This window comes from Monodelphis domestica, chromosome 7 (assembly GCF_027887165.1).
Source record: "Monodelphis domestica isolate mMonDom1 chromosome 7, mMonDom1.pri, whole genome shotgun sequence".
Lineage (NCBI taxonomy): Eukaryota > Metazoa > Chordata > Mammalia > Didelphimorphia > Didelphidae > Monodelphis > Monodelphis domestica.
In genome coordinates this window covers 66,494,000-66,566,088 of record NC_077233.1, presented here as the reverse complement: position 1 = coordinate 66,566,088, position 72,089 = coordinate 66,494,000, and the positions used below count along the sequence as shown (strand labels likewise).

The 72,089-nt window shown below is 39.1% G+C and overlaps 1 protein-coding gene and 1 long non-coding RNA gene across 2 annotated transcripts in view; both read right to left on the bottom strand.

Moving 5' to 3' along the window:
* Window positions 1-18,187: 18,187 nt before the first annotated feature.
* LOC103095576 (uncharacterized) lies at window positions 18,188-44,165 on the bottom strand. The gene is made up of 5 exons (XR_470851.2): window positions 44,038-44,165; window positions 40,991-41,045; window positions 35,411-35,468; window positions 19,604-19,667; window positions 18,188-18,289 (listed from the first exon to the last, which is right to left on the bottom strand). It is a non-coding gene; the product is annotated as an uncharacterized LOC103095576 (long non-coding RNA).
* Window positions 44,166-70,971: 26,806 nt separating this feature from the next.
* The window catches only part of BARX1 (BARX homeobox 1), a 5,802-nt gene continuing 4,684 nt past the window's right edge, over window positions 70,972-72,089 (bottom strand). Inside the window, exon 4 of the mRNA XM_001378893.4 lies at window positions 70,972-72,089. This exon is cut by the window's right edge and continues 125 nt beyond it. Within this exon, the coding sequence (XP_001378930.1) occupies window positions 72,050-72,089 (40 nt within the window). The 3' untranslated portion in view covers window positions 70,972-72,049.

The following is a 72,089-nucleotide window of genomic DNA, read 5'->3' as shown; positions in this document are numbered from 1 at the left end:
GGGCAGGTATTGCTTTATTTACTCATTTGTCTGGTAAAACCCACTCCTTCATCAAGCCAAAGAGGTGCAGAGATGGAAAATGTAAACCGTTCCAGCTCCTGAAGGCCAGCCTCTCCCCACAGCTGTCTTGCTTTATGAAAGCATGAAGTCAGTGCATCCAATTCTGAGCTATCCATCACCGAGCCGGACGCATCCTGCAAACGGTGTCCGCAAGACAAACGGGCAGCAGGACCTCAAAGAAACAACAGATGGCCCCCAAGCAGATGGAATTAGGTGCTGGTGTTTACATTGAGCTGTTCAAATGAGTCCCAGTCTGAACGCCTTCCCAGGCGGGACGATGGCACGGAGCACTCATTTGTGCTACGGCTGAAAACACCTGACATTTGTATCAAGAAATATTGGGTTTAATTGCAGTCCATTAAAATGTGGAAATGTCTTCAGTGCAGGATTAATGGTTTAAGTGAACTGGAGGCTTTTAGAGTATTTTTAGGTTCTCCTTTAAGATGCATATGTTCTCCGCCCCACCCCCTCCCTGAACTTCTCCTAGAAATGCTGGCCACATGTTTCTCATCTCCTGGCTTTAGGTAAGTAGCATTTTAAATGACTCTGAACATCAAGCACCTTTGATTTGTGACTTTCAGAAAAATGTTTGTGTACACTAAGAGATGGTAAATTGTTGCCTCAACTTTGACAATTATTTAGGTTATAGTCTTCACCTCCTCCCTACCACTATCACCCTTCTCTCTCCCCTCATGCATGGTTTTGGGGCTCTATCAACACAGGAATCTGATATTGCTTCATGGAGCGAATTTGTTTTTAACTGAATGTTTGACTCTGGAGAATAATTGAAAGAAATGCTGGGAGCCCAAATTCCCTGCCTGATCTGAGGTCTAGATGGCTGAATGTGAATCCTCAGGAGCCTCTGTTGGAGACAAAAGGTGGGTAGCAGAGAGAAAATATGCTCTGTGTTTAGAGAGGGCTGGCCCTGGCAGGGTGAACTTTTCTTGATAAACATGACAAAGTCTTTCCCCCTCCTTATAAATGATGTTTGAAGTTTATATCAAGTCAGAAATGTTTTCATTTGGTGAGCTTCCTGAAAATTTTACTCCAATTCAGCATAGTGGAACTCAAATAGAAATTTACTAATGTACCAAATTGCTGGGTACTAAACTAATATGGTACCTAGGTGTGTTTTGTTTGATGGGCTAGCTATATCACTATAGGCAAATCAATCAACTTCTCTGAGATTCAGTTTTCTCAGTTGTAAAATGGGGGTAATTAACTCACAGGGATTTTTGAGAAGATGGCATAAGATAATTGATATGGCTGCTCTTTAAATATAAGCCATTATTGTTATTAGTATTTATTTAATATTTATTGAGTGCTTATTATCTCTTTAAAGTTCTCTACTAGCCCTGACAAGTAGTACCTATAATATACACTTAAAATATAAATAATGAAGATCATATTACTATCACATAGTATCTATATCATATTTAATACAACGTCTTATCTAGCTGACATAAATTCAACATTCACTTAAAATACACTTATTAAGAGCCTATTATGTGTTAGGTGCTATACTATATGTGCTGGTATGAAGAAATAAACTTACTGGTTATTGGGGAAAACATGTATACACATAAGTAAATGCAAAATGTAGACAAACACAAATCTCTATGATATATAAATCCCAGTGATATACAATGTGTATACCACAGAAACTATTATTTTGAATTAGCATACAACCTCCCCAAAGCTATGAAATTTTAGAATTTCATCCTCTTCTACACACATATAAAAATTTGATCATTGGTTAATTTGCAATGTTATTGTGGTGTGTGGTGTTAAATGCTGGTATAATCCCATTTTCCTCCAATGTACTATTTACTTTTTGTTGACCCTGAGTCCCTTCCCCCCAAAATTTGTATTTTGGAATTTACTAAGCAATAGTCTGCTGAATGCATTTGGTTCTAAATTATGCTAATCTAATCTGTTTTGCTGATATATGCTTCTACTTTTTATCTAGTAGTAAAAGACAACAGAAGCAGTTTGGAATTGTGAATGGAATTCTGGATTTTGAGCCAGAGAACCCAGATTCAAATTCTATCACTGTCACTGTCTAGCTGTGTGGCCCTGGGTAATCTTTGTGTACTTCAGGCAATTAACTAGGACTAATCTTTTAAACTGGTTGAAAGTTCCCACACTGGGAATTTGTCATAATATTCACATACATATTCACTATCATCTATAGGAATAGTATTGAACTCAACTAGAAACCAGGGCCCCTAATCTATATAAAAGAATCCTGGTGGGCCACATATTTCCAACAGACTTTTTAAATCCACTTAATTCAATGAATGTTCCACCTGAAGTATAAAATACCTGTATTTAGTACCACAGGATATATAGTATTGGGTACTATAAGATAAAAACATAATTGTACAAGGCAAAGACAAGCAAAAAGAGAAATAAACAAATCTCCCTACTTAGAACTCCCTCTGCACAGTAGCCTGGGAAGTTTTTTACAATTAAATCATCAAAAACTTGTTGTCTGCAGGTTATTGAATGACAGTATATGAGGAAAATTTTCTCAAGACTTTTCTCAACCCTCATGGAATTTCTTTAGAAGAAATAATGTGATATTTTCCCCAAATCTACTCTTCCTCCCTTCCAAGTAGCACAACCATCTCCTTCCCAGATGTTCTAACAGTGGTTCTGCCAGTAACTAGCTTTGACCTTTGGCAAAACACATAACCTAGGCCTCAGTTTCTTCATTTGTAAAATGAAGATGATATTTTTGTCCCTCCTATTTCATGATTTTCATGATGCTAATCGGGTCATAGATGCAGCCACACTTGGAAAACTGTAAAGTGCTGCAATAGACATATGAAGGATTGTAATTTATTTTCAACAATACCTTGCTTGACACAGGTTTCTATGTCCTCTTCCTAGAGACTCCACAGTGAAAAAGAGAAATGATTTAGGATTTGGGTTTAAAGGCATTTGCTTTTAAGAGTGATCTCCATTGGCTCTAAGATCATCCCTCACATTTCTATACTTGTATTTTCACTCTGGCTTCAGGGTGAGAGTGAGGGGAAGGGAGGTTTGAGCCCAAATTATCATTCATTCCTGATGATGCCCTCTTATCTATCCTAACAGCCCCCATCTAATCTCCCCATCCCTTTTGCCCAGAGTCCTCCTGCCATTCCCTTCATATTTAAGATCCCTGATGCAGGAGAATTATTCTTCAGGGAAGAATGAACTGTATTCTCTGCTCATTACACTTCACCATTCCTATGTCCATCCAATCTGGGATAATCTGATAAACTAATTTAAATCCAGGTGTTAAAGACTGAACATACCTCAATGTTTGACCCTTCCCTAGCTTCTTATCTTTAACATCCAATGCCTCAAGCAAATAAATGACTACTCAACAACCAACAAACATTTCTTAAGTGATTACTAGTACAAAGCACTATGCTAAGGAATGAGGATACAAAGAAAAGCAAAACATTGTCCCTGCCCTAAAGGAGTTCACATTCTAATGGGAGAGACATTCTAATGTGGGAAGATTGTATGTCCAAGGAATATACAATATAATCAGAAAGTGAAGTCATTGAGGATTACTGCTAGCCCAAAGGCCATAAGGATTAGAGATACATTTTTTCTAAATGTTTTATCTTCCTCAGAGACTGGAACAATTCTCTGCTTACAATAGGCTCTTAATATGTTTGAATGGATATATGGAGGTTGGGATGGGTGGATGGATGGATGGATGGATGGATGGATAGATGGATGGATGGATGGATGGATGGATGGATGGATGCTAAGCTCTATCAGAAGCCAGTGAAGAGGGGCAGCTGGGTGGCTTAGTGAATTTAGAGTCAGACCTAGAGATAGGAAGTCTTGGGTTCAAATTTGACATCAAACACTTCCTGTGTGACCTTGGTCAAGTCATTTAACCCCTATTGCTAGCCCTTACCACTCTTTTGCCTTAGGACCAATACACTCATTATATTGATTCTAAGACAGAAGGTTAAAAAAAAAAGCCAGTGAGGGATATGTGGGAGTGAGGACATGTCTTAATTCTAATCATGTAAGTGGCCACTGCATTTCAGTCTTGTGTAAGGCAGGTCCTGTTCAGTGCCCCCACCAAGACATCCTCAGAAAAATACTTGACCAGAGCCTGACTCTAGGATAGAATTATAAGGCAAGAGAGAAGTATGTATGTCTCCTTCAGCCTATCCCAATTTTCCTTTAGTCTAGTTCAGGCAAAGAACAGAGCATATAATGTGCAGCACTTTGCTTTCTCTTTTTCAAACAAGGCTAGACAAAATAGTGGGAAGACTTGAGCTGTCAGCAAGTAGATTACTTGTCATTCTTGGTTCTTCAGATTTAATCAGTGTTAGTCTATGAAGAAATGACTATAAGATACTCAGGCTGATAGCTCATGGTTATCTATCACCTAATAGTTTAGCATTTTCCTCACAATTCTGTAAGGAAAGTTTTACCCCCATTTTAAAGATGAGGAAACTGAGACATGGAGAAACCAAACACCACATAAATTTTTAAATGCTCATTTACCCTGAAGCCCCCAACTAACTTTTACAGTTAGATAATTTCCCTGAATGAAAAGAATTGGCAAGAATGAAACAGTGAAGTTAGATGCACCACTCTCTTGCTTTGTATTTTCATATAAAATGAAAGGATATGAGTTTTGGTCACATCAGAAGAGCAGGACACTATAAAGTTAGCTCTGCTTATGTCTGGAAAGGCAAGCAATGCCTTTCCCATTAGCAAGGAGATCCTGAGAATGGAGAACTCTAAGAGCATTTAACTCCAATTCAATTCAGTTATCATGTATTAAGTATCTACTCTGAGCTAGGCACGGTCGAGGTAATTACCTCAACAAGATTATATTCTCAGGGAAACTCCAAACCGGATCTTCCCCAGGGCAGCCCTCATTCTCCAGTGCCACAACCATTCCTTAGGTGTCCACTCCAATGCCCGACAATGCCAATGGAGCCATCAGGTAGAGAGCCCTACAACCTACCTGAATGATGAGCTTGGAAATCTTTCCAGAACCCAGGCATGTAGGTAGAAGACCTGCTCCACCTAACACTGAGGGGCTCTGTGCTGGTTCTCTCTCTCCCCCCCCCCCCCCAACCTGGTCCCACTACTTTGAGCTCCCTGAGGAATATAGTTCCTAGGGCATTCTTCCCTCCTAACCCTCCACCCCTTCACCATTCCCTACAGGTCCCCTGGCCCATCCGTGTTTATATTTCCGGATGTTTGCGGATTAGTGGTTTGGGTTTTTTATTATTATTTAAGAGCTCTCCGAAAGAAGCTTGGAGCCACGGGAGCCCATTCCAACCGCATGGAAAAAGTGATCCTGTGCGTGGCTGCTCCGCCGCCGCCGCCGCCGCCGCCGCCGCTGCGGGTCCCTTCTCGACTCGGCGGGATGATTAATGCTGATAATTCCTCTCCAGCGGACTCATTAAAGCTGCGGGTGTTTTTCTTCGAGGCCTCTGACATTTCCTCCTCTCTCACTATCAGAGGTAATGACAGTGGCGTGATTATATACTTATTCCTTTCCACCTCCGAGCCGTTTTCCTTGGCACGCTGGCGGAGGCCCCTTTTTGCAGCCCGCCGGGCCGAGCCCTGAGGCTAGGCTGCCTGCCCAGGGAGGCTACTGCACCTGGGGCAGCCGCGGCAGGATCGAGGCCCCCGAGGCCCTGCCTGCTCCCTGACCTGGGCTCTTTGGAGCGCCCTGGAGCCGGCGGCCGAGGCCCGGCAGCGTAGGCACAGCGTGGCATTGACCGTGGCACCTGGAAACCCGGAATGGGGGGCTGGAGGAAGGGGGCGGAGGAAGGCTGCTGTTATTCTTGGGTTTTTTCCCCCTTCCCCTAATCCTGTTGTCAAAAAATGTCCAAGTTAAACAAAGGGGAAATTACCGAAGGAATCTGGAGCGCAGCCTTGAAGAATTAGGTTTCACTCTAATTGAGCTCATCCGCTGCCCGGGCAGGCTTGGCCCCCTCGCCATGTTAATCAGACTCGCTGTCATCTGGCGGGCTCCCCACCTCCTCTTCCCCTCCCCCTTCCATCCCCTCCTCGAGGCCTGGGCCTGGGGCTGGAGCTGAGGCTGAGTGGGGCCGGGACCGGGGGCTGGGCCTGGGCCTGGGACTGGGATTGTCGGGTCGCTCCAGCCCGCCGCGCTATGCCGCCTGCTCGGAGAAGTGAGAGCAAACACCTTTGACTTCGTAAACACCCGCGCACAAAATTGGGGTCAGCTTCCTTCGAGGAATGGCGCACTAGGCTGGCGCAGTCGGAATCCCCGTAATGATTAAATGGCCTCTCGTGGGGAAATCAAAACCTGCAGATTCCAGAGGGGTGACGAGGCCTTGTGATTGCAATTTGGGCTGGAAACTGTCCCTCCCTCCCCGCTCCTTCCTTGTCCCACATCTCCCTTCTTCTTTCATTTCTTTCCCACTTCTTCCCTTCTCCCTTGCCACGTTTTTTTCTCCCCTCATGTTTCCTTCCCTTCCCCATCCCCAATTCCTTCCTCTACTTCTACGTGCCACTCTCTTAATTCTCTCTTTCCCTTTCTTCCCTTTTTGTTCTTATCCCCTCCTTCCTCTCTGTCTCTCCTCTCGTTAGATATTTGGGATTGAGACTTGCCTTACGGAAAATCTGGCGTCAAATTTGAACCCAGATCCTCTTGAATCCTGACCAGACTTTCTATCCATTGTGCTATCTTGCCGCCTCCTTCCTTTTCATTCTTGTCTCCTCCCCTTCCCTTTCTATTCCTCCTCTTCTTGATGAGTTGTTCTTCTGTTGCATATTTCTCTGTTCCTCTTTACTTCTGCCTCTGTCTGTTTCTTTCTTTCTCTGCCTCTATCTCTGAATTTTCTTTTCTCTCTTCCTTTCTGTCTTTCTGTCTCTGTCCATGTCGCTCCCATCCTCAGAGTTTAAAAAGATCTCAGAGGCCATATTACTCTAACCCATACCGCTCCCACCAATGGAATTCCCCACTATGATATCAGAATAAAAGAATCTCTGTTTGAGAATCTCTAGTGAGTGGGAACTCACTACCGCTAGCTTTAATTAGTAAATATTTTTTGAACATCCTTTACATTTCACAGCAAAGTGTCACACCAAACTGAAAGTAGTCTTTCTCCCTCTTCTTTATCTCCCTCAGGTTCACAGGGTCATGGATTGAAAACTGAACAATATCTCAGAGGCCTAGTAGTACAATGCTCTCATTTTGCAAATGAAAAAAATCAAGGCACAGAGAGTTTAAGTGACTAACCCAAGGTCACTTAGGTAGTCAGGACTTGAACCAATGTGATCTGAGTCCATATTAGTCCATATTAGCTCTTTCCGCTGTCTCATGCTCTGTCTCTCTCTTTTCTGACATTTTCTCTCTTCTTCCTTCAATAATAACAATGAGTAGAATGGATTGTCTCTGGAAGTAATAAGTTCCCACAAGCAAATATCATCAAGTAGCCTGGATCATTGGATTATTTCTTGTCAAAGATGTCATATAGGAGATCTGAGGAAATGACCAGAAAATAATCTCTCTGGAAGAAAATCTGTTGTTCTACAGTTCCCCAATGCTTCTTTATGCAGCTCAGTTGATATTTATAGCAATCTTGTAAATTAGGCAGAAAAAGGATTAGTCTCATTTTACTGATAGAGAAATTGAGCCTAACAGTTGTTGTGACTCATGAGATTTATACTTCCCAGGCTTTCTCTCAGGAAACTAGAGAAAAGGAAAACTGATCAATTCATCCCCAATAAGATGTTAATGGCCAGTGGACCTTCAACATAATTCTGTCTCCTATGCATATCTGTATTTTTAAAGAAATATATCTCAAATAGTGACATCTTAGATACTGCCCAACATGATGGTGGACATCCTATTTGAGGGCAAAGGATATTAGGAAATTACCTTTGCTTCACTATTACTAGGATATCTATACTGTTATTCCTCTAAGTCAGAGGTTCTTGATTTTTTTATGTGTTGTGGACCTCTTCATTGAATAAGTTTTTTATACCAAAAAATAAAATAAAATATGCAATATTACAAGTAGGAAATCAATCATATGGAAATCTATCTATTTTTTTCCTCCAAAATCACATATACCCTGAAATCTATCTGTAGACCCCAAGTTAAGAACCTCTGCTCTAGGAGATGGTGCCATGAATGATTTCAAATCTCTACTTTGTTTTCTACTTTGTAATTTTGGGCAAATCACATCCTCTCTTTGGTGCATACTTCCCTTATTTGTGAAATGAATTAAGGGATTTGGACTAGATGATTTTTCCTGCCCATTCCAGCTCTAAATGCCATGAACTCACATAATAAGAAAAGCAGGATGCTATAGTGAGAAGGACACTGGATTTAGAGTCAGAGGACCTAAACTCTAATCCTAACTCTTCTTGTATTATCTGCATTACCATGCACAAATTATTTCCTCTCCTTGGGCCTGTTTGATGAGACATTTGAAATTGATCTGTGAGGTTCCTTCTAGCTTTATATAGATATAGATATAGATATAGGTATATAGATATATAAGGTTCTAGTCTTATATCATCACCTTAACAATATAATCAAGTGGATAGAGAATAGAGAGATAAAATAATAATTGATGCTAAAGTGTAACTGCTTTAATAACTCTGCAAACAGATTTAGAATGAAATGCATTTGGGGAGCAACCTGAAACCAGAACACTGAAGTCAGAAAAAGGAAGGGGGAGCAGTTTTAGCTCAGATCAGTAGGGGGCAGTCAGGCACAGATGAGTAGAGACATTGGCATTTAATCAATATAGTCTTGCACTTTAATTTTACAGATGAAGAGAAGGGGGGGTGATCTGTCTAAGATAACACAAGTAGTAGATAGCAGAGCTGAGATTTGAACTCAAGACCTCTGGCTCCAAAGCAGTGCTCCTTTCAAAAAACTGGCATGGCATCATTCACAGTGAATCACATTCCATCAGTGTTGAGATTTCTTCAATAGATTCAAATCCCTACCCTTATTCTACTTTGCCTACATTTCCCACTAATCCTCCAGAGAAGTCCTACTCAATGTTCTGAGATCTTCTTCTTGGACCATAGCTGTCTGGTAAATTTGGGTGTAGTGAATTGACTGCTGGACTTGTAGTTAAGAAGGGAGAGCTTTGAATCTCATCTCTGGCACTAGAGTCAGCCATGTGACCATAAACAAATTTCTTAAACCTTCCTTGCTCTCCCTTTCCTCATCTGTAAGAAGTGGACTTCTAAGGTCAATTCCAGATTCCAGACTTGAATCTATGAGCTTTATAATAATAATAGTGCTTCATAAAACTTAAGAACATTTTACTAGATGTTGCCATGGAATTCTCATCATCTCAAAGCTACTTGGGACAAAAAGCTTTCAAATTATAAAGACCACACTAAGAAACCAAAATCATGTGGGAAGAGGAGGAAATAATGTAGATATGATGTTATAGATTATTTTTGTTGCCCTGTCTGCTACTAAAATTTTAGCAAAGATACTTTCAGCAAGCTTGTTCAATCATCTATATAATAGTCTATAAATAAATGTAAAGGAATAAATGGCAAAATAGTGACTTTTCTCAAGAGCATGTCTATCTAAACTTCATTGAATAAAGTGAGACAGACTATAGATCAATTAATTTTCCTAATGAATATTGATGCAAAAATTGTAATAATACACTGGCAAAGAGATTATAGCAATATATCACAAGGATTATATACTATGACTAGGTAGGATTTATATCAAGAATGCATGTTTGGTTCAGTATTAGGAAAACCACTAGCATAATTTACTATATCAATAACAAAACCAAGAGAAATCATATGATTACCTCAATAGATGCAGAAAAAGTCTGACAAAATGCAATATCCATTCCTATTTTTAAAAAAAACTAGATAGCAGAGAAACTAATGGAGCTTTCCTTAAAATGATAAATAGAATCTATCTAAAATCATCAGCAAGGGGGCACCTGGGTAGCTCAGTAGATTGAGAACCAGGCCTAGAGATGAGAGGTCCTAGGTTCAAATCTGGCCTCAGACATTTCCCAGCTCTATGACCCTGGGCAAGTCACTTAGCCCCCGTTGCTTAGCCCTTACCTATCTTCTGCCTTGGAACCAATACACAGTATTGATTCCAAGGTGGAAGGTAAGGGTTTTTAAAAAAAAATAAAACCATCAGAAAGCATTATTGGTAATAGGGATAAGCTAGAAGCCTTCCCTATAAGATCAGGGGTAAAGCAAGAATGCCTATTATCATCAGTATTATTCAATATTGTATTAGAAATTAGAAATCTTTAGCGATAAGAAAAGAAAAAGGAATTGAAATTAGAATTGGCAATGAAGAAGCAAAACTACCACTCCTTGCAGATGATATACTGGTATACTTAGAAAATCCTAGAAAACCAGTTAAAAAAAAACTAGTTGAAATAATTAGCAATTATGGCAAAGTTGCAGGATATAAAATAAACCCAATTAAATCATCAGCATTTTTATATTACCAACAAAGCCCAGAAGCAATAAATAGAAAAAGAAGTTCAATTTAAATTCTGTGTAAATAAATACTTGTGTGTCTACCTACCTATGAGGCAAACCCAGGAATTACATAAAAACTATTACAAAACACTTTTCATACAAATAATGTCAAATCTAAACAATTTGGAAAATATTAATTGCTCATGGGTTGGCCAAGCAAATATAAAAATAATAAATCAATCTACTTATTCAGTGTGATACCCATCAAATTGCCCAAAATTTGGGGGGAAATAGCAACAATTTTCTTGGAAGAACAAAAAATTAAGAATATCAAGGGATTAGAATGAAAATAATGGGAAGGAAAGTGGCCCAACATTACCAGATCTCAAACTGTATTACAAATCAATAACCATTAAAACAATCTGGTACTGGCTAAGAAATAGAGTGCTGGATCATTTGAATACATTAATTACATAGACCATATGCCTGTGGAAATGACCATGGTAATTTATATTGGGTTTGATGAACCCAAAGATCCAAGCTTTGGAGGTAAGAAATCACTATTTGCCAAAAACTACTGGGAAAATTGGAAAATAGTATAGCAGAAACTGGGTATAGACCAACATTTCACACCATATCCCAAGATAAGCTCAAAGCAGGAAATTATTTAGACATACAGGGTGCTACCATAAGTAAATTAGGGAAGCATATAATAGTTTACTGTCAAGTCTATGGAAAGGGGAAGAATCTATGACCAAATGAGATAGAGAGCATTATATCATGTAAGATGGATAATTTTTACTATATTACATTAAAAAGGTTTTACACAAACAAAGCCAATGGAACCACGATTTTTTTTTTAAAGCAAAAAGATGGGTGGGTGTGAATTTTATAACAAGTATCTTTGATAAAGGCCTCATTTCTTGAATATGTAGAAAATGAAGTTAAATTTATAAGAACACAAGTTAGTCCCCAATTGATAAATGCTGAAAGGATATGAGCAGGCAGATTTCAGAGAAAGAAATCAAAGCTATCTATAGTTGCATTTAAAAAATGCTCTAAATCACTCTTAATGAGGGAGGGTGATTAAAGGTCTCTTTAGAGAAGTAGGAGGGGAATAAGAAGGGAGGTGGTGGGAAGGGGAGTAATATAAGGGAGGGGGTGGTGTGATCAAAAGCAAAATACTGGAGTGGAGGGAAAGAGTGAAAGAAGAAAGGTCAAGATTAAAAGAGGAAATCAAAATGGAGTGGAATACACAGATGTTAATCATAACTGAATGTTAATAGGATGAACTCACCCATAAAATGGAAGTGGATAGCAGAATGGATTAAAAACCAGAATCCTCCCATATGTTGTTTACAAGAAACACACTTGAAGCAAGTAGATACACACAGAGTAAAAGTAAGAGGCTGGAGTAGAATCTATTGGGCTTCAACAGAGACAAAGAAAGCAGAAGTAGCAATCACGATCTCAGACAAAGCTAAAGCCAAAATAGATTTGCTTGAAAGGGATAAGGAAGTTAATTACATCTCAATAAAAGGCAGTATAGACAATGAAGAAATATCAGGACTCAACATATATATATATACACCAAATGGTATAGCATCCAGATTTTAAAAGAAAAAACTTAAAGAGCTTAAGGAAAAATAGATAGTAAAACTATACTAGTGGGAGACCTCTTCCCCTATCAACTAAATAAATCTAACCAAAAAATAAATAAGAAAGAAGTAAGGGAAGTGATTGAAATTTTCGAAAAAATAGAGTTAATAAATATCTGGAAAAAACTGAGTAGGGATAAAAAAGAAATAAAACTTCTTTTCAGTAGCACATGGTATATATACAAAGATTGACCATGTAATAAGGCATAAAAACATCACAGCCAAATGCAAAAAATCAGAAATAATAAATATAACTTTTCCAGATCATAACGTAACCAAAATTATAATCATAAGGGTTCATGGAGAGGCAAATTAAAAATTAATTGGAAACTAAATAATCTAATTCTTCAAAAATGGGTGGGTCAAATAACAAATTATAGAAACAATTACTGATTTCAGTGAAGAGAATGCTAGTGAGGAGACAACATATCAAAAGTTATGGGATATAGCCAAAGCAGCACTCAGGGAAAAATGTATAGCCCTAAGTGCTTATATCAACAAAATAGAGAAAAAGGAGATAAATGAATTGGTCATGCAACTAAAAAAAAAAGAACCCTATAAAAAGAACAAATTAAAAATCTCCAGTTAAAGACTACATTGGAAATCCTGAAAATCAAAGGAGAAATCAATAATATTGAAACTAAAAGGACATTGAATTAATAAATAAGTTTAGGAGGAAGCAACCTGGCAGGAAGGAAGTGCTAGTCACAAGACCCAACTGCCACTCCCAGTTGGCCCCTTCCCCCACAAACTGTCAGTCTTATTTCCACAGTGGTTCTCTGAAAAAAAAACAAAACCAACAAACAAAATAAATAAAGTATTGGTTAATTTGATTAACTCATTCTTGATAAGAGAAATGCAAATTAAAACAATTATGTGCTACCACCTTATACCTATCAGAATTACTAATATGACAAAAAATGTTAATGATAAATGTTGGAGGGGGTGTGAGAAAATCCAAACACTAATGTACTGATGTACTAATGTAGAATTGTGAACTGATCTAACTATTCTGGAGAGCAATTTGGAACAATGCTGAAAGGACTTTAAAATTGTGCATATTCCTTTGTCTAGCAATGCCATTACTAGGTCTGTATCCCAAAGAAAAAGTTTGTAAAGGGAAAGGGTCTATTTGTACAAAAATATTTATAGCAACTCTTTTTGTGGTAGCAAAGGATTGGAAATTGAAGGAATGTTCATCATTTGGGAAATAAGTTGTAGCATATGATTGTAATGCAATACTATTGTGCTATAAGAAATGATGAACAGGATGATTCTGGAAAAACATGGAAAGTCCTAAACACAGTGAAAGGAGCAGAACCAGCATGAACACTTTATACAGTGACAGCAGTACTGTAAGATGAACAATTGTGAATGATCTAGCTATTTATTAATACAATGATCAAAAACAGTCCCGAAGAACTCATTATGAAAAAGGCCATCTGCCTCCAAAGAAAGAACTGATGGCATCTAAATATAGACTAAACCATACTATATTTCAATTTCCTTCTTCATCTTTTTTGTTCTCTTCCATAAAATGAGTAATATGGAAAATGTTTTATATTATTACACATGTAAAATCTCTATCATATTGCTTACTGTCTTGGGGACAGTACTGGAGAAAGAACAAGAAAGAAAGGGAAGGGGAGAATTTGGTTCAATTTTTTTCAAAAAGAAGGTTAAAGTTACTTTTACATAAAATTGAGGAAGGAAATAAAATTTTTTAAAAAGCTAAAAAAATTCATGCTCTGAAAGAATTTAGAAGGTTAATAAAATGAGCCAGGGAAGATAAAAAATTAAAAATGAGCCTGAGATAACACTTAAAAGGATAGATGATGCTTATGTTAAACTTTAAAGTATGCAAAGTATTTTATATACGATATCTAATTTTGCCTCATAATCACCATCTGAGAGATATACTGTTATTATGGGGAAATTTGTTTTTAATGTTAATTGTGTTAATATATAATGGTTATTATCTTAGTTGTACCAATGTGCTTTCTGGCAGGTCCTACCAAATCAAAGGGATTTCAAGGATGAGCCAAGGGACTGAAACCTTTTTCCCCACCTGCCCCCTGTCCTGACCAGTCTATCTGAGAGTTCCCTAAGAAGTGCAGCCCCAGAAGATTGGCTACCTGCTGGTGATTTTTTTATGTTTTTAATAATTCCTTAGTTTATCAAATCAATTTCTATATCTAGATGTCTATTAATAAAGAGAGATAGAAGGGAAAGAAAGGAAAGGAAAAAGACAAGAACAACTCCAGAGTAGAGTAAGTTTATGCAATTGTTCCATCTCCTACCTAGCAGAGGGAGAATTTCAGAATGCTCCTCTAGTTACAATGCTCATATTAGACACAACACATTCATCAGACAAGATCAAATTAAATAATATTTGTAAAGCACTTAACATAAGACCTGATACACAGCAGGTGTTTAATGACCACTTGTTCTCTTTCTTCCCTTCCCCTTCTAAGATGGGAGAAGAAACTCCAAAATAAACCATTATATCAATGAAAGACTTTGTACTTCACAGTCATTCTCCAGTGCTTATGGCTCCAGGTTTCCTATCACTGCCTCAGTTCTGCCAACCAGTCCTAGGGTGGGGGGATACCATTGGCAGACAACAAGGTATCAGAACAAGGTAAATAGGGTAGATGTTGTTATTGTTGTCCATCTTTCTTTTTCAGAGGACCAAATATGTCACTAGATGAATCTTAACTTGCTCATAAATTTGGATTTAAGTGAGGTAGAGTTGTACAAAATAGTCAGCCTTAATCTCTTTTCTGGGATCATCAAAGTTCAGTAGCAAGACAAAAGGCAGGATGGCTGGCAATGGTGTAGAATGTAGTAGGTGGCCATGAAATCTTCAGTATCTGAATAAATTGTTCTCAAAGACCCATTCTACTGGGGGAAGTCTTCACATGCTTGGAGTAGAAATGCCCCCCCCCCAACTTTCCAATATGTTTTAGACCTTTCAGTCAGTTACCCTCAACCTGGGTTAGCCATCTGTTGAAATGGTTTTACTGGACTGTGACTGCTGTGCATGCCACAGCATTTTGGAACCACATATGAGAGTTGGGTTATAGACAGACATCAAAGGTAGATGTACAGCCTTAAAAAGGGCTTGGCAAATCCTCATACCAGAGATGTGAGTCCTCCCTGTATACCCCATATACCCCAATACCACCCATGAGAATAGATAAGAAAAACTTCCTCCCAACATCAATGGATTCTGTTTAATTTAGCAAACATTAACTGGTCACAGTCACTCGCTTAGGGATGCTGGTCAAAACAGTCAAAAGCATTTTTCTTCCCTCTCAAAAGACTAAGTGACCCAAGGGTTTGGCCCCTCTACTATGTATCCAAAAAAGATGGTGAATAGGTTACTTGGAGGATGCTAAGATCTGGGAGTGGTGGGGAGGGAGACTAATTCACAGGTTATCCTTTCAAGAGGAGCTAGTCCTAAAATGGGGTTATTTTTCCCTATTGCCCTAAAGTACCAAAGATCCAGCAGCTTTCAGCTCAATTCCTTTTCATCATTACTTCAACTTTGTAAGGTTAGTGAACAGGGTTTATTGGATGTTTCAATGGCAGTGGGAAGCAAGTATGGAGACCACTCAATTACTGGATAAGAAAGAAATAGCTTGTTGTTATGCATAGAGGGCCAGCCTTGAAGCCAGGAATACCCAAGTTCAAATCCAGCCCAAGCACTCCCTCAATGTGTCACTGGGCACGTCATTTAAGCCCAGTTGCCTAACCCTTGCTGCTCTTCTGCCAATCTTTGTATCAACTCTGACAGAAAGTAAGGCTTTATAAAATTACACAGACAATAGGCTCCACAGTTCAGTATCTCAGGAACTTGTTACACAGCTTCCCATCCCAGATACAATGTCTCTATATTTCTAAAACTATCTAAAACCTTCTCCCTCACTCCAGGTCCCTAGTCAGGGACTGAGGTTCATTTATTCAACAGCTTTCAAACAAGTACTAAGACATGCAGTCCATGGCCAGATGTTCTCAAGTTTTTACAGTTTGGTAGAATCTGCCAGAACCCATTTTACTGGCACTACCTTCAAGGGCCTGCGATCCTATAGTATAATGTTGGTTGTCTCTCGAACCGAGGATGACGATTGTCTTTGTGTGTTTTTGTGCACAAAGACACCTGTGCATGAAGATTTAAGTGGAAAAGTCGATGCACAGAGATAGTCCCACTCTCTCGGCGTTGGAAGCCTGGGTCCATTGGCACGAAAAGTCGTTACACCTGGAGACTTCCTCAGCTGCACTGGATGGCAGAGTTGTCTTTTGTGTTCCAACACGCCCTAAGCACTCCACAGTGCCTTGCTGCATCGCCATCTCAGCCGTTGACCCTTCTTGTTGGTTTCTTCCGCCTGTTCCGCCGAAGCAGTCTTCACATGCTGGGTGAGCAAAGCCCTAGTTCACCAGGGGTTGACGTCGACCCGATGGCTACCCTCACAAGGTTTAACCGGCCTGTCGAAGCTGTTGCCCGGGGTGTGGCCGCTGCTGCATGCTAGCAGCTACTGGGAGCCACAAGTGAGAGCTGGGTGTCAGGTGAGGGTCAGTGGCTGGAGAGCTGCCCTAGAAGGGCACGACAAGCCCTCCATACCAGAGATATTATTACCCCTCCCTGAGCACCCCATACACCCATATAGTATTACCCCATATAGTATAATGAATAGGACTTTATCGAGGGAACTCAAAACACCACAGTCTCAATTGAAAAGTTTTTGTTGAAATGATTTGACTTCACAATTCTGCCATAGAGTGAAAAAAAAGCCCAATAACTGATTTCCACAGTCTTTGGAGTCGGATTCCCCCAGGTCTTATGATAGCAGAACCCATTAGACCAAGTCTTAATTATATAAGCAATAAAAATAAAATTAATAGAAGCTAGAATTTATATTACACTATGAGGTTTGCAAAGTGCTTTACAAAGATCTCATTTGATCCTTATCAATAGGTTAAGACACTTGCCCAGGTCACACAGCTTGTAAATGTCTGAGACTGAATTTGAACTCAGGTCCAGCACTCTACACTTTGCCACTTAGCTGCCATATTATCTTTTTCCCCACTCCCCAAGTTTCTTGAGGGTAGGATTTTTTATCTTTAATCTTTGTATTCAGAGCACCTTACAAAGTAGGCACTTAATATTTGTGGAATGAATTGCCAACAAGCAGGGACACTATTGTATACATTATGTTAAATTTTGGGTTCTGGTTTTCAATAACATTTCAATATTTTATGAGTTCCAGAGTCTCATGGACTGCAAAGTGATAGACTGTGGGACCTGAGTACAAATCCAGCCACAAACACTAGAAGAATACTACTGTAGTTTCAATATTTGTGTTGGAAAGATAATATCCATTAAACAGAATAAAGCATAAACCTGGGCAAATCACTTAACCTCTGTTTGCTTTAGTGTCCTCATCTGTAAAATGGGAATAATAATAGCTCCTACCTCTCAGAGTTGTAAGGATAAGATGACATAATAATTGTAAAGTACTTATCACAATACATGGCAAACAGTAGGTACTATATAAATATTAGTTATTAGTGTTAGTATTCTTGGACATGAGCATTCCCTCCAATATACAGAACACACCTAGCCATCTTTCTCATCCTCTGCAGTTTTTGTCCATGTTCTTCCATTAATTCTCTCAAGGAATCATACACCATACTAGCTATGAGCAATCCAGAGGGGAAATGTAGCCAAGCTGAATCCCTTCCTCCTTTCACATGGCATAAAATCACCTCCAATCTCTCTAATATGCTCCTGGGTCTCTCCTGGGAATCTCAGACTTAGTAAGGACTCTTGGTCTCCGGTTTATGAACACCAAGCCACAGTAGTCTGCAGGAGATGAAGCCTCTGAGCTGTGGTGGGACAGGTCTTTGTCTTTCACATCACTTTGAAGCCTCAGGAAGTCCCCTAGGGGAAAAAACAAACTTAGCCAACCCATTAGTTTCTTTAAGAACAAATGCTAGAAGTAAGAAATATTTGGAAAGAGGTTTTATTCAACTGAGTCGATTTTAGGAAAGTGGCTCCATCTTTCTCCTCCCCCTTTTTTTCTTCCCTTTCATTTTAGCTGGTTATTCAATACTTCCTGTGGAGAACATAGAGATTTGTTTGACTTGTAATATTGCGTTTGGAGACTGTTCAGCCATTTACAATTTGAGGGAAGGATACACAGTAAATTAAAAAAATTCTTTCCCCTTCAGTTTCTTCCCGAGATTGTATATTTTTGATGGCAAAATTAGGGATTAACTAGGAACATCTGTTTATTTGATATTGACATGATTATGAGACCAATTATCAAAGCAAATGACTGGGGACGGGTAGAGAATGTTTAGAAACTGTGACAATCTGCAATGCATTTCACCAAGCCTCTTTTGAGTTTCAGTATGCTTATAGTGAGAGGACAAGAAGGATGGAGCGAATGTCTCAGAAGGAGCATGATGAGGTGAAAAAGAATGAAATGGGAGGGAAAGAAGCTGGGTGGGAGGAAGGAATATGGATAAATGTAATAGTGGGAGTTTGCTTTGTGCTGAGTTGTTGTGAGCAGGCTGAGATGCTATTCAGTCTTATTCCTTCCCATTTCACCTTTTTATGGACCATTCAGTCATCAATAAGCATTTATTAAATGCTCTCTGTGCAGGGCACTCTACTAAGTGCTGGTATCAGTCAGTTAGTCAGCCAACTAACACTTATTAAGTGCCTGTTATGTACCAGGCACTATATTAATCACTGGTGTGCAAAGAAAGAAAAAACAATCCAGTACCCAGCTCCTTTTCTCCTTGGGTCTTTCCTTTCTATCCAGTCCCTCTCTCCATTACTATTAACCTCTTCTCAAAGTGTATTCAAACAATAGCATACATCTTTAAATTTTTGCTTCTCAACAGCTTTATTATATTTGCAGATGTGAGAAAACAAAGTAAAATTTGAAACACTAAGGATTCAACAAAAATAAACAAAATATTACCCACTTTGCTTTCATTCTCCCAAGTCCTACTTTCACTGGATGACAAGGTTCCCACAGAATAGTTAACTACTTCACTCCTCTGGGTTCCCTAAGAGGTTGAGGGTTCCAATACTATTGCTTCCAATCCTGTTTTTTATACTTCTCCATGATGTCAATTAAGCAGTTGATATATGCCCAAGATTAATCAACCAGTTGATAACAATTAGGATATTTACAAAAGGATAACCAGGATAGAAGTATAAAAACATTTTCCCCAATTCAAAAGGTGCACTTTCCCCTAAATTTACTTAATCCCAAACTGAGCTCAAACTTAAAATCTTGCATATAAAACACTCTTCTGCACATGCATAAGATTGCTAGGGAAAGTGAGTTTAAACTTGATGAACAATGGCATTTGAATACATATGTTGGGAATATATGTATCCAAGAGGTACCTACTGGTCTTGGGAGTACTTTTTTCCTTTTGCAGTCTCCGGCAGATTCATCTCTGGATGTGGGATAGCTGATGAACAAGATGGTCATGCTCAGAAACATACATCAAAGAATTTGTTTATTTACCAAATGCTTTGTTTAAAGTTCTTGTTTTCTTTTGTGATTGAATAAAATTATTTTCTCTTAAGTTTTTAAAATTGCTTTCTTGCAAAGGAAATGGATGTCAACATGCTGGGTGCTGGTAGGTATTGATGTCTCCATGTTTTCTGGGTGAAGGCTATGAACAAGAGATGTGAGATATCTGTCTTTCCTACCTCCCCAAAACACCTCAGCTCTTCTTCTAATGAGCACTTTTAAGACAGGATCTACACATAAACTCATAGGGCTAGAAAGTACCTTAAAACATAAAATGCCATCCTCTTCCCCCCCCACCTTTTTTTTCCTCTTTTTTTCTTGCCACATGGCTAATATGGAAATGTTTTGCATTACTTCACACGTATAATGAGTATCATAATTGCTTTCTCAGTGAATGGGGAAGAGGTCATAGGGAAGGAGAGAATTTAGAATTCAAAGTAAAAAAATCTGAAATATATATTTGTAAAATGTGAGAATAAAAATTTGTAGAATTCAAATAAACCTTAAAATTTATAACCTTATGATCTTTTTCAATTTTATCTATTTGAATTTCAAAAACATTTGGCAAAGGCCAGGAACTGTGAGCTATAAACACACACACACACACACACACACACACACACACACACACACATCCTGTCCTCAGGGAGTTTATATTTCACTGGATCTAAACTCTTCATATTGTAAGTGATAAAACTGAGTCCCAGAGAAGAGATTTGACCATAACCATACAACCAGCTAGTGAAAGTCAAGGCTAGTACCTGAATTCATTGCTCTTTCCATTCCTTTGGTTTGTTTCTTAAGCTTTTATTTTTTTTAAAGGATGGTGTCATTTTATTAAACCAAAGGTTGGCAGACTTTTTCTGTAAAGAGCAAGAGAGTAAATATTTTAAGCTTTGCAGGTGGAAACAAAATCAAGGATGTTATATAAATTTTGTTTGTCCTTCATGTTGAAAAAGGACTAATAACATTATGGAGTGATGTCATGACTCACCCATGAATTGGATTTAAGCAAGGCAGAGTTGTGCAAAGTCACTGACCTTATTCTCTCCACCAGTCATAAAAATCCAGTGGCAAGACAAAAGTTGGGAAGCCTGGAAATGGTCCAGGATACAGTGGATGCCCTTAGCAACTTTGATGTCTGACCAAGCTCTAAATGCTCCACAGGAGAGGATGTGGCAAAATTGGGACATTAATGCATTGCTGGTGGAGTTGTGAATTGATCCAACCATTCTGGAAAGCAGTTTGGAACTGTGCCCAAAGGGCTTTAAAAGACTGTCTGTCCTTTGATTCAGCCACACCACTGCTGGGTTTATACCCCAAAGAGATCATAAGGGGAAAGACTTCTACAAAAACATTTAATGCCACGCTCTTTGTGGAGGCAAAAATTGGAAAATGAGGGGATGCCCTTTGATTAGGGAATGGCTGAACAAACTGTGGTATCTGTTGGTGATCAAATACTATTGTGCTCAAAGAAACAATGAACTGGAAGAATTCCATGTGAACTAGAACGACCTCCGGGAATTGAAGCAGAGTGAAAAGAGCAGAACCAGGAGAACATTGTACACAGAGACTGATACACTGTGGTACAACAGAATGTAATGGACTTCTCCATTAGTGGCAATGCAGTGATCCTGAACAATTCTGAGGAACTTATGAGAAAGAAGCTATCCACATTCAGAGGAAAAACTGTGGGAGTAGAAGCACAGAAGAAAAACTCCTTGATCATATGGGTCAATGGAGATATGACTGGGGATGTAGACTCTAAGCAATTACCCTAATGCAAATATTAATAATATGGAAATAGGTCTTGATCAATGACACATGTGAAATCCAGTGGAATTGCTCATTGGCTATGAGAGGGGGTGGGGAAAGGGGGAGGAAAGAATGTGAATCATGTAACCATGGAAAAATATTCTAAATTAATTAATTAAATAAAGATGTTCAAAGCACAATAAACAAACAAACAAACAAACAAATAAATAAGTGGATAAATAAATAAATGCTCCACAGCAACTGCTTCATGGCCAGTGTAACAAATTGTTTGTATTCACCCATTCTACTTGGGAAACTCTTCTCATGTTCCTCCAAGTACTTACATATGGTATAGAAGTACATGTCATAAAATACTCATATGACAGGAAAGAAAGCAATCTTCCACAAAATCTTATTGATGAAATTCAAAATATAATAATAATAAGTATGTTTTTTTGGAAACAGGTACTAATGGGACAAACTGAATTCTTTTTGTGGGGATAACGTTTTTGTTTAAATTGGAGTTCTAAGTATTCTCTTGTCATCAAAAACAATTTCAACTTCTTAGTGTCAGTGTTCATCTATAATTAAATTTTATATATTTTGTCTTTAAAAATGTTTTTTACATAAATAAGTACTCCTAAATATTAATTTCAATCCATAAACACAAATTAAATGAGCATATTAATTACTTTGATAGCACTTGGATAGAATTTATTAGATTCTTTTCTTGATAATTGTCTTTTAGCATGTCATTACCTTGCAGATTAATCATTTCCAATGGAGGGTTAGGTGAAAGGTTCTCAAATGCATATCTAAATGGATCTTGAAATACGGAATTTTCTTTTGCACTTGCAGCAAAATCCAAAATAATGCTACTGGAACCATACTTTGAGCTCAGAAAATATATACACTTCAGATTTGTGTAGAGATGAATGCCTTCCTTCGTGTTTTAACTTTTGACAGCAAGGAAAGTATATAAAGGAGCTGGACATCACTTTGGATTCAAATATTAGTTGTCATCAAAATGACTCTGTTACATTATATTTCAGATATAAGCACTGATTTGCCTTATATTTTTAGAATGAATTAGAAACATTTCAAGGGGCAGCTAGATGACTCAGAGGGTAGATCTCCAAGCCTGGAGATAGGAGATGTTGGGTTCAAATTTGACCTCAGATACTCCCTAGCTGTGTAACCCTGGGCAAGTCAACTTAACCCCAGTAGCCTAGTCCTTATTGCTCTTCATCCTTGGAACCAGTACATACTGTTGATTCTAAGGCAGGAGGTAAAGGTTTTTTGTTTGTTTTTAAGGAAAGAAAGAAATATCAAGTATGCAAAAAATAGCTAATTTCAAAAATTATTTAGTATTCAATAAGTGTTTCAAAATTTAGACTTAAGTTCATAAAAATAAGAATAAAAATTTTAATATCTCTTTTCTTGTTTTGACATGATGCACATGTACTGATAACAAAAATAATAATAAAATATTGCAGCATGGATATGTACACTTGGTATTTAAAATGTTGTCAAACTATAACTGTGTCTCTGCAATTTGTAGCAACAGCGCAAGGCAATTGGAGGAGGACTACATATGAATATGGGATGCTCAGGGAAGACCATCACTGTTGTGATGGTTAATGAGCCATTTTCGGACTTCTCATTCACCTTTGGTGTCCACCTGTCATCTAACTTTTATCTGTGGTTCCAAGAAGCTATAGCATGTAGAGCAGCCACATCCCAGTAAACCCATTTCAGTAGATGGGCTAAACCAAATTGAGGGCAACTGACAGGCCATTAGTGTGTTCAGGAAAATGTCCACCCCAAGCATGTGAAGACTTCTCCCAGTGGAATGGGTATTGGAGAAGAGTTTGTTCAAATAGCCATATAGACAGCAGAAGTAGGCACTGTGGAGCACAAAGAGCTTGGTTAGACATCAAAGATGCCAAGGTCATCCATTGCATCCTGGGTCATCACCAGTTGTCTTGAATTTTTTCTTTCCACTGGATTTTGATGACTGGAAAAGAGAGTGAAGCCTCACTTAAATCCAACTAATGAGTAAGTTAAGACATCTCTCCATAGTGTTATTGGTTCTCTTCAAAAACAAGGGAACAACAACAGCTTCCCAGGCAACTTTCTCTAAGATCTTTTGACATAAAAGAACAACACAAAGGTTTGGGATCCAAGTCAGGCTTGGGCCATGTGTTTCAATGCAGGTTATGTCAACCTAAGATCAGAGTGCAAGCTAAAGTTGCTGGGGCTTTAAAGATGGATAGAGGCTCAAGGTTTCCCAAAATCTTGGCAAATATCACTGGAGAGGAAGATTACTGTGCCAGGCAAGTCTTCAATGCCGACAAGTCATGGCTGTTCCGGAAGAAAATGTCTTCCAGAACATACATCCCTCCAACAAGAAAAATCTCTGCCTAGTTTTCAAGGAGAAACTTTTTTTTTCTTGGCTCAAAAACTGTGGGTTATTTCCAATGCAAACCTTTGCTCATACATCCCTCTGAAAAGCTGAGATCCCTGAAGGGCTATGCCAAAGGCAGATTTGTAGGCATCTGGTCATGAAATCCCAAAGATCCTTTTGGGAGAAATGGCTCGCTTTTTTGTGACCCCTGTTGAGAATTATTAGCTTTACCATTAATTCAGGTGTGAATTGTTTTAGCCAATATAGAAAGTAATTTGAAATTATGCCCCAAAAGTTACCAAACTGAACATATCCTTCTCCCTATAAATACCGCTATTAGATCTTTACCCTCAAAAGATAAAAGATGAAAACGACCTATAAATACCAAAAAAATGCATTTCTAGCACCTTTTTTCTGTAGAAACCAAGAATAGGAAAAGCAAAGGATGTCCATCAACTGGGAAATGACTTTACATGAAAGTAATGGAATGCTATTGTGCCATAAGAAATGATTAAAAGGACTGAGTCAGAGAAACCTGGGGAAAGCTTTATGAACTGATGGAAAGTGAAGTGAGTGAAAGCAAAAGGGCAATGTATAAAATAGTAACAACACTATAATAATGAACAACTTTGAAAGCTATAAGAACTCTAATCAGTATGATGGCCAAACATGCTTCCAGAGAATCAACAATGAAGCATGCTGCCCACCTCTTGATAAAAGGGTGATACATCTATCACTTGATGGTGCAGAATGGGACATATATCTATTTCTAGACAGGGTCAAGGTGAGGAATTTGTTTTGTTTCATCCTGCACAATTGTTATTTACATTTTTACATTTACATTATTTTACAATATAAATGTATAATTTATATTTTTCATTTATATTACTTTACAATATACATTTATAATTTATATTTTTAGTATGCAATACAATACAAAGATCTTGTTTTGCTTTTGTTTTTTCAATGGGAAGGTAGGAGGTAAGATGTCAGTAAAATTTATTTTTTGTCAATTGAAAAAATAAAACCTTTGTAAAAAAATAAGGTCATCACCTTAACATGTTGAAGCATTGCAGGAGGAAGTTAGGGGAAATGCTGAGGAATATTGTCAGAAAACAATAGTCTTGTCTATGAAGCATTATTCTTATTCACCAACACCCTTGGATATCCTGAATACCAGACTACAGAATATTCTAACACTGAGGCTTTCTTCCAACACCAATGCAACATATAATAGCAGTAAGGTATACTGGAAAGATCACAGGGCTGGAACTCAGGAAATCTGGCTTCTAGTCTTAGCTCCACCAGTAATTAGTTGTGTGATCCTAATAAAGTCACTTGACTCCCTGGGTCTCAGTTTCCTCATCTGTAAAATGAGGACTTTGGACAAGATCATCTCTATGATATGCCAAGCTTCTCCATACCTTCCTACCCTGTATGGGTCAGATTAGCTCTTTTCCTAAAATCTAAGAAGGCTGACCCCAAGACTATTGACACAACTTCCTCATAGCTGTTGGCTATATTATGTGTCTTCCTAATCATCCAAGGCAATAAACAGATCTCCTCACATGGAGTTGGGGCCCTTCAAATTTAGGCTATGCTCCAAAGAGAGGATACAAGGAGAGCTTAAATTCTGCTTTGAAATGAAATAAGACACTTGTAGGTCATTCAGACGTCAGCAAAAAGAGAATGACTTGTTCATAGGATAGAAAGTATATTCAATAAGGATTCAGTCGTTCGGGTAGATTCAGGACCCGTTGGGCATTTCCATATAGAAATTTGCCTGATCAGAAGCTTTTGATGATTGGCCCAACTTCACCTGTGGGTAATGGATGGGATAAAGCTTTCCCTGAAGCCTGCAGTTCTAACAGATTGTGGCTTAAGAGTAGTTCTACACCACCCTATGCACTATAGGTCATTTCATCTTTTAAATTGAAATTTGGCCTGGGTCATTAGTGCTGCTGACTAAGAGAGTGGGTCAATCCCTTAAGAAATTCTGATCAATTTGGGACAACCATATCCTTCACATTTAGCACAGAGTCTGGCAGAAGCTTAGAAAATGCCTTTTAAAAAATGGAGGGATAATTGGCAATAGAATGCCGAAGATTTCTATCAAATCTAACAGGTAATGGATGATTCTGTATATATTTGCTTCAGCCTATGGATCAGGGTATTCTTTCCTCTGTAAAATGTTGGATCAAGAAGGGAAGGGTAGGGGGTTGTATGCCCACTTAACAAATGCAGGATGCATGACTTGCTCAGGGACAAACACAAAATGGTTAATACCTAGAATTCCTAGGTCTCCTGGTTCCTTTTTTAAAAAACATGTAGCATTTATTTCTTCTTGTAAACAAACAAAAACCCCTGCTACTACTGTATTGTACACTGTTTTCCCCTACTGTCATATTAAATACTACATGCCATATTCTGCCCTACACTCCATAAAGCTTTTTACTGGACACCGGTATTTCCTTGCCTTTTCAAGTAAAAGAATCTCTTTTTGATCACTCTATTACAAATATTAATAATATGAAAATAGGTTCTGATCAATGATACATGTAAAACCCCAGGAGGGGGAGGGAAGAGGGGAGGGAAAGATCATGAATCATTTAGCCATAGGAAAATATTCTCAATTAATCAAATAAATAAATAACTTTTTTGAAAAAATCTCTTTTTAACTTCTTAAAAAAAAAAACTCTTACCCTCCATCTTAGAATCAGTACTGTGTGTTGATTCCAAGGCAGAAGAGTAGAAAGGGTCAGAGTAGAGATGCAGAAGAAAAACATATTATTGATCACATGATTAGATGGGGATATGATTGGGTTTGGGTTAAAAGGTCACTCTATTGCAAATATGAATAATATGGAAATAGATTTTGAACAATGATACATGTATAACCACAGGAGGGGGGAGGGAAGAGGGGAGGGAAAGATCATGAATCATGTAACCATGGGAAAATATTCTAAATAAATAAATTAACTTTAAAAAATAAAATAAAATTGATTGATTATTGATTATTGATAAATTAATTGAAATACAAAAAAAAAGAGTGGAAAGGGCTAGACAATGGGGGTTAAGTGACTTGCCCAAGGTCACACAGTTAGGAAGTGTCTGAGGTCAGATTTGAACTCACATCTGTAGGCCTGGCTCTCAGTCCACTGAAAGCCACCAAACTGCCTCCTCTTTTTAACTTCTAAAAAAAACTGGACCCTCACCTAAGAGTAGCTATTAGGTTTCATTTGATTGAAAAAATACATGATGACAAAAAAGCTACTATGAAATGGACACTTTAAAAATAATTTTGTAGCTTATTAATCACAATAGCATCTGCATGCATTTGAAAAATAATAATACATACAAACTTGTGTAGTCAGGAAGACACATCTTCCTAAGTTCAAATCTGGCCTTAAACACTTAATAGCTGTGTAACTCGGGGCAAGTCACTTCACCCTGTTTGCCTCAGTTTCCTCATCTGTAAAATGCTCTTGAGAAGTAAGTGGCAAATCACTGCAGTGGGTTTTTTTTTCCCAAAAACAGTCCAAATGGGGTCACAAAGTCAGATGGAAATGAAACAGCTGAACAACATACATATGTGTACGTATATTTTCATATATACAAATATATGTGTGCATATATTTATATGGGGAGTACACAAAATCTACTGTCAATATGTGGATTCAAATCCTCCCTCTGACACTTACTACTCATTAAGTAGCACTAAGTCTCTTTGGGTCTTGGTGTCCTCACCTATAAAAAGAGAGAATTGGACCAGATATTCACTAGAGGTCCTTCTAAATCTAAACGTATAATCCTTTAACAGTAATTCAATCTACAGAAGGCATGTTTACTTATATGCTATACTGAGTCATTTAATGACATGGATGGCACACATATGGAGGCAAGAACCCCATTACAATAACTCTGTAGCTCCTAGGAGTCCACAACCTGCAGGGTAGGAACCAGTGTCACACATTTTACAGTTAGGTCATAGTTAATTAAATATGGCATTTAAAAGTCCAAAATTGAGGCATCAGATTCTTCTAGGGTGGGCTGAGCTGGGCTGTGGGACAGATTGATGTGAGCTCTGGGTCCAAGCCATGTTCCAGGTTTTGGGCTGGGCGAGTTTGGGATCTGGGTTAGGTTTGGCTGAGCAGTTCTTGGGACGAGTGACAAATATAATTAAAGTCGTTGGCAGAGAAGGCTTCAGTGATGGAGCAGTTGAGTCAGTGCTGGATTTGAGCATCTCATGGTGGAATTTTCTCTAATTCTTTCATATTTGAAAAAGTCAGGTAGACTGCTTAAAAGAGTCCCTGAATCTATGATAGCTACAGCAAATTTTAGAAGTCATAGGAATTCTTAGATACAGCAATGATAACTACCCAAATTATTCATGGGATTGGCAGGATATGTCACAAATTAAAGCAGTTGAAAGTAATGAGAACACTGGATTTGGAGGTAGAAGACCTGGGTTTGAATTGTGACTTCTATTTGCTACCTGTATGAACTTCATCTCTCAAGATCTTTGTTTCCTTATCTGTGTATTGGTGGGGATAATGTTGGCCTAAAATCATCTCTAAGGTTCACTCCAGCCCTAGATGAGTCTGATTAATGGTCCTAAAGTCCCTTGGAATGCTCTCATCTGGAAGTGCCATTTTGTTCTGCCCATAGGCTCCCCCACCCCTGTCTCTAGCTGGGTGAATTGATCCCTAAGCCATTGTCACCATACTCTCTCCAGTCCCCAGAAACTGGTCCACACACTTTTCTTGGCCCTTTCATTGATCTACAGCCTCCCCTGAGTTCCAAACCCATATGGGAAATAAAAAAAAAAGAACCTTACCCAAAAATCCATTGGTTAAAACCAAATGGAATAACAAAAATTTTTTTTAATTTTAAAAAATTTAAAGATGAGTTGCCAAATACAGGTTTCTGAGTGATACAGGTCAAAGAACAAACTCCTCCATATTATCTAGGGGTGACAACCAGTGTAGCTTCAGGCCTGAAGGGGTCTTTGATCAATCTGAAAGCCTAGTCTTCTAATCTAACTTATTAGATGCCTATAGCTAGGGATAGAGTGGTGATACAGCTAGGTGATACAGTGGATAGAGAGCTAAGATCAGGAAGACTTCTTTTCCTGAGTTCAAATTTGACCTCATGCACTTAGAGCTGTGTGTCCCTGAGCAAGAAACTTAACCCTGTTTGCCTCAGTTTCCTTATCTGTAATATGAGCTGGAGAAGGAAGTGGAAAACCACTCTAGTATCGTTGCCAAGAAAACCTGAAATAGGGTCATGAAGGGTTGGATATAACTGAAATGACAAAACAACAAAAATAGCTGTGTGTAGAGAAATATCTTATTATCTGGAATATTTCTCACAATTTCTCCTCCCTTTCCTGGTCATGAACAGCTATGGTGGTGGAGAAACCACTCTAGGCTTGTGATCAGAAGTCCTGGGTTTAAATTTTTGTTCCAAACTTCAAGCTGCAAGGCCTTTGACTGATTCAACTCACTGAACCTCAGTTTTCTCATCTGTAAAATTGGGATAATAATACTTTCATTGATTATCTCATGATATTGTGAAGAAAGTGAAAAATAAGGCAGTATAAAAATGTGAATCACGACTATTATTTTATTTCCCCTGAGATATGTGGGGCATTTAAATAGTATTGATCTCAAGAACCTAAGATAACTGCTTTTCCCCAAGCCTTAAAGAACATCCTTCTGGCATGCTGTTTCTGAAGAAAAATTTCAGGATCCTGTTTTCCATGGCCAGGGAGGAAGAAGGAGCAGGTTTACATCTGGGCTGCTTAATGGCCTTGAGTATAGGAAACTCCTCTTGCCTCATCCTACTTTCCAAATGCTGCAAGGATCTCAGTGTGGTCGCCATGAACCTCCCCTGGTCTTCACCAGGGCTAATCATTACTCTGCACACAAGGAACTGTCTGTCTCCTCTGCCAGCTCCTCTAAGCTTGCCCAGGGGGTGCCAAGCCAAACACCAGTTTTACTCATGCAAAGCTGAAATAGTGGCACATATGTCAAAGGAAGAAAAACAGCTTAGCCCTCATGTTTATGCTTTCATAGTACTTGGTGAGCTCGGCAATCAATTCACTCTCTCCCTCTTTCTGAAGCCAAGGTATCCAAAGTGATTCTGGGACTGGCTTAGTAGTTCACTAGAGGGAAAGGACTTGTCCATTATCCTCCTGGAGGGTAGGGGTGGAGCAAGAAAGCAGGGCAGGGACTTATAAACTAATGAGATGCCCTGGTTAGCTGTCAAAGGATTGGGGCAACTGACGTGAGGAGAAGATAGGAAAGACTGAAATTGTTCAGTTTATATCCAATAATCAACAAATACTTATTAAGCAATAATCTCTGCCTTCAAGATCTTAAATCCTATGGAGGAAAATGGATATGTACAATTACAGATCTAGAGTTGCAAGAGATTTCCAAGACCATCTAGTTCAACTCCTTCATCTTGCAGATGAGGAAACTGAGATTCAAGAAAGGTACCCCCATGTGATCAAGGCCATACAGGTAATGTCATATGCAGGATTTGAACTCAACTCCTCACATTCTAGAGTCAACTCTCTTTCTATAATATCACATAAGCAGACACAAAATATATGCAAAGTAAGTGAAGGTGTTTTCAGGGGTGGGAAAATCTACTCAGCTGAGGAGAATAGGAATGGCCAAGGAGTATAGATTGCATTGAGATTTGAAGGAATCTAGAGGTTCTACGAGGTAGAAATGAGTAAGGGATATCTCACAGAGATGGAGGCAGCCAGTGAAAAGACAGAGATGAAATGTTTATAACCAACAGCAAGTGGACCAATATGGCTGTACTGTGGTCTAGTGCATGAGAGGAGGTAATGAATGAGTAGTAAGTCTGGAAAGGTGCGCTAGCCAGAAAAGAAAGATGGGATTCTTGTTCTTTTGTCACCACTCAGCACCATTGTCCCTGAAAACAACCCTTCTATGAATGATGTGAGGTCCCTGAACCACACCAAGTCTGGGGCATTAACAGTGGCAGCCTACCAAAATATCTGAACACTTGCATTCAGGACCTGAATTTCCCACCATAAGTGGGACATTCCTTGGGACTAAAACATCGTGATCTTAGATATCCTCAATGAAACAGAAAATCTCCCCTGAGAAATAAAATATTCAGAGATTGCCCAAATCGGAAGAGACTTCAAAGATCATTCTATTTCAGCTCATACAAAAGGCAGAATGTCCTCAACAATATGAGAGGTGGAGTGGCAAGATAAGAGAGATAAAATGGCAAGACCACTGGAATTGAAATGAGAGGACCTGGGTTCAGATCCCAGCTCTGCCTATTACTCCCTGTGTAACTATCATCCTGGACCTGTTTCCTCATCCAGAAAACAAATGACTTGGATTAGATGGCCTCTAGCCTACCACTCTCCACTTGGCCACTTATTATAAGCTGTGTGATTTTGTACAAGTTAATTCACTTCTCTGGATCTCAGTTTCCCCATCTGTAGAATGAGAGTTTGGGAATAGGTGACTTCTGAGATCTGCTTCAACTCTAGATGTGATCCTGTGAACCAAGGTTCTATGTTTAAATCCAATGCTCTTTCTATTACATTTTTCTTGTTAAATTTTAAATGCAGTCATTATTTAATAAATGGTTGATGATACAAAAGGGAAATTCCATTTTTGTTCTAATTCCTCTTTTTATTCATAAAATTCAAGAATATCACACCTGAAAGAGATGTTTAAGGTTAAGTTATTCAATTCCTTCATTTAAAGAGGAAGAAACTGAAGTCCAGAAAGAGACTTCCCAACATAGTAGAAGAGCAAGTATAATGTGTTCCTAGCTAGAAATATTCTTACAATAACAATTCACATGGAGTTATTTATAATGTGTGTATTCCTAGTTTAAAATTAATTCATTTTCGCAATATCCTCAGGTCCAGAGAAGGTAACCCCTTCTTTAAATTAATCCAATGTAGGAACAAAAATATTTACAAAACAGATCTATTAGAGGATGCATATAGACTCATAGAATGGCAGAGCTGGAAGGAAGAGCTATAATTAATGTGGGGAGACTAAGGCTTTGTCCAGGATGCCAAGGCTACATGTCTTATAATGGCACTCCTATCTACCCTCCTTCCACAAATCCTAGATCTCAGACACAATCATCTCCCTTCCTTCACCTAATGTAGGATCACCAGCCCCAAGGGTCCTGTTGCTATGGCACCTCTCTCCCAGGACTTGATTTTCTGAGATGCCAAATACCCATTCTCTTATGTGGATACATTTAAACAGGTGAACCCCTGCCTCCCCCCACTCCTGCACCCACCCACACACACACACACACACACACACACACACACACACACTCCCAATTGAATTTAGCCTCAGCCTGGAAAATTCCTGCTTTCTGCTCTGTTTTGCAGAGCCTTAATAACTATTTAGAGTAGCCATCTTATTTTATAGATAATAAAAAGGACCAGAGACCAAAAATAACTTTCCATTCATCATATAACTAGTGAGTGAAAGAGCCCAGCCCAACATTAATACTACTGTTCTTTCCACTACACTATGCTTTCTCCCTTGACTTAACTTCTCTTATTATTATCAAGGCCGCCCTCCTCTTCCTGCACTCCAATTGACCAGGGTTCCCCTTAAATATAAAACCCAAACTAGACAAAATACTCCAGCTATGGCCTAACATATTCATTCTTCAGCAGCATTATCACCTCCCTCCTTCTGGACACTATACAATCAGCTAAAATATAAAAAGCACCAGGCAGACCTTAAAGCACTCTACCAGTGCTAGTTACTATCTTCATCATCGTTATTATTATTGCTACTATTCAATAATATACTTACTTCTTTTTACAGTCATGTTATACTATTGGTATATACTGAACTCAGTTACCAAAATCTTCAGACTTTTGTCAAATGGATTTTTCATTACTATCATTTTCTTTAATATATTTATTATTTCTATTATTTGTAAGAGTTTGATTTTTTATTTTTTCTCATTTTTTTACTCCTTATTCAGGTTACTATTACTTAATCTGCATTTGCTTATGCTTCCTTGGTTACTTTTCCTTTATCAACATATGATTCATAACAGTTGTATTTGATATTTCTGCCTTTTACATTGATCTTTTATTTCTTTGTGCCCTTGTTTTTTGTTTGTTTGTTTGTTTGTTTAGTCATGACCTCGTCGACCATACTGTCTGTGGGATTTCTTGGCAAAGAAACTGGATTGCTTTCCCATTTCCTTCTCCAGTAGAATAAAGCAAGGAGAGGTTAAGTGACTTGCCCAAGGTCACACAACTAATTAGTGTATGAAGTCAAACTTGAAGTATTCCTGACTCCAGCCCCAGTACTCTATCCACTGAGTCATATAATTGTCTCTTCCTTGAACCATACCTAGTACATGATAATATCTGAAATGTTATCATGAAATATTGAGACATATACATATTCGTTAATGTTCCTATTCAGAAGACACCATAAAATTTTCTAATCTAATTCTTCCTACAGTCTATTCCTCTCTAATTACTTTTATGTTCCCTTTCTGTTAGTTTTTTTTAGCAGTGAACATAAGTTTCCTACAATTATTATCTTATTGTCTTTACCTATTTTCAATTTAGTTAGCTTTTTCTTTAACTAGATGTTGAATTGCGTATATATGTATATACTCATATAATATTTTGTAATGATGTTATTTTATTGTTTATGAAACATTTAAGTGAAATTGTTTCCTTCTTTGTCTCTCTCTCATAAATGTACATTTTTTGTTGTTGTTTTACCTGAAAACATGATTACAACTTCTATTTCCATGGAGGTTTCTAGCAGTAAGTTCTGTTCCAACTTTTCATTTCCATTCTATATGTATTTATATTTACTAGGTTTCTTGATTGCATCACATTTTTGAGTTTTGCTTTCCTATCCATTATGCCATCCTCTTTCATTTTATTAGGGAGTTTCAGGATAGTCAGGAGTCCATTCTCCCTAATTCCATCCCTTCCTTTCCTTTTACTTCCTCATCATAGTCAGCTGATTTCCCTCCTTTCTTATATGGAACCTTTCCCCAATTGAATTATAAGGGAACATGTGTTTTAGCTTATGGAATATTGATTCAAATGTTCCTCTTTCCCTTTGCTTAACTTTTTTAACCATCTTAGCTATCTTGCCTTTTAGATTCTTCATTATTCTCTTTTCATTCTTTCACTGACCCTCTAATATTGGTTTCTTTAAAGACATCTTTACAGTTCAATCTCATTGTTCAGATTTTCTTAACCATATTTATTTTTCTTGACTATATTTGTCTTTCATGCCAAATATCTTGCTAACTTCTTACTTCTTCAAAAATAATTGGTCAAACTCTTCCTCTTTGATTGATAATTAGCCTTAGCTTTAAAGGATATGTAATATTTGGAAGATGAAAACTGATCCCTTTTGTTTTTCTAAATATATTACAATTTTTTCTAAATTGTTTTAAAATTAGAAGTAGTTGATCAATTCAAACAAATTTTTTGTAGCAGATAATGAATTTTTTCTTGGTTACCTGCAATTTTTCTTACTTGGTATTGGTACTTCAAAGTTGGCAATTTTGTTTCTGAGCAACTTAAATTTAGAGTTCCACTCTAGTGGTATCCCATGAATATTATCACTCTATACTCCTTACTTCCAATACTTCTGAACAAATAATTGTATTTTTCCTAAAATATGATATTTAGGCTTTTTTATCATGCTTTTCTGAAAAAAAAACATGTTTCCCAAATTATCTCCCTTTCACTTGGGTCAGTTACTTTAGCCTGGATAAAAACTCATGTGTTCTTCTCATGTTGTTTTCTTTTGATTTTATCCTGTTAATTTTATTCTGATTCTGTTTTTTGAGGTCAAAATCTTCCATTTCCTCTTTAAGGGGTGTTTTCTTTTTTATCACATTATTGTTATATATTTATTACTTAATTTGATATGTTGCTTCCTGTTCTTTTTTCCTTAAAAAGTCCATTACTTTATTATGACGCATCTCACTTGTGTTTTTAGTATCTAAAACAGTGGAAGGCCTGTCCCAGAGTGGAGATATCAAGGAACAGATCATGAGTACAAACTGGATGCTCAAGAAGATTTTAAACAAATAAGGCTGGCACTTGGACAGGACCCAGCCTTTGGAATTCATCCAGCACTCCAGACTTCACTAGGAGACCTCAGAGGGGCAGGTGGAAGGAAGAGTGTCATCTGGATTGATACGTATACCTTCACTCACTCTGATGTCTTGCCAGAAGTCTTAATACAGACATTTACTTATACTGCTGATTGTTAGCATAAATTCAGGGCTTTAAATTTATCTATATAAAATTTTATTCTTTTTCATATAAGGTTTTAACTCAGCCTTCTAGACTTTATAACAGCTGTGAAGTTTTATGGTCTTAGCATAAATATGCCCCATCTAATTATTTCTCCTTGTCTTCTCCCATTTGTTTCTTTTTCTCACCATTTGAAGGAACTTTTGAGACCTCTTTTGAATCCTACCTCATCTATGAAGCCTTCATTAATCACTCTAGACGTCAATTTCTTCTTGTCTTGCATTCTAACAGAAAAAATGTAATTTTTCACATATTTTGAAATTCATTTTAGACTTATCTATGATATCTCTTATTTGTATTAAAATATTCTTTATCAACCCCACCTCTTAGAATACCTAATTTATTTTATTTCAAAATTTCAGTTCAAATATCATTTCCTGCAACTGGCTTTTCCTAGCCACTGATATCTCTTTTCCATACCTTGTACTTATTTTTTAATATTTATATATATATATATATATTTATATGTCTCCTCCAATAGAATATAAATTCCTTGAGGGAAAGGACTATTGCATTTTTCTGTTGGTATCCCCAATTTCTAATATACTGTCTAGCATATAGTAGGCACTTAATAAGTGATAGATGGATTTATCCTTCATATCATTATTTATTTTCCCACATATTTAGGTCACACTTTCTCTACTATATTTTAGGCTCTTTGATATCCAAGATATTGTAGGGAAGGAATGCTATTGTTCATTAATTCCTCTCATAGTCTTTCTCTTCCCCTCCACTGTCAGTTATAATCAAGTCTTGAAAGTTATCACTTATTCTATAAAATCCTTGCTTGCCAAACAAACAGGTAAAGGAGAAGACAGCAGCAAATAAAAGGAGAAATATGGAAGGACGTTTTGATGCCAGAAGAGCTTTCAGAAAAAGGAAAGCAATAGCCATTCCCAATATACAAATGGACAAAGAATATGAACAAATAATTCTCAAAAAAAAGAACTGCAAACTATTAACAATCCAAGTTTAGATTTGGTGATATACACCTGTACTCCTAGCTACTGAGAAGACTAAAGGAAATAGATTTCATGAGCTTGGGAGTTCTGAGCTGCAGTGGACAAGCCAATAGGAGGTCAGCACCAAGATCAATACCATTTTGTTGAGCCTGTCAGAAGCAGAGGAATATCAGATTGCCTAAGAAAACAGTCCAGTTCATAAATACAGTAGTCGAAAGCTTCTGAACTGATGAGTAGTGGGTTTGGACTCATGAGTAACCCCTCCCTGTACTTCAGCCCAGAAGAAACTAAGTCTTTAATTTTTAAAAACACTATGAAAAAATTTTCCCAATCAAAAAAAAATGAAATATGCAAATCAAAACAACTCTGAGGTTTCACCTGATAAACAAACAAATATGACAAAATATGGAATAGTCAGTAGTGGAGGTGCTATGAAAGATAGGCATATTAAAATGCTATAGATAGAATTGTGTGTTGGTTCAACCATTCTGGAAACATTTGAATTATGCCAAGAATGTCCATATGCTTTGACCCAGAGATGCCACTGCTAGATGTGCATCCCAAAGAAGTCACTGACAAAAAAAAAAGAAAGGCCCCATATATCTCAAATGATGTACAGCACAATTTTTGTAGTAGCAGATTACTGAAAACAAAGTAGATTATCAAATGATGAGTGGCTAAACAAGTTGGAATACTTGAATGTAATGCAATACAGTAAAATGATGAATATGATCAATACAAAGAAGCACAAGAAGACTTAGAGGAACTGATACAAAGTGAAGAAAGTCGAACTAGTGAAACAACATACACAATGACGACAACAGTCTAAGTGGGGGAAAAAAACAGAAAAACAATAAAAACTGAGTGCTACAAAATTAAAATGGCCAAGCTTGCCATCAAAGAAAATGCATGAGAAGATGTTTCCCTGCCCCCTTGTCCCTTGTCCCTCACTATTTCTTTGCAAAGGTGGAGAACTATGGGTAGGGAACAATGCATATGATGTAAAAATTCTTCAATGTGTTGGTTAGTTTTACCAAACTTTTTCTTTTCTCTTTTGTAATTCTCAATATAAGTAGTTGCTCCCTAGGAAGGAGAAAGGAGGAAAATACTTTGGGAAATATAAGTAATATATTAAGAAAATATATCAATAATTTTTTAAGATCAAAAGAAGAAAAGAGAAAACATCCTTCAGAGGCTATAGGCTTCTTTACACTCCTTGAAAGCTATCGTAGTAGTCAACTCTCAAAAGTGATGAGAAGGTTCCAAATTCAGAACTGTTCTCAATATACACCATGCAACACTACCTTCTATTCACAACCTCTGCTCATCTGGATCTCCTGAGAAAATAAAAAGCAGAAAATCTTTCTGCTAAAATCAAGATATGGAGAAAAGATTGATGGATTGGGAGTCAGAAAACTGAATTCTCATCCTAGTTCTGTTCCTAGTTTCCTGTGTGATTTTGGATACATCACTTCATTGTGCTATGCCTCAGATTGCTTTCTTTTTTAGAACTTTATCTTCCATCTTGGAATCAATACTAAATATTGGTTCTCAATCAGAAGAGTGGCAAGGTCTGGACAATGTGGGTTAAGTGTCACATGGTTAGGAAGTATCTGATGTCAGATTTGAACCTAGGACCTCCCACCTCCAGGCCTGGCTATCAATCCATTGAGCTATCTAGCTGTCCACTTCTGATTGCTTATTGATGAAATGGTGAATGAATGTCTTCCTTTCTCACTGGATTGTGATACAAGATGGGGAACACATAGCAAGACTAAAAAATATCTGGAATCTTACTGGACTCAATGCTTACTCTGAGTCAATAATGTCATAGGATAACTGAAAAATCTAAAGTGATCTTGAGATATATTATTAGAAGCACTGTATTGACAAGAGAGATGATAATCCAGCTATAGCCTGCCTTCTTGTCCTCAGTTCTAGGTGTCACATTTTAGGAAGGATGCTGAAAACCTGGCACAGGTCCACAGAAAAGTGACCTGGGTAATAAGAGGAATAGAAATCATAGCAAATGAATATTGGTCAAAGGCACTGGGAATGGTTAGCTTGGAGAAAAGAAGGCTTGGAGGGGAACTGATCACTGCCCTCAAATACTTGATGATCTGTCATTCTGATAAAGGATTAGAGCTATACTTGGCTCCAGCAAGCAGAAGTAGAAGTGGAAGGGTGGAAGTTGAAGGGGGTTGCAGATTTTACCTCCATGTAAGGGGAAAAAACCCCAAAAGTTGTTAACAATTAGAGCTGGACAAAAGTAGAATGGAGCACATTACAGGGTTTTAAGTTTCATCTTCAAGCACAAGCTAAATGGCTATTCATTGGAGACATTGGAGAGGGAATTCCTTTTCAAGTGCGGGATGGATTAGAAACCTCTGACATTCCTTTTAATTCTGAGATACTTGGACTTTGGTCAGCAATAGCTGCTTTGGGATGGACTCACTTCCCTTGGGGATGGAAAGGCCTATTCCAGATTTAGGAGGGAGAGAGAGAGGGAGAGGGAGAGAGAGAGGGAGAGAGAGAGGGGGAGAGAGAGAGACAGAGACAGAGACAGAGAGAGAGACAGAGACAGAGACAGAGACAGAGACAGAGAGAGAGAGAGACAGAGAGAGAGAGAGAGAGAGAGAGAGAGAGAGAGAGAGAGAGAGAGAGAGAGAGAGAGAGAGAGACAGAGAGAGAGACAGAGAGAGAGACAGAGAGAGAGAGAGAGAGAGAGAGATCTGCAGCTGGACCCAGATTTTATACAGGTGTTTCATTTTGAAGTTGTCAGCTGGCCAATCTTAAGTCAACCTTGGTTTTCTTCTCTGATTGAGCAAAAAAAAGTTCTGGTTTATTATTAGATGAGTGTGGGAAAAACAAAGCTAGCTAAATGTGCTCTCTACTCCCCACTAGTGCAGAAATCAAATTCAAGGTCTTCACTCTTAGCTTCTGAGTCTGTTCCCTAAAGTGCCCTTAATAACCTTTTCTTTGTACTCTTTGTTCTACCCTCCACTCCTACTCATCCATTCAAACACCCTTCTGTCTGCCAAAGACAAGTGGCTATGAGACCTCAGTCACCATCCAGGAAAGGAGACCTGGATCCTAGATGTACTGACCTTGAAAGACCTATCTGGTGGCTGAGGCTCAATTTTGCTTATCTATCAAATGGTTTTACTAATTCCTGCCCCCTACCACCATCACAGGATTAATAAAATTGAAATTGATGGTAAAGCCCTTTAAAAGTAACAGCCTTCCAAGTGTGAAAGATTGTTGAGAGATGAAGAAGGGGGAAAGAGAAGAAAAGAAATATTTTAAGGCATCAGGCTAAGCATGTTATAATTATTATCTCATTTCATCCTCACAACAACCCTGAGAGGTAGGTGCTATTATTACCCCCACTTTACAGATAAGGAAACTGAGGTAGACACAGGTTAAATGACTTGCCCAGGGTCATATAGCTAGTAAGTATCTGAGTCTGGATTTGAACTCAAGTCTTACTGATTTAAAGCCCTGTACTCCTTGTACTGCACTATCTAATAGATAGATAGATAGATAGATAGATAGATAGATAGATAGATAGATAGATAGATGGATGGATGGATGGATGGATGGATATTTTCCATTGAATCTGGGATCTCAAGGATGAGTTGTCCCTCCAACATACTTCATCCATATCTGCCCACTCTATGCAACTTTGTTCCATGTCCAACCATAAGTTCACCAGAAGGTCCACTCAGTGTGGTGGGGTTTTTAGTGAGAGATAGGTTGATAGATAATAATAGATAGAAAGAAAGGGTAGAGATGATGGATAAATGGTTGTGTAGACAAACAGATAGACACATATCTACATATGTGCATAGAGAAAGAGGGAGAGAGATGATAGAGAAACTAGATTATACAGGCAGATTAATTGAAATACAGTTATATATTTTAAGTATATACACATGTATAAACACACATATGTAAATGTATGTATGTGTACGTGTATTTTCCTGCTCTATAAAAGAGAGGGCTTGGAATAAATGATATCTAAGATCTGTCAGCTCTAGATTCTACAGCTTTTTTTTTCTAGTTCCAAAGTCCAACCTCATAACATCATTTACAAGCAAGCAATATAGATCCTATTGCAGCCTTATGTGGATATCCATCCATTAACATCTCCCATGGTAATTATTCTGCTGCAATAAGTATTTTACCACTCCCTGGCTTCTGCAGGACTGCATATAATCACAACAGTTTATATTTCTATTACATTTTATAATTTATAAAGAATTTCTTTCACAACAACCTCAGCCAGCAGATAGTGCAAAATATTATTCTCCTATCCCCATTTTACAGATGAGGAAAGGGAAGGGCATGATTTGACAATTAACTTGCTAGCAAAATAGAAACTTTTTCATTTTGTTATCCTGAATTTAATGAACATACCAAAAGAAAGAACATTTCTTTATTCTAAGTAAACACACGCACACACACACACACACACACACTCACAACAGAGCACTTCTTACATACAGCTTGCTTTTTCAGGTATGTAATAATAGCTAAAATGTACATAGGGTTTTGAAATATCGATGTTATTCCCTTTGACCTTTACAACAGTCTTGTAAGGTAGATGTTATTATCAACTCCATTTTATAGATGAAGAAACTGAGGCTTAGAGAGGTTAAATGACTTGCCCAGTGTCACACAAATGTTGAGTGTCTGAGGCAATTCAGGTCTTCCTGACTTCAAAACCAGCCTTCTATCCACTGCTCCACTTAGTTGCCTAATAATAATAATTTCATTGTTACCTCCAGAGCTGTCTTGTTTGCTTGAATATCCTTCTGAATATCTTTCTGTTCTCTCCTGTGTGTTTGGAAAATGCTTTTATGAGCCTCATAATTTTTTATCAACTTTCTCTATTTTCCCACTTTTTATTTTTTAAAATCAATGCCTCTCTTTGTCCCAGTGAGAAATTTAAAACAAAAAAGCAAAGCCCCCAATAATGTATATATGATCCATCAAAACAAATTCCCACATATACCATGTCCAAAAATATGTCTTTTCCTGCATTTTAACTTTGTTAGTAGAGAGGATAACAGATTGAAAATGATACAATTCTTTCACCCCCCATAAAAGTTAAGGAGGTGAGCACTTCAGCTCATTTTTAATCTTTTAGAGTTATGGTTTATCATTGCATTGATGAGAATTCCAAAGTCTTTCAAAGTTGTCTTCCCTCTAATTTTATCATTATATAAATAATTTTCTTAGTTCTGCTCACTTTGCTCAGTAATGTCATAGAGATCTTTCTAGGTACCTCTGATATTGTCCAGGGCATCATTTTGTATGACACAATTAGATTAATAATATTCAAATGCATAGACATCCTCTAATTTATTTAGCCTCAGGAAGACACTTCTTTAGTTTCTAACTCGGGGCTACCATAAAAGGATCCAGTATAAATATTTTTGGATGTATAAGTGCTTTTCCTATTTTTTGTCTGTTTGTTTGGGGCATAAACCCCATAGTGGTATAGCTGAGTCATTTGAGTAATTTTTTGGACTCATAGTCCAAATTGCTTTTCAGAGTGGATGATCTAATTCACAGAAGTACAACCAGTGCACTGGCATATCTCTTTTCCCACAGTCCCTCCAACATTTGTCATTTTCTTTTCTATCAGTTGGAAGGATATGAAATAGAATTTCAAAGATGGCTTAATTTGGATCTTTATTTTGTTATTAAGTGATTTTTTCAGTCAAGTCCAACTCTCCATGACCCCATCAGGTTTTCCTGACAGGGACAATGGAGTGGTTTACAGTTTCCTTCTTCAACTCATTTTAAAGATGAGGAACTAAGGCAAACAGGGGGAAGTGACTTGCTTAAAGTCATACAACCAGATCTGAATTCAAGATGAGTCCTGACTCAGGCCCAGAATTTGATTCACTGTACCACTTATCTGCCCTTGCATTTCTTTGATTATTAGTCATTTAGAGCATCTTTTCACAAGGCTATGGAAAGCCTAGATTTCTGGCTTTGAAAATTACCAATTTGTGCCCTTCAATGATTTATCAGTTGGAGAAATATCTTTTGATCGTACAATTTAAATCAGTTCCTCATTTATCTTATATATAAAACATTTATCAGAAAAACTTGCTGCAGGGCAGACCTAGAGACAGGAGGTCCTGGGTTCAAATTTTAACTCAGACACTTCCTAGCTGTGTGACCCTAGGTAAGTCACTTAACTCCCACTGCCTAAGTCTCACAGCTCACAATATTGATTCTAAGACAGAAGGTAAGGGTTTATTAAAAAAAAAAAAAACTTGCTGCAACTGTTTTTCCCGCTACCTATCTCCTTTGTAATTTTAGCTTCTTTAAATACATTTGTATAAAAACTCTTAAATACAGTGGTATACAATCAATACTGTCCATTTTATTTGTGACCCTTTCTGTCAGGTACATAATCATGAAGTCTTCCCCGACCCATAGATGCAAAATGTAATTGATTTCTTGTACTTCTAGTTATTTATATCTTTACTATATAACCATAAAATATCATATTTTATATTGTTATTTCTATTATATTAATCTATTTTAATTATATTTATTAAATGATAATATATCATAAAAGATCTATAATATATTATTTGTAGCTCTTTTATATCTGTCACTTATGAGATGTGAGTCTATATCTAATTTCTTTTAAGCTGTTGATTGGGTTTTTTCCCAGCAATTTTTGCCCTTCCTACAGTAACTTGTCTTTGGAATTATCAAACATTATGCTACTGTGTGTGTTTGCTTCTGTAAATTATGTAGTTAATCTGTTTCACAGATAGATCTCTCTGTATTAAACTAGTACTAAATCTGTTCAATAATATTGCTTTTAGTACAGTTGAAGTTTGGTATTGATAGAGCCCCTTCCTTCTCATATTTTTTTCAAAGGAGTCAGCAGATGCTTGACCTTCGTTCTTCCATATGAATTTTGTTACCATTTTTCTAGCTCTATAAAATACTCCTCCAGTAGTTTGATTTGTACAATATTGAATAAGCAAATTACTTTGAGTAGTATTGTCCTTTTTATTATGTTGGGTCAACCTACTGATGGACAATTAATGCTCTTCCAGTTTTTTAGGTCTTTCTGAAGTTTGGATTCATTAGTTTTCTGTGTGGATTCATTAGGATTCTGTGTGAATCTCATATATTGCACAACTTCTACAGTTATTTTGAATGGAGTTTCTCTTTCTGAATTTTTCTAGAGTTTCTAACTCTAAAGTTCTTGGTTTAAGATCAAAACATTGGAAAAGATGGCTGCATGAAAGGTGCAGAGGAGCCCACTTCACCCACTTTTAAAATAGCAGGTGGTACCTTGGATGGAGTATAGATAACACTTAAGGTCAGATTCCTCTCCCTGAGTTCAAATATGGCTTCATATCCTTATGAGCTATGTGACCCTGGGCAAGTCACTCCTCTTTATCTGCCTCAGTTTCCTTATATGTAAAATGAACTGGAAAAGGAAACGGCAAACTACTTCACTATCGTTGCCAAGAAAATCCCAAATAGAATCAAAAAGAATTGGATACAAATGAACAAATGATTTAAAATGAACACCAAGTCCAAAGAGTGGCCAAAACACCCAAAGAGAAGCTTCATCAATTTTTTTCATCCAAAAAAGAACTGAACAAAAAATTAACCAGAACTGCAGACTTTAGAAGTTGTTTGCCAAAGAATCCAGCATGATATGGGCAAAGAGGCTATTGAGAAAGCCTCAGCAGCAATCTGACTATGAGAACTAGCAGAACCAGGTTTCTAGCCTAGATCTACTGATTTCAGTCAGTGTCATCTTTCCCTCTCATTATCCTACCACTTCATAGTTAGCAGATGGTCCACTTCATTAATTTGTTCCCTCCATTTTCTGGGTCTCTTGCAAAATAAATAAATAAATGGTTACCATATTATTATGACACATTTGTGGAATTCTCTGTAAGACCAAAAAGAACCAGGATTTCATTGGCTCTTCCTTGTTTAGATTCCATTCATCTTTCACCTTCTATTCCAAATGACTAGTCCAGCTATTACTTCTAGCTTTCAATCATCTGCAAATAGCAAGTTTGTGGCAATAGTTCAGAGAACAAACCGGTTGTGGGTTCAATCCCACTGGGGGAAGAAGTAAAGCATACAAGGAGAAAGATGGGCCCCAAGAAAGCAGTTCCATAGTGATAGGACAGTAGAGGTGACAGCTCCAAGGTGAATTGGACACAAGTCCACAAAAGACCATGAGGGGAGAGGTACTCCCTTAGATGTCCTTGCCTGGGACAATGCCTCGTTCACTCCTTGCAAGTGACAGCTTGACCTCCTTTCTCCTAACTCCCATTTATAAGCATCCCTGTTCAACAAGGACAGAGAGAGGGCCCCTTTGGAATGATCTGGAAGATAGCCCTGAGGTGGCAACGACTAGGAGTGGAAAGTATACTGGGGACTCTGAAGAGCAGAGAGAACTTCCTTTAGACCTGTTTACCACACTACATTCCTCTAAATATACACATCCCTAGGTTAAAAACTCTTCTAATTATATTAGGAACAGCCTAAATAAGAAGCCTTTAATAAAGGCAAAAACACACGGCTCCATTTAATCTACACGTGCAGAATATATTAATATAATTTTAAATGTATGAGCCAGATATAAAGAGCATTTCAAAAAATCACAAGTAGTGCTTTGTGGTGAATTAGAGGCTATTACCATGAACTGGGCCTTTAAAACACAAACACTCAGGTGGAGGCACGCTCCCATGCTCACCAAGATGGTGAGAACAACCAGCACCTCATAATACAGCCTTGTCCTCCTGAGGTTTTAAGGAATGGGAGCCAGGTTGGTTTTTGGATCCGAGGCTTGAGGTGGAGTGGAAAGCACTCCTCTGGAAGCATCTAAAACAGGGTAGTTCAGTGTTAATCAGTTGGGCAGCTACACTTGGGCCCTGATAACACTCTCTAGGTGAACCTGGGCAAGTCCTTTCCCTTCTCTGAGCTTTGACTCTTTTGTCTGTGAACTAGGAAGCTTGGTCATTTCCCTGGCTCTCCTCACTTCCCCATGGGAAGTGAAAATCCCCTCAAAGAATCCAATATTTAATATCATAATATAATTAAAATAATAGCTTTGTCCTAAAAGCTGATGTTTCTATAATGCTTTAGGGTTTACAAAGAAAGGAGGATGTAGGTACAAATTTCATCTCTGATAACTAATTTGACCTCTTTGGGCTCTTCTCTGGGGCTTACTTACTAGGTCATAAATGGGTTTTAGGTGCCATTGATAAAGGGAGTTCCAAATGAAGAGTTCCATAAGAAGACAAAAGCCACGTGCTCTTCAAATGTTTGCAGACTGCTAAGCAGCTAGGTAGCACAATGGATAGTGCACCAGATCGAACCCAAGTTCAAATCTGGCCTCAGATGCTTCTTAGCTGTGTGACCTCTTTGCCTAGCCTATGCTGCTCTTCCAACTTGGAAACAATACTTAGTTCTAAGAGAGAAAGTGAGAGTATAAAAAATTAATAAATGAATGGATAAATGAACAAATAAGAATAAAGTTTTCAGACTACCTTTCCTACATCAATAAAACCTTACAAAAGTTTTGGGAGTATGTAAAACAAATATTATTGCTTTCATCTTTGGGAGGGGGCACAGAGGACAGAGTATCAGGCTTGGAGTCAAGAAAACTCATCTTCCTAAGTTCAAATATGGCCTCAGACACTTAGGAGCTGTGTGACTTTGGGTAAGTTTGCCTCTATTTCCCTATCTTTCAAATTAAGCTGGAGAAGGAAATGACAAACCACTCCAGTATCTCTGCCAAGAAAACCCATTTTTGGAAAATGAGGGGATGCCCTCCAATTGGGGAATGGCTGAACAAACTGTGGTTATCTGTTGGTGATGGAATACTATTGTGCTGTAAGGAATAATGAACTGGAGGGATTCCATGTGAACTGGAATGACCTCCAGGAAGTGATGCAGAGTGAGAGGAGCAGAACCAGAACATTGTACACAGAGACTGAATGTGGCACAATTGAATGTGATGAACTTCTCTACTAGCAGCAATGGATCCAGGGTAATTCTGAGGGACTTAGAGAAAGAACATCCAGAGGAAGAACTGTGGGAGGAGAAACACAGAAGAAAAGCATTTCCTTGATCACATGGCTCAATGGGGATATAATTGGAGATGTAGACTCTAAACAATCACCCTAGTGCAAGCATCAATAATATGGAAATAGGTCTTGATCAATGACACATGCAAACCCCAGTGGAATTGTGCATCTGATATGGGGGGGGGGGGAGATGAAGGGGAAAGAGCATGAGTCATGTAACCATGGAAAACTATTCTAAATTATTTAATCAAATAAAATTTTTCAATTAAAAAAAAGCACACAGTTTGGCCTCAGAGGTGCCCTAGGCATTGATGGACCAGTACTAGTGTTACTAAAAAAAAAACAACACATGGGGTCACGAAGAGTTGGACATGACTGAAAAATAACTGAACAACCATACCGTAATTTCAATCAATAAAGAAGCATTTATTAGGGGCAGGTAGGTTGCTCAGTGGATAGAAAACCAGACCTGGAGACAGGGTAGCCTGGGTTCAAATATGACCTCAGACACTTCTTAGCTGTATGATTCTGGTCAAGTCACCTAACTCTCATTGCCTTTACTACTTTTCTGCCTTGGAACTGATATTTAGTATTGATTCTAAGACAAAAGGTAAGGGTTTATTTTTTAAGCATTTATTAAATTTAAGCATGTGCTAGACATTGTGAGTAAAAGGGGAGCTAGAGACTAAGGAAGGATACAATGAGGGGGGGATTCCATAAACAGTCCTTACCTTCAAGAATCTGGCATTCTAATGGGGAAGATGTGTCTAAATTAGAACACAGAACATACATACAGACTGATTGAAAAGCATTAACAGCTGGGGGTGACGGAAAGAGGACAAGAAGTCTTTTTTTTTAGTAAAGGGAAATCTCAATAAAGAAACTCTCTAACAAGGCAGATCAGCCCCTATGCTGTAACTTACGGTCCTGCAGAGGCATCTGTGTCACTGAGAGATGCAGTAGCTTACCTACTACCACAACCAAAAGACAAGGCTTGAACTCAGATTGTCTTAACTCCCATTCTACCAAACTCTTTTCTCTCTCTCTTTCTCTCTCTGTCTCTGTCTCTGTCTCTGTCTGTCTCTCTGTCTCTGTCTCTGTCTCTGTCTCTCTCTGTCTCTCTCTGTCTCTGTCTCTCTCTCTCTCTGTCTGTCTGTCTCTCTGTCTCTTTCTTTCTCTCCCTCACTTTCTCTCCTATTAACAACTCTAGGACAGAAGGAAAAGAGCTAGTCAATGGGAGTTAAATGACTTACCCAGAGTCACACAGCTAGGAAATATCTGATTTCAGATTTGAACCCAGATCCATTCAATTCCAGGTCTGGCTCCCTAAGCCACCTAACTACCCTCTCTTATGTGCTCTATTTATCTTTAAAAAACACTCTATACACCTAAGGAGCAGCTAGATGGCTCAGTAAATAGAATGCTAGACCGAAAGTCTACGCTAGTCAGGAAGACCTGAGTTCACTTGACCTCGGATACTTCCTAGCTGTGTGACCCTGGGCAAGTCACTAACCCTGTTTGCCTCCATTTTCTCATCTGTAAAATTTGTTGGAAAAGGAAATGGCAAACCACTTCAGTACCTTTGACAAAAAGAAAAAAAGCTCCAAATGGAGTCACTAAGATTAGAGACAACTGAACAATGACATACCTTATCACATCAGAGCCCCACAAAACCCCCATGAAATGTGCACTCCAAGTAATATTAGTCCCATTTTGTAGAGGAGAAAGCTAAGGCTTAGAAGAGTTGCATGACTTGCTCCAAGGGAGTAAGTGATGTTGCCAAAGTGACAAATTGAGTAAATGGCAGAGTTAAGTCTGAAATCTGGTCTTTCTGCCTCCTCAGCCTGTGTTCTTACTTCGCTAACACCTGGTCGCTCACTACCTCTTAGAGGAAAGGCGCAGGAACTTTTCAGAGAAGGGAGTATGAGGTCATGGAAAAGAGGGGGCTCAATTAAGTCAGAAGACTTGAGTCTTGATTTTGTTGCTAGCTGTGGGATTTCAGGCAGTCCCATCCACTCTCCAGCCCTCAGCTTCCCTTGTGTAAAATGCCAAGTCTGGACAAGATGATTTCTAAAGTCTCTCCCAAGTCCCAAGACCTTCTTGTTGGCCGCCCAGTTTAATCCTCTAAGCAATTTTGCTTCCCCGAGACAGGCAGGCCCCAGTGTGAAGGGGGGGACCCACCGAGATATAGGGGTTCTCTCCCCTGAGGCTTAGTTTGGCTCAGTGCTGTGATTAAAGCTGGTTTATTACTGCCTTTGTTTATATTGACTGCATTTATGATGCTTTGGTAGTTGCCAGTAAAATATTTATTTAGCAGTGAAAACATTCTGCAAATGATTTTCCTCTCCCAGTGGGAACTATTTCTCCACCTGCTAAAGTGACCCAGAGCTGTTTCTGTGGCAAGCAATCACGCACTGATAAACCCTCCCCCCTGGCAAGAATGCCTATGAATGCTCTGCGTCAGAGCAGGCCAAAACTACACAGCTAGTGTTTATTAGAAGAGCATGTTACGTGGAAGGATCGGGTCTCTTGTTTTCAGCTGCTGTAGCCACCCCTAAGAAGAAACACACTGGGCTGCGTTGGGAGGGTTTTTAAGTTTCCAAATATTTCTGTTTAAGTCCATTTCTACATGATGCCCGGCGTCAGGGGGGAAAGTGAAAATCTCAGTCAGGCATCCAGATGTTTCTAAATAACCAGATGTTTGGCATCATTGAGGCCAAACATAGAGGGGCTTGACTGATTTTTTTTACTCTTCACCCCAATAAGCTACAGTATTCAGATATGGCCCGTGGCTGGTTGTAGTTGAACTTGACAGGGTCTGTCCCTGGAGATCTTTTGGCTTGGCCACGACACCAACAATCTTTGAAAAAAAAATCCTCATTTCGTTTCATTAACCATCCCTCTCCAGCTTTCTTCTCCACCCCCTGCCCCCACCCTCTACAACCCCCTTGGTCTGTACAGTTCTTAGAAGCTAAGCTCTTATATTTCATTTCTACTGTTTCTGTTGGAAACAGCACAGGACAAGACATGCCAAGGATGGCAGAGGCAAGACACTAAACAGACTCTTGAAGGAGGGCAGGAGACCTGGGGGGTGGGGGGGAAGGGAAGGTTGGAGGGGAGTAGAGAGAGAAGGAGATCAGAAAGCAATAGAAGGAAGTAACTCTATATCAAGTAGCTCATTTCTAATTTTAAAAATCTGGAGAAATATGATCTAGCATACTAAATTTGGGATATTTGATCATTATTTCACAAGAATTTGAGAAGCAGTGAAGATACTGCTGAAATAAAGTACACCAGGGTTCTCTCATCATCAAACTTACTTGATGCTCTTAGATAAGTTGTTTGACCTCTCAGGACTTCAGTTTCTCACCCAAAAAGTAAAAGGAAAGGAATAAATAACCTTTAAGATTTCTTTGAGTTTTTACATTCTATGATTCTATTTTCCAGTGTTAAATATAACATTTGCTTCCCACCTAGATATGTGTGTGTTTGTTTTATTCATACAAACATGTGCAAATCTATATCTGTCTATCCATTCATTTATCTTTCTATCCATCTAGCTATCTATCTACCTATCTATATTACATCTATCTATCTCTCTACCCATCTATCTATCTATCTACCTATCTATCTGTCTATCTATCTGTCTGTCTGTCTATATATCTATCTATCCATCCATCTATTTTTCTTTCTATCTATCTATCTATCTATCCATCCTGTTTATATTTCCTCATCTGTAAAATAAGCTAGAGAAAGAAATGACCAACTGCTCTAGTATCTTTGCCAAGAAAACCCCAAATGAGGGATGAAGAGTCAGACACAACTGAAACAAACGAACAATAACAAGCGGTTATATATTCCATGGACTTTTCACTATAATCAGAATGGGTATGAGTATGACATGAAGCCACTAGAGAATACTTCAAGATAGCATGCTGTCAAATTTAAAATCATGTAGAGAGTGTACCACCAATGCCTAGTGGATAGAGTAACAGGGCTGGAGTCAGGAAAACTTGAATTTAAAACCAATATCAGACACTTACTAGCTATGTGAACTTAGGCAAGTCACTTAATCTCTGCCTCAGTCTCTTCATTTATAAAATGGAGATAGCACCTATTTCCAATCCAATAAACATTTATTAAACATCTATTATGTGCCAGGAACTGTGCTAAGTGCTTACAATCTAATAGGAAATCTAAAAGGAAATGGTGGGGGTACGGGTACAACAAAACACCAGGGAGTATTTTGTAGGAGCATCTTATTCTACAGAGTTGGAAAAAAAAAACCCAACAGGTGAAGTAGCAGGTATGGAGTGGAGTGAGTCCAAAAGTTCAGTTTCAGCCATCTATAAAGGAAAGCATTGGGAGGAGTTTGGTACTCCACCCTCTGCTATCATCTTCCCCATTTTATGGAGGAGGAGAATGAGTCTTGGGCAACCCAAATAATTTACCTAAGGTCACACCACTAGTGTATGATTAAACTAATGAAACAGAGTCATATTTGGTTAAAGTGAAAGCCCTCTCACCTCAGAAAGATTATGAGAAATACTTTGGGAGAAACACTATTAAAGAAATGTTGTTAAAGCAACAATGCCAGAAAAGTGCTATCAGACATATAACATTAAAGAATCATTAGAGAACTCTTTGGGGGGCAGCTAGGTGGCACATCAGAAAGAGTGCTGGTCCTAGAGTCAGGGATACTCATCTTCCTGAGTTCAAGTCTGGCCTCAGATACTTCATAGCTGTGTGACCCTGGACAGGTCACTTACGCTGTTTGCCTCAGTTTCCTCATCTATAAAATGAGCTGAAGGAAATAGCAAACAACTCCAGTGTCTTTGCCAAGAAAACCCCAAATGGGATCACAAAGAGTCAAAAATTACTGAAACAGCTGAACAACAAAAGAAATCTACATTGCTTTTAGACTGAATTAAAGTGTGGGTAAGAGAAGACAAATTTAAAAGGAATGATAGAGCTAAACCTCTCAATAAGCAGCCAATGAGCCTGCCCAATTCCATCACCCCTGTCACACCTACAAAGGCAAAAAGATAACAAATAAGAAAGACATAGAACCAGAAACAGAAATACAGTGGAAGGGGAAAAGAGAGAACACAAGAAAAATAGGAACAAAATGATTCATAACTTGAAAAGGCCAAGGTGACACATGAAACAGAAGAAACCCAGCCTCTCTCATCCTGTGGCCTCTCTCCTTTCTAGCAGGTTAGTTGGTAGAACATTTTAATAGAAGAGGATAATTTCTGTGCCATTGTTATACAAAGCCCAGCTAGATAGAGTTCTCCTACCCCATCTCCCCCTCAAGCCACATTTAGTTGGCTGCCAAAGGTATATTTCACCACATCCTACTCTGAATTCTGCCTATTCTTGGTTTAAACCCTTTATCCTGTTCTGCTTCTTCTGCTCTGATTTCCTGAGTTTTATATATATATATATATATCTGTTCTGCTCCCCAGTAAAAGGAGGAAGATGATCAGAGAAATCCCTGATTAGTTTGGTGATTTTAAAGGATAGGAACCTTTGTCTGGGTTCCAGAAGGCATCACCCCATGGACAGTACATATATTCACACTGGTCCCTTATTTAGAGAACAGAAGAAACTCATAAGTGGCTTTCAGTAATGATGGCTGATTCTAAGATGACCAGCTGAATGAGATTAACAAGGAGCCTGCCCTCTCTGTGTTCTATAACAGTGAGCTGCCAGACCAACTTGACCTCCACTATTCTTCTTCTTTTCCCTGTATAGAAGAAAAACACACATTTGAACAGACCCAGTCCTGGGGGATGGAGGCAAATGCATACGTGGTCTCTCCTCCAGGAAATACTTATGACTGCACTGGGACAAAAGCACATAGCTTTCTAAGCATAGGTCAGAGACTTTTTCTTGAGAAAAAAACTTTATCAGCTCAAGAGATGAAGGAAGGAAGGAAGGAAGGAAGGAAGGAAGGAAGGAAGGAAGGAAGGAAGGAAGGAAGGAAGGAAGGAAGGAAGGAAGGAAGGAAGGAAGGAAGGAAGGAAGGAAGGAAGGAAAAGGAAGGAGAGAGAAAAGGTATTTATTAAGCACTTCATGTTTGCAATGCTCTGGAGAAACAAACAGAAGAATAAGATAGTGATCTCAAGGAGTTCACATTCTAAAATAGGGAATGAGTATACTTAGGAGGCTTCAGCTGTAAGTCAGATCAGAAGGCACACTGGTCCTTAGGATGCAAAAGTAAGGAAGATGATAACATATCTTCTTTAATCTCATTTCCATTATTAAAACCTTCTCAGCTTCTGATGCTGAAGCATCTGATGGCTCCAAGGACTTTGGTATTTAGAACTCTCTTTTTCTGCTTCTTCAGCTATTATATGTGCTGAGGAAGTAAGGGCTATAGCATCTACAGAGACAGTTGCCAAGTTGCATCTCCAAAAGGGTTTCTTCCCTATACAATGGTTTGAGGGTGGCCTGGAAATAGGGCAGGTGGGCTGAAGGTCTGAAGAAGTTGCTCTTCTTGGGGTTTTGGAGCTTACTTACCCTTCAGTAGCAGTTGATCTTCAGTTGCTGTTGATAGTGACAGGGCTCCCTCTCCAAAGGAGATCTCTTAGATTCTAACTGGGGATGGCCAAGCTGGAACATGTTTTAGGATGCTCTGCCTGTAAATCTCTTGGTCTTATCTATCTTGATAGTTCCTGAGGAAGCACTATATATACTTGTCTACATGGACCAAGAAGATAATTCATGGATAATGTTTCTAAATTGCCACTCCCCCTCATTCCACTCTACCTTCTTGCCTCCCTATCCCCACCCCCTGCTGCATAAAGGAGAAGAAACTTTTGTATTCTTAGGAAGTTTGATCCTGGAGTGTTACATTCTTGCCAGAATTGAGAGATATTTCTTGAATCAAGGAAGCTTTGGGGGCTATCTCAGGGTTAAGTCCAACTCTGATAAATCCCTAGCTTCTGCCATCAGACCTTTATGGGGGAAAAAGAGAATATCTGAATTCCTGTTGAAAACCAAAGCCCCAACATTTAAGAAGAGACAGAGAGATCTAGATTTGACTAGCACCTGTTGTTAAAATTAATTATTCTGAAAATGTAGCTCAGAAGGAGATCGGATGGCTTATTTAGAATCCTTAAAATATAATATATATATATATAATATATACAATATATAATATATATAATAAAAATATATTTACCTTTCAAGAAGACACTAAACCATTAGGCAACCCTATGAGGATTTGAAGGATTGTGGAGCATCCTCTGTGAAAGAAAAATTCACTGGAATGCCAAATGGTTACCCCCAAGCTCAAGCGCAACTTCAGTTCCTTTATCAAGGATGCTTATTGTGGATTATATTAGTACTATGTGTGTGTTTCTAACACAGAAGAAAAACAACTGCTTGATCAGATGTGTCAATGGGGATATGATTGGGGTTATAAATCCTAAATGATCACCATAGTACAAATATCAATAATATGGAACTATGTCTTGACCAATGACACATATAAAACCCAGTGGAATTGTGCATTGACTATAGGAGGGGGTTGGGGGGAAGGGGAGGAAAAGAACATGATTTTTGTAATCCTGGGAAAATACTCTAAATTAATCAATTAAATAAATTTTTAAAAATATATTAAAATATGTATGTTTCTATGTCTATTTATGGACTCCTAGGCATGTTTTTCATCTCTTACACTTTCTATGATGTAGCATAAGAGGGTCCTACCTATATGTATTTCTACATTTAGTTCTTGTACAGGAGCTGGGACTCATACAAATAGTTGAAGAAAACTAGACACAAGCAATACTTGGGCTTTATTTTGGAAAGTTGTCCAGAGTAAACTCTAAGGTGAGGACATAATGAGACAAAAGAAAAAAAACAATCTTTTGAGTGTCAGCCTCTAGGATTAGACCCAATCAGTCTGAGATCAAAATCTTGGAGACATTCATTCACAATTTATACCAGATTCTATTCTTTTTCTCTAGATCCCCTTTGATCCTGGGTTTCCTTGACCCAGATGAACTTGCTCTTTTGTGGGTAAGAACCAGAAGTGAAATAGGGGACAATGCCCCCTTCCCTTTCTACAGAAAAATAATATGTGAAAATTAAGGTGATATAAAGATGATATCAATTTTTTAAAATCTGTTTGAGATTATCATAGATTTGGGGCTCAAAGGGATCTTAGAAGTCATCCAGACCAAGTTTTACAGATGAGAAGCTGAGGCCCAGAGAGGTTCAATGATTTGCTCAAGATTGTATATAGGCAACAATTCATAAAACTAAAATCCAAACCTAGATCCACTGGATCTCAATCCAAAATTCTTTCTATTTCTCCTTTCTGCTTCTAACTAATTTGTCTTCTGATCAGACTACTCAAAGAAACATCATTTGGGCTCGTGGTTTTTTTATGGATATTAACTCAAATTGTTTTTTTTATATATTAACTCAAATTGTACCTTTAATATGCAGTCCAGGGGTTCAGGCTACATTTTTATTTATTTATTTGTTACATTAAAATAGCCAGTTAACACCCCCCCGCCCCGTTCTCCTCCCATTAGAAAAGGCTTCATTTTTGATTTTTAAAAAAAGGTATATGTATATATAAAACTATGTCTAACATTTCTATTTACTGGTTTTTTCCTCTGGAAATAACATACACAAGTCATTCTTCAAAGAACAAATTTTCTTGTTGTACATAATGTTCTCTTGGTTCTGCTCATTTCACCCACCATAATTTCACATAAGTTTTTCCATGTTTTTCCAAAATTAATCTGGTCATTATTTCTTATGCAGTAGTATTCCATCATAATCATATGCCACAGCTTATTTAGCTATTCTCCAATTGATGGACATCCCTTCAGTTTCCATTTCCTTACCACGAAGAGGGCTGCTACAAATATTTTAGAATTTAGTTTCTTTTCCATTTTCCTTGATCACCTTAGGAAATAAATCTAATAGTGGTATTGTTGGATCAAAAGGTATACATGGATTTATAACATTTTGAGCATAATTCCAGAATGCTCTCAAAAATGGTTAGAGCAGTTCACAGTTCCACCAACAGAATTTTAGAGTTCCTGTTTTTCCACTTTCTCTTTACCATTTGTCATTTTGCCCTTATATCATTTTATCCAATCTGATAGATGTGAGGTGATATCTCAATTTCTATCTAAAAGAGTATATACAAGTGCATAAGTAATATAATGGGCCCAAAGAATTGGAAATACTTATAAAATAAATCCATCCAAATCTCATATCGAATGGTACCTAAGCTTTCTAAACCAAATCCCTAGCTAAAGTTACAAAGACCAAGCTGATGTCTTCCTTCTATAAAACATCTCTATCCACCTGAGCTCTTTGATGTAGCTCATTAGTTCATTCTTTCAATCCTTTTCTAATTTTCAATTAGATAGTCAGTCACATAAAGACATGTCAGCTTTGTTGGTTTCTGACCCTGATTAATACAAATGGTGCCGTTCATTCATTCATTCATTCATTCATTCACTAATTCATTTATTCATTCATGTAACAAGCATTTATTAAGTGGTTACTCTGTGCCAGACACTGTTCTGGCACCAGCCCAAGAGTTTGTATTTTATTGAGAGGAAACAACATGAATTTGGAAAAATAAATGCAAAAGATACAAAATAATTTATAGGTTTGGGAACTATTACCTGGGGAATCAGAACAAATTTCCCATAAAATGTAGCACTTGAAATGAACTTTGATGGAAGTTAGGGAATCTACAAGGTGGAAGTAAGGAGAATTCATCCCAGGCAGGAGAGACAGTTTGTACAAAGGAGACAGGAAGTGGTATGTCATATAGAGAGAAAAACAAATAGATGTTTAGCTGGAACATAAATTTTGTGAAAGGGAGTAATGTTTATTAAGCATGGAAGTTAGACTAGTGCCAGAATGGGAAAGGCTTTAAATGCCAAAGAGAGAAGTTTGTATTCTTTCTTTCCAATGGTAGGAAGTCTCCGGAGCTCATTGAGCAGAAGAGTGTTATGGTCAAGTCTGTGCCTCAGGAATATGAATTTAGTGGCTGTGTGGATGATGGAATGGCTAAGGCAATAATTAGAAGGCTCTTGAAATAATCCAGGTGAGAATTATTGAGGATCTAAACTAGGATGGTAGCCATGTTAGAGGAGTGGAAGGGACAACAAGGTGATCAGCTCCTTTTTCCTGGAAGCTAGACTCCCCTTAATGCAGCCAAAGATAGCATTAGCTCATGTGACTTCCATAGCACACTGTTGATTTGTATTTAGATTGCAGCCCACCTAGGTCTTTTTCAAACTGCTGTCTAGCCATGTCTTCCTCATCTTATACTTGTGCAGTAAAATTTTTTAACCCAAAGGTAAGTTTTTACTTCTCTATTAAATTTCTTACTAAGTTGAGTCCAGTGTTCTAATTAGTCAATATATTTTTGGATATTAACTCTCATCAACTATTAATTATCTCTACCAGCTTTGTATTATCTGAAACTTTGGCACTGCATACCATCTAATTTTTTTATCCATATCTCTTTTCTTAGAATCAATACTAAGATAATGCAAATTCCAACAACAGGGAAATGGGTTCGAGTCAAGAACACATGTGATAACCAGTGGAATCGTGCGTCAGCTATGGGAGAGGGAAAGGTGGCGGGGGGAGGGGAGGAAAAGAAAATGATCTTTGTTTCCAGTGAATAATGTATGGAAACGACCAAATAAAATAATGTTTAAAAATTAAAAAAAAGAATCAATACTAAGTATTCGTTTCAAGTCAGAAGCATAAGGGCTAGGCAACTGGGGTTAAATGACTTGCCCAAGGTCACACAGCTAAGAAGTATCTGAGGCCAGATATGAATCCAAGACCTCCTTCTCCAAGCCTGGCTCTCTATATACTGAACCACCTAGTTGCCCCACCATCTATGCTTTTATACAAGTCGTTGATAATAGTGTTAAACAATACAGAGTAAAGCATAGATATTTAGGGGCCTCCAGTGGAAACCACTCTCCAGATTAACATTGAATTATTAATGACTAGTTTTTGGATCCATTCGACTCATTCTGAATTCATTGAATGATAATATCATCTTGTTCACATCTTTTGATCTTTCCTACAAGAATAAAATAAGACAATTTAGCAAATATTTAGCTCAAATCCAAGTAAACTAGAGCTATATGGCTTTCTATTGATCTATCCTATTAAAAAAGGAAATTAGCTTAGTCTGGCATAACCTGTTCTTGATAAAAATCAAGCCAGATTTTGGTATTCATTCCATATTTTCTGTTTTCACATTATCCTTATCCTTAGTGTCCTTAATAACAAACCCAAGAATGTAGCCAGGAGTCCATGTCAAGTTCACAGGCCTTAGTTTGCCAAATCTATTCCCTTCCTTTTATAGTTCATCTGGGTGAGGTGATGAGCTAAGAGTAAGCTGGGTGCTATCTATTTATTTTGGTTATCATATAACTATTGGCAGGACACTTATGTGGCACAGTGGCTAGAGTGCCAAGAGAGAAGAGGACATGAGTTCAAATCTAGCTTAGACACTTCAGAGCTGTGTGATCCTGTGCAAGACACTTAATCCATTTGCCTAGCCCTTGCTCTTTTGTCTTAGAGTTGTTACTAGGACAGAAAGTAAGGGTTAAAAAAAACCTTTAAAAAGTGACTATTAGCCACTTTTGTTTAATCTTTTCAAGTCCAAGGAATTGAGCAATTCATAATTCTTTCACTTGTCATTTATCATCCTCATATATAACCTGAGCTTCTTTGATACTTACTTTTATTTTCTCTAATATGATTTTTAAACAAATAAGCAAGTAACTTTTTTTTTAATTTTTGCACTGCCCTTAGTTTTTTTTTTCTTTCCAGCCTCAGCTTATTTGAAACTTTGACATTTCTGACAAGATCACCACATGGTTTCATATTGCTATTTATTTGATCTCTCTAGATTTCTTTTCTTTTTCATCTTAGTGGGTTGATGAGTTCCCTGTGCATCCACATTCATCCTTTAAGATAACTCCATTATTTCCTCTTGGCTTGAATAATTTTTCTTTATGACTTTAGACTTTCATTATTTACTAGCCATAAAGACTCCCAGCATAATACAGTGTACTAAAAGCTGAATTTGGAATCAGAGGGTCTAGTTTTAATCCCAACTCTACCATTCTAGCCAAGTTGCTGTTCAGTTGTTTTCACTCATTTCTGATTCTTCATAACCCCATTGAAGAAAAGATACTGGAGTGGTGTGTCATTTCCTTCTCCAGGTCATTTTGCTGATGAGGAAACTGAAGCAAACAGAGTTAAGGACTTGCCTATGGTAACACAACTAGTAAGTGTCTGAGAGCAGATTTGCACTCATGTCTCCCTGACTATAGACCTGGTACTTTAACCACTGACACCCTATAACTAGCTGAGTAATCCTGGACAATTCATTTCCACTCTCTGGGACAGTTTTCTTATCTTTAAAAATAGAAATCAAATTAGATGATCCCTAAGACCGTTTTTTGGTTCTAAATGCTATGTCTATTTACAGAAAGGGTTTCCTAGTCATCTGCACCCTGGAAAGAATGAGAAGAACTGGGCTCAAATTCTGTCATTATTATCCATGTGGCTTTGAATTCATCACTTTAGTTTTATTGTGGAAAGGAAACTAAAGCAAGTTCTGGACTTTCTGCCACTGTGTGGGAACAAGCAACAGTGAGAATATTAGAGAGAGAAGAAATTGACAAGACTGACAGTTGGTGGAGGATTGGGCAACTGGGAGTGGCAGTTGATCTTGTGATGAGCTCTTCCTTACTGGCATTAGGAGTGTGAGGAGCTTTTCTTACTCATCTCTGGATAGAAGTGCCTCTATTTCTTCAGCCCAAAGAGACAGGCCCAACCAGCTCTTAAAGTCAGAACTTTTCTTGTTGCTTGCTGTCTACTGCTAAGATTTTGGAATTAAGAAAACTAGCACAAATATAGCGTAGACAGGAATAAGAGAAACCCTCCACCAGCCTGTGAGGTCTGGCCTCAGTTCCAAAGCTGAGAAAAACTCAAACCTTATCTAGGGAAACCCCTCTTCCCTTTTCCCTGATACCTCTCCAATCCAAACTGGTTATTAAAATGTATCTTATTTGAAAAGTGCAGTCAGATAAGTGGATTATCTTTTCAGGGGCATAGAGAGAGCTGAACCCCAGGACAGTCATTCAACTAAAAACAGTCCTTATCGGACCCCTGCTGGGCAACCAAAGTCTGGGGAAAGGCTTGTCCCTCAGAAGGGTCCCTGTTTACCTGCTCTGGGGCATCTTCAGCCTCCATGCATAGAGAAGACATCCCCACAGGTTATCATAAGTGGCCCATTTCTCGAACACCCCATTTTGTTCAAAAATAGCCTCTCAGCAGGGGGCATCTCTCCTTTTGCCTCACCTGCAGCCATATTCCCTCTCTTCCTTCAACTCCTCCATTCCCTGCTACAACCCTTTCATATCCCCTGTTCTTCATATCCACTCATCTTTCTCTATAAATATTACACCATGTGACTTTGAATTCATCACTTTAATTTTTTGGATTTCAGTTTTCATGAGTAAAAAGAGGCATTGATAGAGTAAATGTTCTCTAAAATCCCTTCCAACTCTAAATTATGATTCAGTGATACAATTGGCTTCTCATAAAATCATAGATTGCCAGGATCAAAAGGGAACTGAGAAGACTGTTTGATCCAATCCCTTACCTTCTTTTTAGGTTACAAAAATCCATGCCTCTTCCCAATTCTTTAGCTTTCTTTATGAAGTAGATAACTGATTAAAGGAGACCAGTGAGAAGAGGATAGTAAAGAGCACAAAAGGATTGAGGGAACACTAGAAAAATCCTGGCTGTTTTGGACACCCTGGAGCCACAATCTGGTGATATGCCAGTGTTTTCTAAAGTAATTTCTCTCAACTGAGCTGGGCAAGGAAGAGAAACAGGCGTCTCCAGGATCCTTTCCTTTTGTGCAATGTTGTTGGCTCCTATGTTAATTAACAGCCATGGACATCCTGGAGGTTAAGTGGTTTGAGAAACTGGGGACGTAGGGCCTACCCCAAACCACATCAGACATGGCCCTTTTCCCTCTCAAGATTGACACACCTCTTTTCACTTTTCAAATTAGAAACACAACAAAACACTGAAATATGGGGAAATAATAGATCTTGATGTAGGAGGAAAAAAAAACTCCACCCAAGAATCCTCTGGATTCTCGGAGTTTTTCCCAGAGTAACTGCATTTTACAGCCATGATCAATGAAAGGAGCAGAAAGCTTCTGTGAGGGAATCTTTTTCAAAGCACTTTATCATAGTGAAACTCTCATAGTAATCAATCAGTCAATTAACAAGCAGTTAATAAGTGTCTACTATGTGCCAGGTATGTGATACCTATAGAGGAATTAGGGGAGAGAAAGAGGCAGAGACACAGAGACCCAGAGACAGAGAAACACAGGGAGACAGAAAGAGAGACAGAAACAGAAACAGAGACACAGACAGAGACAAAGACAGAGATAGACAGAGACAGAGAAAGAGAGACCCTATTCTTAAGAAACTTATATGCTATCAGGGAAACATCTGCAAAATGTGTACCACCCACTGTTTCCCAGAAGTAAACTGAGAAATAATCGTGAGGCCTTGGATAATTGGGGCTTTGTCCCTTAGGATAGGACTTGTTTTTCAAAAGAGTATCTGTTCCCCTTGGAGATAAATTAGTTTTATTTCCTTATTGATGGAGAATTAATGCTTCATTCATCTCTATGTCTTTCTCTCAAAATCCCTATGATAATAAATCATCAGATTGCCCAAAATGTAAGCCATGCCCCTATTCAACTCCTCATTTCCTCATCTTCATTCACCTCAACCCTACCCCTAAACAATGTCCCATTCCAGTTCTGCTCACAGTGACCTCTGTTATTCTAACTCTATAGTTAACAAGCTTCCCTTCCTTTTAGACCTCTTTATCTCAGGTTTCATGTATCTAGTCTAACTCACAGGCACCTAATTCTTCCCCCCATCCCACCCCTAGAAGGTAGTACCCCTAGCCACCCTTTCTAGCATTGACTCTAGCATTGAATATTAGAATATCTCTAATATTCAGCATGCTATTCCTAGAGGAGAATTCATAATACTCCTTGTTCCCCACTACCATTTCCAGAATCTCCATTTTTCATCATTACTCATCGTTAAGCTTTTGATAGCAGTTATCTAATAACAGTGAGGTAGAGCAGTAGATAGAATGCTGGGTCTGGAATAAGGAAGACCTGAGTTCAAATGTGAACATGTGATCCTAGGCAAGTCATTAAGCCCCTATTTGCCTCAGATCCTCATTTATAAAATGGAGTCACACTAGGGAAGGAAAGGGCAAAATACTCCAGTATCTTTTCTAAGAAAATCCCATGGCAAAGTCTATGGGGTCACATAGAGTCAGACATGACTGAACAGCAATTACAACATATCATATTATTATATAATAATCTCATATTATATTATCGTATAGTATTCAATTATCTGTCAGCCCCTTGGATATTCATCCCTGTTTCTCCAGGTATTCAGCATTCAATTCACAGTCTTCAACTCCACCAAGCTTCTACTTTTATATTAGGGAATTTGAGGTCCCCTGAAACACCTTGTTCCAATTCTACAATCTATCCAACTCCCAGCCCTTCCTCAGTTAAAAATAAGGTTATGCCTTTGATCTCATCGTTACCCACAAGAATTTTGCTTCACAATCAACAAAAACTCAGAAATTACTTTATCAAATAATAATCTCTCCCTGTGTTTTCTAAATCTATTTTTAATCATCACTGTTAAACCTTTAATCTCTCCATGTCTAAGCATTCTCCTAGACCGAGGCCATGCCTCTCAATTTCACTTTCCTTCTTTTCCAACCTAAACCTAATAATCAGTTCAACTTTACATTGCCCTCTGGTCTCAAATCCCTTCCCTTCCTCCAATAATCCTTACACCTTGGCAAACCACAACCCTAGACTATTCCTACTAGTTTTCCTCCTGCATTTCTACTCATGCTGCTAAAGCTGTTGAGAATCATTCAACAGAACCAATAGTGTCTACCACAAATTTATGTTGCCCTCATGAAGCAAGACAACATTTTTACTGCTCCCTAGCTGATTCCTTAACCCACTCCCCCAATAGACTGTTCCAAACCTTCCCTCCTTATGATTCTTAAACCAGAATTTATGAAGGGTGTCTCCACTGTCACACCTTACCTTCTAGATTCCTGTTCACCTCCTAACTTCTTAATTATAGCTTTTTGAGTATGCTTAGGACCAAATGTCGATATCTATTCATGCAAACTCACTCAGCTACTTTGAATCATTGGAGCTCATTATTGCCAGAGGTCTGGCAATGTTCCCCACCGCTAAGTGGTTGGCTACTTATATATCATCCTCTTCCTCAAGTCCAAGAAAGGAGGGAATAGAAAACTTATCACATTCAAGAAAAGATTTTACTATCTATTATTCAGAAAAATAGAATAATTCAACTTCCAGTTCATTAAAGTTTATGAAAGGCATTCCTTTTCATTATGAATTCTAAAACCTTAGTCTTGAAAAGTAAAATTGGCTCAAGATGACAGAAATTTTAGGGATAACTAGGTGTCTCTGTGGATTGAGAACCAGGCCTAGAGAGAGGAGGTCCTGGGTTCTGTAAGGATGATATTAGAAAATAAATATTTTTTTATTAGTTTAGGGATAAGAAGTAAAGTGGCTGGCTTGAGAAAGCCAGCATAGTTGAGAGAGCATGTTGATTTCAATTGCTGACAATTATAACCATTTTTCTGTGTCAATTACTCTCTCTGGCAGTTGGAAGTTGGGCTCTGGCAGTTGGGAGAGACACACACTCAGACATTCTCTCTCAGGGCTGGAGGAGGTAACATCTTTGCCTCTCTCTCTGTCTGTAGGAAAGATCTGAAGGAGCTCAGTGTTTTCCTTTCCCAACTTGGAAACATTATTGACTATCTATTGCAGTTTTTATATATTGATTTAACTCTGAGAAGATAAAAGAAAAACCTTGTCTTTGGTTTGGACTCTGAGTCTGTTAAGGCTCAGAATCCTAACTTGATTCTTGTTGAGACTCAACCAGCTATCCTTTGCTATTTTATAATTTGAAGGTGAAGTTAAGAATTACAAGGATAATAGTGGTAGTTTTTATTTAGATGGTATAAATTTGGGTTAGTCAGATCAGGGAGGATTAGTGTAAAGGATTAGCTTGTAAAACACAGGGGAAGCAGTTCCTTGAGGAACCTGGGAGTTTATTTGGGTCGATTTAGAATCCCTTAGAATTAGAAATCCTTTATATATTTCAATAAATATTTTATTTTTATAATAGGCATTAAGAGTCCTTGTGCCTGGTCCTGAAGGAAAGTTCATATTTGAGCTTCACTTCATCACTGAAGATACTTTTGATTACATCTCTCAAAAGTATCAGAACAGTTTTGATTACATCTATTTTTATAACTTGCCAATATTTATTTTTCCTGTTCACTTCCTAGCTGTGTGACCCTGGACAAGTTGCTTAACCCCCATTGCCTAGCCCTTATTTCTCTTCTGTCTTGGGAAGCAATACACAATATTGATGTTAGCATGGAAAGTAAGAGCTAAAAACAAAATATGATAGTAAATTCTCAAAATTGAAGCTCTAATGCTAAAATCATTCTGATGAAGAATCAAAGGGAAAGAAATATGAGAAATGTGGCTACATAGGGAGTTCTCTAGTGTGTTAACAAGGGGGAAATGGAAGAAAGTAGACATAACCAAGGGTTAGTATCTACTACATTGGAAGACAGAGTTGGAATCCAAAAATAAGATAAGCCTAATGTAATATGATGGAATTTAATATAAATAAATGCTTTACATTTGGGTTCAAAAAATCAACTCTCTAAATACAAAATGCACCCCTAAATGTAGCCATAATTCACCTGTAAAGGTTTTTGTGGCTTCAAGTTCAATATGAGCCAACATTGGAATAGGACAGTCAAAAAAGGATATCTTATTAATAAAGCTTTTGTCCCAGACAATGAAAGTGATATTGATACTCAGACCATGCTCTTTTAGTCATATCTAAATAAGAACTTTAGAAATCAACTAATCTAATCACTTCATTTTATTTTAAAGAAAATTGAGGTCCTGAGAGAAGATTTGTCCAAACAGAATGTTCCTCAGAGGGGCAATTAGGTGGCTCAGTGAATCAAGCACCAAACTTAGAAACAGGAGGTCCTGGGTTCAAATTTGACCTCAAATACTTCCTGTGTGACCCTGGGAAAGTCACATAACTCCAGCTGCCTGGCTCTTGCCACTCTTCTGACCTAGAACCAAGATTCTAATACAGAGGATAAGGGTGTTTTGTTTTTGTTTTTAAGTTCCCTCAGAGCAGAGACTCTCAATTTTGTAGATAATACATTGAGTTTATCACAGTACCTGACCCACTTGATAGTAAATGTTGTTTGCTCACGGTCATACAGGGTGTTAAAGTGGAAAAGCTGGGATTTGAGCCCATTCTCTTGACTACTCCAGAGCCAGTGCTTTGTCCGTTAACCCACAGCTGCCCCTCCCCTGGCCTCTTCCCACCAAGCTATTCAACCCTCTTGGGAATCTACACCCAGCCCTGCACAGTGGCCTAAGGGACTGCATTTATATATTTGTTTCTTCCGCATCAGGCTCATTAGCCAGGATACCATCGCGGGCTACAAATGAAGGCGCTTGGCCTTTGCCATCATCTGCCTTCCTGCCCCCCACACCAGTGCAGCCCTAACTAGAGGACGGGTCATGCTGCGGGAGCTTCCTGTGGGCCGAGGGCCGGGTCCAGGCAAAGGAGACAGATTTAGTCCCGTTAACTAAGCCACGGAATATTTCCCAGAAACAGAGTCGGGTGCCGTATTCCTGTTATCAAAAGGGCCCGAGAAAACACACCCTCCCTCGTTACCCTGCACGACGTCCCTGAGTCTGAGATTTGTTGGTTGTCTAAGTACGTATAATGTATTTCATATGTTGTGTCAGTCAAATGCCCATATAATGTTTTAAAGCATGCAGAAAATTGCATCCTTATGAAAAAAAAAGAAAGCAAATTACTGGGTCTGAATTAAACCTAAGCTGCAGATTTTGTAGCCGTTAACACGCCGTGGCAATGGATCGCATTAGCTGGAAATGTTGCTTACTTTAAGAAATATTGTTTTTATCAATTCATTACATTTCAAGAACGTCTCGGCAACACTCGATACATTAAGGGTCAGATCACGTGCCTTCATCTTCTGCTCTGCGACGCTGGCAAAAGAGATGTCCATGTTCAAATAAACACATTTAAGCGAAGGGTTGACAGGTTTTCCGAGGCTGTCGGGGGCCCAGGAGGCCACTTCAAAGCCCACAGCCCATGGGTCTTAGGCCCTGGTCTGGAGGACTCTGGCCCGCCTCCCACATCCCTCTCTCGGCTCCCAGCTCTCGCAGTCGGATTTCATGCATCTCTCTCTCAGCTGAGTCGGGCTCCGCACCAAGCCGCAGAAGAGAAGTACTGTATTCTCTGAGCATTACGGGAGTGACCCGAGCAGCGGGACTCAAACCCTGGCTGGACGACGGTCTCTGCGCTGGGCCCGGGCGGCGACTGGGGAAGTCAGGGCCGGGAGCCGCGGGGAGAGGTTCTCGGCTGCTCGAATGATGGCTTTCGCTCTGTTCTCCTTGACCGAGGCTCTCTGAATTCTGTCCAGTTGGGAACCCACAAAAAAAAAATGAGACCCGGGAGCCAAGATATCTTGGGGGTTCTGGTTGGAACCCCACCTTGGTAACAATCCTTTGTTTCTGCGTGCCTTTCTTCCCAGAGCAGAAGCTGGGAGAGATGGTAGCAGACAGACCTGCATTGTGAAGGAGCGAACCCCAGCCTGGACCAAAGCAAGAAGCCAAAGAGTCTTTTTCAAGTCTCCCTTCCGACGATTAAAGGATCGGGTTGGAGGGGTGCCGCAGTACAGTGAATGGTGCAACAAGGTCCACCTCAGCCCCTCTGATTCAGTTGGCCATGTTCCAAATCACTAAACTCTAAAACTGCTGATAAATTGGGAAGGTAACGGTGGTCATAGAGTTAGAACTGGAAGAGACAGTAGAGACTGTCTAATCCACACCCCTCATTTTACAGATGAGGAAATAAATTTAGAAAAGAGACATGATTTGCCAGTGATACACAGGTAGTACATAACAGAACCAAAATTTGAACACCAAGAGACAGGGTGGTGTAGGGACAAGAGACTGCCTTTAGTGTTGGATGACCTGGGTTCAAAGGTATGACCTGGTTCTGCCAGGTATTCCTTTTTATGACCGTGGACAAATCACTTAGTTTCTTTGGGCTTCAATTTTCTCCTCTAAAAAAAGGAGGGGAGGGGGGAATTGGTTTAAATGACTTCTAGGAACCGTTTCAATTTTATAATCAACAAATCTATGGTCTCTTGACTGGAAACGCAAATACAGCATCTTATTTGCTGTACCAAAATTCGTCCTATCCCGAGCCTTCCACTGGCTAGGAGTTGGGAGATGGGCAGCAAAAGCAGATTTGAAGCCTAATTCCCTCCAGTTTCTACTACTTTCTGGACCTCGGTGTGCTATGCTACAGAGATGAGGGGACTGAACTAGTTTCTTTGAGTCTATATTCTCATTTAAGGACCCAGGGAAGTTTACTTTTCTCAAGTAGACTCAAACGCTGTAAGATCTGTGCTCAGAACCACTTAAAGGTCTAGGTGTTGCTGGGACTGCTTTCACATCCCGACAAGTCTAGGAACAATCTGTCACTAATCTATAAAAACGAGGGGGAGAATGGAGGGCAAGATCTCCCTCTGGGGCCGCAGGAATGCTCCCCAAACCCAGCTAGGTACCCGAACCCAAGATGAGAAGTCCCTCTTTTAAGCCACTGCGCTGCGGGGTTGAGGACGCCGCCACTCACTTCTCAGCTACAAAAGGCAAAACGCTTATTCAAATTCCCTCTCCTCAAACTGCTGGAGACACTCACTTGGACTCAGTGTTTTCCCACAGCACTCTAGCATATACATACATTCTTCCCTCCCCTCCCCCAGCGAAGGATAAGGGTTTAATTTGAGTAAGATATCATAAAATCATAGTCTTTGGGCTGAAAGGGATTTTGGAGATTATCTAGTCCGAGACCCGAGACCCCATACTTGAGGAAACAGAACCTGAAAGGAGACATGCCTGTCCAAACATAGGTACCAAGAAATACAGGCAGGATGTAAATTCAGGTCCTCTAACTTGAAAACCATCGCGAGCATCACCAGCGCTAAACTGCGTCCTCCCCTCTCACAAAATAAGGATCAGACAAAATCTTCACTGACCCTGGCATTTAAGAGAGAAGATCGGACAATATTAACTTTCGTTAAGTATTTGAATTAAAGCGGTAGCGAATAAATGTTCTAGTAGGGAGAGAGATTCTAAGGAGAGAGATTAGATTGTCTCTACCTGGAAACTGGCCAGCGACAGAGGGGAGGTTAATGCTTGAGAAGGAGAGTATGAGCTCTTTATTGTGTTTCAAAGTCCTAGGTGTTCTCCCTAGACGCTTCAGAGGTTTGAGGAGGGAGGGAAGCTCCAAATCGGGACCTGGTTCCTATAGGTGACCCCTCCTCCTCTCATCCAGTCCCCTGATGAATAGTGAGTTCCGAGGATCCCACAGCTGAGGAAGCAGGAAAAAAAAAGAGCGGAAAACTCTTTGGGAATGGATTTAGAAGGATGTGTTATATATGTGTGTCTTATGTAGCTCTCGACCTGGGAAACAGAAAACAGCCCTTTGGGGGACTACTAACTGCATACTAACTGCATAACCCTAAGAAGGTCATTTCTCAGTTGTCCCATGAAAAGACGAAGGGGTAAACAATCTCTAAGGTCGTTTTGGACTCTAATAGTCAATATACTTGATAGATATGCATTTTTTTTTTTTTTGGTTCTTACATTCCAGTTCCCTCCTCTCAGTTCTGGAGACTATGGGGTCTCCAACCCCTTCAAGACTCATCTTTCCCTTCTCATGGGATGAGGCACAGGTAGGGAGTGGTACCAATAGAACGGCTAAATAGGGTGGGGGAAGAATAGATATGGGAATTCAGATTTGGGGGAAGCAGTGGCCAGCAGTTGTGGGAGGAGGTCTGGAAGAGGCTTCTTCCTTCACACACCTATGAGCTGTCTCACTTCTGTGCTCAGGGAGAATCTGTCCCCTCACCTTCTTCCTGGGCTGCAAGCCACCATGTGTGGTCGTCTGCCAAACTTCTTTGAGCTCCCAGGCTGTTCCAGCTGCTTCTGTTCTTGCCCGGTGGGAATGTTTCTCTGGGGGACTTTCCCTTGCCCTCTGGGCCACCTCTACCCAAGCCTCCAGACTACAGGGTAATGGAAAAGATGAGCTGAACTGTCTGAATCTTCCGTTCTTCTTAGTCCAACTACCGGCAACGATCAAGCCTAGTGATGCCTGCCCTCTATAGCCAGACAGATAAATGAATGACAAGACTGAACGCATTTAATGGTCCCAATCCAATTCTTTGAATGCCTTTGATCCACATTCCCATTTTAGCAAAACATGGTATTTAAAGAAACTGAAACTCAAGAGCCTGGACCTGCTTCCCTCCATGCGCACACAGGCTCTGTATGAGAGCTGAGGTGCCCAGGATGCCTTCGGATATTTCTTCACCTTTTACTCTAGAATATTGGATCAGCCTGGAGAGTGTAAGTGAAACAGGGGGGATTGATTTCTGCTTTTACTTTCCCCATGTCCTTCCCAGTGTAATCATCACAGTTCTCTTCCAGATAAATGTCAGGAGTGTAGATATCTCACGCCTAGGAACTGGATGAGGAAAAAGTCAGGCAAGAAAAATCTCTCGTTTTAAGGGGAGGGGGGCAGAGAGGAAGAGAGAAGACAAGAAAAAAAGGCCTCCCTCCTTCTCGGGCCAGGCGATGCTACCCCTAACTCTGTACTCTAGGCTCCAGCGCTAGTGCTTGAGGATGGGTAGGGGGTGGGAGTGGGGGCAGGAACGCTGGATAAAGCATGGGATACGGGTAACTCCGTGAACAGCCAGCCTGGGCCTTGAAAAGAGGGAGCCTTTCCCCAAGGTGCTCTTGCCAAAAAAGGGGGGTTAGGGGGTTCCCAGACGGTCACTCTCTGCCCCCTTTGTCTCCCTCCCAGCCCCAAACCACAAGTTGTAGAGTGTGGCCTGGGTGAGATGCTGAGGATCTAACTGGAGTGGAAATAATGCTGAAAAACTCAGATGATTCCAGGCTCTATGCGACCAGGGACTGTTCATTTGGCCTTCCTAGGCCTCAGTTTCTTCCACTATAAAAGGAGGGAGTGGGGCTAAATGATCCCCGATCTCCTCCAGATCTAACAAACTGATCAGCCTAGCCCTTGTAGACTCAGCTAACAGAGTTAGCTTCTTGAGGAAAGAACACAGGCGGCCAGTTTTGGGGAAACCGTTAGTCTGAGAAATCAAGGCTAAAGGTTCTCAGATTTAGAGAAGGATCCTTGAGAGCATCTAATCCAAATTCTGGATTTTACAAAGAATGAAATGGAAGTCTGAAAAAGTTGCAACCAAGTTCTCCTTAAAAAGTCCCAAAGAAAAGAATGGATTTGTGAAGGCCTTTATCAGTTATCTCTCCTGTTTCGTTTTCTGTGGGGCTAAGGGGCTGCGAGTGGTAGCCAGAAGTCTTGCCTTGGAGTCAAAGAGACCTGAATTCAAGACCCACTTTTGACATCCATCACCCTGGATTCATTCCTAAATTTCTCAGCATTTGACTCTAAGTTATGGGGAAGTTTATGATTTGCAGCCATTGAAGGATTTTCCTCACTAGGAGCTCCTTAAGCATTTGAAATCCCAGGTTTGGAGATTCCTCAATGTCGACCCACCCCCAGTGGCTTTCACTCTCTCCTTGCCTCTATTCTAGGGGTGGGGTGGGACAGGGAGGGATCCAGGACACGTAGGGATGGGTGGAAAATGGCGAACTCAGTAATCAGAGCCTGGGGCCTTGGTGTTCAGTCTCTGTAGAACGCATTGCCTCGGGCCGGGCCCTAAAGACGAAAATAGAGATGGTTCGGCATAAGGAGTGAGCGGAGAGTTGGGGATGAAGGCAGAGAGGAGGGAAGCAAAAGGTAAGGCACTCCGGTAGGAGTTAGGGGCAGCAATTCAACATAGCGGAAGTAGTTTCCTACCCAAGTTCTCTGGCCGTCTGGAGAATAATTTCGAGTTAGGCTTTTGTTCTCTGATCAAAATAAATGCGAAAGGACGCAAGCTACCAGCTAAAAACCTAACAACGAGGAAGGAGTCGCCTAGCTCTGGCAGCCTCGATAGCAGGGACAGTGGCAGGTTCTGCGAGGTCAGAAAACCTGCGTGAACAACCTGGATAACAAAACTAAGAAGCGGCTCTCAAATCCTGAATCTAGTCGCACGAAAAAACTCGTTTTATCCCGAGATTATGCCGACTGGTTCTCCCGCTGCGCAGTCCCTCTCCCCACCCTGCCAAAGATTAGTAAAGGGCTGAAACCCTTGCCTCTATTTGCTATTTGGTGGCGACTGACAAAGATTTACCCTTCGGTCCTGAGCTGTAGTGGGACCCACGGCTGAAAAGTAGGAAAGGAACTCAGATTTTCCCTTTTAGACACCCTCTCCATGCATGCCCCAAAGTCAAAGCAAAAGGAAAAATTGAGTTGATAATCCAGAAAAACAATATTAAAAGTCGATCGCAGAGCATCAACCATACAGCCACGCAGAGACACATCTGCTTTGAAGCAAAAGACCAGATACTCCCCCACCCAAAAATATTTTTTCGTCAAGTTACTTAAAAAAAAAAAAAACCGGTGCCATTCACACTCTTTCCAGCCGCTACGCTGAATCTGCTAACCCCTAAAACCTCGGGCACCCGAGACAGGCCGAGAGAAATCAGCCTCGGCCGAAACAAGACAGCTGTAGCGGCAGAAGCATCAACCCCAGCCCTTGTGTCATAAAATACTTTATTGGAATAAAGTCACTATCTTCTCAAGTTAAGGCGGAGCTTTGGGAAAGGCTCGAGTCCCAGGATCGAGGGTTGGGTTTGGTCTCCGATACCTCTGGGTTTGCCCCTTCCGAACCTAGGACTCCAGAGACGCATCGAGACCGTTGGGACTCCCGTACCTTGGAGAGGTCCTTCCAGGAAGTGGCCAAGCCCTGCAAGGGCATGAGTGTGAGTGAGTGTGAACTTGCGTGCGCGTGAGTGTGTGTGCGCGCGCCCCCACCCGTAGGGCGGTTCCGAAACCTTAAATACCCCTTCAGCAGGAACAAAAAAACTTTCTCCTCAATCATTAAAATTCGTTTGAAGTTTCTTTTGTTTCTTGGGTGGGTGGCATATTTTTTCCCTATTTGTTTAATTCTGGCTTCCTTGAATTACTCAGTGGGACAGTTTTGCGGAAACAAACAAACAACAACAACAAAAGGTTTTTTTTTTTTTTCAGCAGCAGACACTCCTCTCCATCCTTAATGCTGCTCCAAATAAGCTCAGTACATTTTGGAGAAAAGAGCAGGAGACCGACACTTGATCTGTTCCCAGGATGGAAGAGAATGGCAAAAATGCCTCGCCCGAATAAGGTCTGGCACGGTTTAGTCTGTCCTCTAGGCTAATCCTGTCCTCTGGAGGAAAGACCTTGAAGGTAGTCTTTGGTTTGTCTAAGGGAGAGCGGTCCCAGGGTCGAGGCACTGACTGTCCACCGGGTCGGTAACGGCCGCAAGGCGGAAGAATTCTGGTTACCACGCTCACTCCTCCTGGTTGACTTCACAAGGCGAGCTTAGATTC